The sequence below is a fragment of the Scylla paramamosain genome, chromosome 41, assembly GCF_035594125.1.
Source record: "Scylla paramamosain isolate STU-SP2022 chromosome 41, ASM3559412v1, whole genome shotgun sequence".
In the NCBI taxonomy this organism is placed as follows: domain Eukaryota; kingdom Metazoa; phylum Arthropoda; class Malacostraca; order Decapoda; family Portunidae; genus Scylla; species Scylla paramamosain.
In genome coordinates this window covers 2,084,401-2,156,489 of record NC_087191.1, presented here as the reverse complement: position 1 = coordinate 2,156,489, position 72,089 = coordinate 2,084,401, and positions in this window count along the sequence as shown.

The following is a 72,089-nucleotide window of genomic DNA, read 5'->3' as shown; positions in this document are numbered from 1 at the left end:
ACAACGTTTTGTATGCGTTTCCCGCGTTTTGGTACTAAGAAGCTGAAAAACGTTCAAAAGACACGTTTTTGTTATTGTTATTTGTTTTTGCCTTATTGGGAGTTTGCATGCACTTTAGCGTTTTGGTAGAAACACTTATAATACAGGTTTTTGGAATATCATTCTGTTTCTTCTTATAGGGTGCTTTATATGCATTTTAGCATTTTGGTACCTAACATTGAGAAAAGCACTCATAATACAAGTTTTTGATGATGCTGTTCTGTTTTTCAATATAGTGATATTCACATGTTTTTAGCGTTTTGGTACAGAAGAAGTTAAAAAACAATTATAACACACGTTTCTGTTAATATCGTTTCGTTTCCCCATATCGGGTGATTATCATGGACTTTGGTGTTTTGTTACCTTACAAGCTCAAAAACAATGAAGAAACACATTTTTTGGTAATGTTGTTCTGTTTCTCTATAAACAGTGTTACACTGTTTTAGACTTTTGGTACGGAAGAAGCTCAAAAACACTCAAAAGACGTGTTTTTGATAATGTTTTATTTTCCCATATAGAGTGTTTTCAATGTTTTTATAGTTTTTTTTGTGGCTAATATGCTAAAAAAAAAAACACAGAAATAACACATCTCTGGGAATGCCGTTTCGTTAACTCAAATAGGATGCTTTGCATGTGTTTTGTTATTTTGGTACCCAGCATGCTGGAAAAAAAAAAAAAAACCCAAAACACGTTTTTGGCAACATTGCTTTGTTTCTCCATAAAGAGCGTTTTGCATGTTTGAACTTTTTGGTATGTTACGAGCCTAAGAAAAGAAAAAAAACATAACGCACGTTTAGTATCAAAATGCATATAAAGCAATCTGTATGAGTGCTTTGTATGCATTTTGGAGTTTTGGTACCTAAACACAAAGAAAAACACTCACAGTAGGTTTTTGGTAATGTTATTTTCTTTCTCCATATATACAAATATTCGCGCGTTTTAGCGTTTTGGTACATAAGAAAATAAACCCTCAAAATACACACGATGATAATGTTACTTTGTCTTCCCATGTAAAGTATTTTTCATGTGTTTTAGAGTTTTGGTGCTTAATATGCTCAAAAACATCCAAATGGCACGTTTTCTGTTAATGTCGTTCTAGTATCTAACCAGCTGGAAAATATTAAACACAGACGTTTTCAGTAATGTTGTTAGGTTTCTCAATAAGAGGTGTTTTGCACGCGTTGTTAAAAGACAAGTTTTTTTTTTGCAATGTTGTTTGCTTTTCTCAAATAGAGTGCTTTGCATGCACATTATCGTTTAGGTAAATAACAAGCTCAAAAAAACACTCTTAATATACTTTTTTGTTAATATCGTTTTATTTCAAAATATCGGGTAATTTGCATGCATTTTGGCGTTTTGGTACCTTTCAAGCTTAAAAACACTCAAAACACCCGTGTTTGGTAATGTTCTGTTCCTCCATAAAGATTGTTTTGGAGCGTTTTAGCGATTTGGTACGTAATAAGCTCAAAAACACGCAAAAGATACGTTTTTGATAATGTTTTATTTTCCCATGTATAGTGTTTTCCATTCTTATCAGCGTTTTGATGTAAAAAAAAAACACCCAAATGACACGTTTCTGGTAAAATCGTTTTATTACCCTAAATAGGATATTTTGCATGCATTTTGTCGTCTTTGTACCTAACAAGATGGAAAACGCTTAAAACACACAAGTTCGTAATGTTGTTCTACTTTCCCATGAATGGCGTTTTGCATGCATTTTAACGTTTTAGTACGTAAGCAGAAAAAAAAAAACAATCAAAAGAATGTTCTTTATTTTTCCCATACAGCGTGCTTTGCATGCACTTAAGCGTTTTGGTACCTAACAAGCACAAAAACACTCATTATATTTTTTTTCTAATAAATTTGTTCTGTTTCTTCATATTGGCTACTTTGTATGCATTTTGGCGTTTTAGTACCTAACACAGGGAAAAACACTCATAATACACGTGTTTGGTAATGTTCTGTTTCTTCGATAGGGTGATTTGTATGCATTTTGGAGTTTTATTATCTAACATTGCGAAAAAAAAACTTGTAATACACGTTTTTCGTAACATTGTTCTGTTTCTTTATATAGAGTGTTATTCATATATTTTTGAGTTTTGGACAAAATCTCATAATGCACTTCTCTGTTAATATCGTTTCGTTTCCTAATATCGGGTAATATGCATGCATTTTGGTGTTTTGCGATCTAAAAAAGCTGAAAAACATTCAATACAAATGTTGTTTCTCCATAAAAAGTTATTTTCCACGCGTTTGAGTGTTTTGGTACGCAAGAAACTAAAAAAAAAAAAATGTTTTTTTTTCAGCGATATGGTGCTTAATATACCCCAAAAACAACCCATATGACAATTTTCTGGTAATATCGTTCCGTTACTGCAACGAGGGTTCTTTGCATGTATTTTGGCATTTTGGTACTTATGAAGCTCAAAAACACTCAAAATACACGTTTTTGGCAATGTTGTCCTGTTTCTCCATTACACGTTATTTTGTATGTGTTTTAACGTGTTTGTACATAAGAAATAGAAAAAAAAAATTTAATTTTTTTTTTCCCCATATAGAGTGCTTTCCTTGCACTTTCTCGTTTTAGTACCTAACAAACTCCAAAATTTTCATAACACAAGATATTGGTAGTGTTGTTCTGTTTCTTCATTTAGGGTTCTTTGTATGCATTTTCTCGTTTTGGTACCTGACATGGGGAATATTGTTAATATCGTTTCGTTTCCCTATATAAGGTATTTTGCATGAATTTTGGCGTTTTATTACCTAATAAGCTCAAGAAAAAAATCAAAACACACCTTTTTTGCTAACGTTCTTCTGTTTCTTTAATAATGGGTGGTTTCGACGCATTTTAGAGTTTCGGTACGTAATAAGCTCAAAACACACAAAATTTTTTTTTCATGAAGTTGTTTTATTTTCCTATATAGAGTATTTTCCATATATTTTTTTTCTAGCGTTAGATATCTACTATGCTTAAAAGTAATAAAACAATATGTTTCCGGGAATGTCGTTTCGTAACCCGAAATAGGGTCCTTTACATATATTTTGAAAATTTTAAATATAACAAGCTGGAAAACACTCAAAGCACACGTTTTTGGTAATGTTTTTCTGTTTCTCAATAAAGGGCGTTTTGTATGCGTTTTAGCGTTTTGGTGTGTGAGGAGCTTTAAAACACTTAAAGGCAAGTTCTCGGTAAAAGTTGATTTTATTCCCATGTAATGTGATTGCCCAGCTTTTTAGTGCTTTATTACCTATCACGATCAAAAACACTCAAAAGACACTTTTCTGGTAATGTCATTTTTTTCCCACATAGAGCTAGTTTCGCATGCAATTTGGGGTTTTGGTAACTAAGAATATGAAAAGCACTCAAAATACACGCATTTGGTAAGGTTGTTCTGTTTCTCAATCAAGAGTGTTATTCATGAGTTTCAGCATTTTGGTATCTAACAAACTTCTCCATACACACGAGTTTTTGCGTGTTTTGCCTTGTGGTTCTTGTGAAACTATAAAACACTCATTATACACGTTGCTCGTAATGTCCTTTTGTTTCCCAATATAGAGTGCTTTCCATCCATTTTCGCGTTATTTTTTGTAGGTAACAAGCTCAAAAAATTAATAAAAAAAAATCCTATTTTTTATTTATTTATATTTTCTCTATAAAGAGTGTTATTTTTGGGTTTTAACTTTTTGGTACTTAAGGAACTTAAAAACACTCATAATACACGTTTCTCGTAATGTCCTTTCCTTTCCTAAACATAGGGTTTTTTGCATGTATTTAAGCGTTTTTATAACATGATCAAAAAAACTCAAAATACATATTTTTGGTAATGTTATTCTATTTCTTCATATTGGTTGGTTTGCATCCGTTTTAGCGTTTTTCTACGGAAAACACTGAAAAGACACGTTTTCAGTAATTTTGTTTTGTATTCCCATATTGATTGATTTCCATATTATTTATCGTTTTGTTGCTTAACATGCTGAAAAACACTCAAAAGACAGGTTTCTAATAAAGTCGTTTAATTTTCCCATGTAGGTGGCTTTGGATGCACTTTAGGGTTTGGTACATAACAGTCCGAAAAAAAAAGCTACAATTAACTTTTTGGATAATTATCTTTTATCACATAATTGCCCTGAATTTTGCCAGAATTTTGGCATCTCAGTACCTATGAAGATGAATAACAAAAAAAAAAAAATCTATATTTTTTAGTTATTAATTTTTTTTTTCTAAATAAAGAGTGTTATTTGTGTGTTTTAGCTTTTTGGTACTTAAGGAACTTAAAAACACTTATAATAAACGTTTCTCGTAATGTCCTTTCCTTTCCCAAACATAAGGTTCTTTGCAGGTATTTAAGCGTTTTTATAGATAACAAGATCAAAAACACTCAAAATATATGTTTTTGTAATGTTATTCTGTTTCTCCATAAAGGGTGTTTTGCATGCGTTTTAGTGTTTTGGTATGTAAGGAGATCAAAAACACTGAAGTCAAGTTCTTGGTAAAAGTTGGTTTTATTCACATGTAATGTGATTGCCCTGCTTTTTAGTGCTTTAATGCCTAACACGCTCAAAAACACTCAAAAGACACTTTTCTGGTAATGTCATTTTTTTCCCAAATAAAGTTAGTTTCGCATGCAATTTTGGGTTTTGGTAACTAAGGATGTGAAAAAAAAACTCAAAATACACGCATATAGTAAGGTTGTTCTGTTTCTGAATTAGGAGTGGTATTCATGAGTTTCAGCACTTTAGTATCTAAGAAACTTCTCCATACACACGAGTTTTTTGCGTTTTTTGCTTTATGGTTTTTTGTGAAACTATAAAACACTCATTATACACGTTTCTCGTAATATTCTTTTGTTGACCAATATAGAGTGCTTAGCATCCATTTTCGTGTTTTTTGCAGGTAACAAGCTCAAAAACACTCAAAATATACCTTTTTGGTAATGTTTTTCTATTTCTTGATATTGTTTGGTTTGCATCCGTTTTAGCGTTTTTCTACGTAAAACACTGAAAAGACACGTTTTCAGTAATTTTCTTTTACATTCCCATATAGAGAGACTTCCATATTATTTATCGTTTTGGTGCCTAACATGCTGAAAAACACTCAAAAGACAGTTTTCTTGGAAAGTTGTTTAATTTCCTCATATAGATGGCTTTGCATGCACTTTAGGGTTTGGTATATAACAGTCCGAAAAAAAAGCTAAAATTAACTTTTTTCGATAATGTTCTTTTTTCAACATAATTTCACTGAATTTTAACAGAATTTTGGCATCCCGGTACCTATGAAGATAAAAAAAAAATAGTATTTTTTACATTTTTTTTTTTTTTTTGCTTTCTTTATAAAGAGTGTTATTTGTGGGTTTTAGCTTTTTGGCACTTAAGGAACTTAAAAACACTCATAATACGCGTTTCTCGTAATGTCGTTTCGTTTCCCAAACATAGGGTTCTTTGCATGTATTTAAGCGTTTTTATAGGTAACATGATAAAAAAACACTCAAAATACATGTTTTTGGTAATGTTTTTTCTGTTTCTCCATAAAGGATGTTTTACATACGTTTTAGCGTTTTGGTATGTAAGGAGCTCAAAAACAATTAAAGGCAAGTTCTTGGTAAAAGTTGGTTTTATTTACATATAATGTGATTGCCCTTCTTTTTAGTGCTTTATTGCCTAACACGCTCAAAAACACTCAAAAGACACTTTTATGGTAATGTCATTTTTTTTTCCCATATAAAGCTATTTTCGCATGAAATTTGGGGTTTTGGTAACCAAGAATGTGAAAAACACTCAAAATATACGCATTTGGTAAGGTTGTTCTGTTTCTCCATTAAGAGTGTTATTCATGAGTTTTAGCGTTTTGGTACCCAAGAATCTCAAAAACTCTCATAATGCACGTTTCTCGTAATGTCACTTTTTTTCCTCATATAGGGGTGCTTTGTATGCATTTTGGCATTTTTTTTCACGTAATAGCTGAAAAAACACTGAAAATACACGCTTTTGGTAATAAGAACATAAAAAATAAGTAAATCTACAAGAAGGCATCAGGCCTACACGTGGCAGTACTTGTATGAAATATGCCTACCTATTTCCACCTATCATCCCCATCCATAAATGTGTAATTTTTTCTTACAGTTTCCAAATGCCTCAGCACTAACAACTTGATTAATACGTCCGTTCCAATCATGTACTACTCTATTTGAGAACCAATTCCTTCCTGTCTCCTTTTTGAATATCATGTTTTCAGGCTTGAACCCGTTTTTCTTGTTCTATCATGGTTACATATTCTAAGAATTTTCTTTATGTTCCCCTTGTTATAACCCATGTACTACTTAAAGACTTCTATCAGCTCCAACTCTTAACCTATGTCTCTCTAAATAATGTAAATTTAACAGCTTGAATCTCGCTTCGTAAGGAATACTCCTCATCCCCTGTATCCTTTTAGTCATTCTCCTTTGTACTGATTCTAATAGACCTTTATCCTTCCTGTGATGTGGTGACCAGAATTGGGCAGCGTAGTCTAGATGATGTCTGACTAGCGCCAAATGTAACTTTAATATTACTTCGGGTGTTCTACTTTTAGCATTCCTGAAAATGAATCATAATACACTATTTCCTTTGTTTCTGGCCTCTTTGCATTGCTTTCTTAGACGGAGTTCAGAGCTAACTTTAAATCTCAAATCTTTTTCTTACCCTGAACCTACCAGAAATTGGTTGTTCATTGTGTAACTACTGTGTGGGTTTCTTCTACTTACGCTAAGTGCTTTGCATTTGTTGATATTAAAATGCATTTGCCATCTGTCTGTCCATTCGTTCATCCTATCCAAATCTGCCTGCAAGGCGATGGTATGCGATTCTGACCTAATTAATCTACATATTCTCGTGTCATACGCAAATTTACTAACAACACTACTAATTCCACTATCCAAGTCATTGACATAAAATACAAACAACATCAGCCCTAATACTAATAATCCCTTTGTCACCCTAATAATTACTTGACCCCACTCGGATTTAGAGCCGTTTATTACAACACTCTGTCGCCTGCCGCTTAGCCATGACCTTATCCAATCTAAACACCTCATCTCGTGCGCCCTAACATTTCTCAGTAGCCTCTGATGAGGTATCTTGTCAAACGCTTTACTAAAGTCCTGATAGAGGATGCCATAACTATCACCATTATCTTCCGCCTGGTAAACCTTACTGTATAAACTTACCAAGTTTGTCAGGTAAGACTCCCCCTTCGTGAAGCCATGCTGTAACTGATTTATCAAGTTATGTTTGTCTAAATGCTCTTAAATGTTCTTCGCTATTATTGACTCCATTATTTTACATTCAACAGAAGTTAAGCTGACAGGTCTATAATTAGACGTTATTTTTTTTTCTCCTTTCTTAAAGGTAGGTACTATATTTGCCTGCCTCCACATTACCGATAACTCACATGACTAAAGTGATTTCCTAAGGACAGAAACTAACAATTTACTTATAACCTTTTTCCATTCCTTAAATACTCTGGAATATATTTCATCTGGTCCTGGTGACTTGAACTTTTCAGCTTATCTATCTCCTGTTCCACTATCTCCTTAGTTATGGTGATATCTGTCAGCTTCTCATTTTCTTCTACTCTAGATATCTTGTCACTATTCGGCAAATCCTGCATGTTTTCCTGGGCAGAGACAGTTAAAAAATACTCGCTCACAATTTTACTAATCTCCTCTCAACAACTAAGCAGGTCCCATTCTGCTGTCTTTAAGGAACTATTGTTTCTCTGTTCTTCGTCTTATATGCCTGACAAAATCCCTTGGGGTCCATCTTCGCTTGGCTGGCTACCTTTAATTCATAACTATTTTTAGCTTTCCTTGTTAAACTCCTGACTTTTCTAATTCATTATATTATGGCCATAAAACCACTTCCCCTGTCTTTAATCTCATATATACTTTTCTTTCGCCCTATGTAATGTTTTAACCTCAGTCATCCATTTAGGATCATTCTTCTGCGATCTTATTCTTCTCTAAGGGATATTCCCTAACTGTCCTAAATGTAATTTATCAACGAAATATTTATTTTGCTCCTCTATAAAGGGTGTTTTCCTTGAGTTTTAGCGTTTCTGTACATAAGAACCTTTAAAACACGTTTTTAGTAATGTTATTTTGTATTCCTTTATGGAGCGCTTTCCATGCTTTTCAGCGTTTTGGTGTCTAACACGTTGAAAAACACTCAAAAGACACGTTGATGATAATGTCGTTTCGTTTCCCGATAAAAGGGGCTTCCAATGCATTTTGTCTTTTGGTACTTAACAATATGAAAAAAAAGTTTAAGTAAAAGTTTTCGGTAGAGTTATTTTTCCATATAAAGTTCTAATCATGTGTTTTTGAGTCTGGGTACCTAAAAACCTCAAAATCTCTCATAATACACTTTTCTCGTAATGTCCTTTCTTTTCTCCATGTAGGATGCTTTGCGTGTAATTTGACACTTTTATACTTAACAAGCATAAAAACAATCAAAATACAAGTTTTTGGTAATGTTAATTTGTTTCTCCGTAAAGGTTGTTTTGTATGCTTTTCAGCGATTTCGGATGTAAGAAGGTGAAAAACATTCTAAAGATACTTTCTTGGTAATGTTATTTTTATATTGCCAAATAGGGTGCTCTTAATGCTTTTTAGCATTTTGATTCCTAACACTCAAGTAAACACTCAAAAGACACGTTTCCTGTAATATTGTTCTGCTTCTTCATATAGGGATCTGCATGCATTATGATGTTTTGCTACATAATGTTAAAAACGCAAAAAAAAAGATTTTAGGTAATGTTGTTCTTTTTCTCTATATAGGGTGCTATTCATCCTTTTTAGCGTTTTGATACTTAAGAAGTTTACTTAGGAAGCTCAAAAACACAAATAAAACTTGTTTCTCCAAATGTCTTTCCATTTCCCATATAGGAGGCTTCGTATGTATTTTGACGTTTTGGTACATAAAAAGGAAAAAAAAAAACACTCAAAACCACGTTTTTGGTGATGTTCTGTTTCTCTATTAAGAGATATAGAATATATTTAATTTTCATTCAGGCGGTTTAGTGTTTGGTACCTAAGAGACTCAAAACTCTGATAATGCACGTTTCTGGTAATGTCCTATCGTTTTCTCATACAGGGTGCTTTACATGCATTTTTAAGATGATGTACATAACAGACTCAAAAAGACTCAAAATACACGTTTTTGGTAAGGTTTTTTTCTATTTGGTAAGATTATTCGTGTTTGTTGCACGTGTTTTAGCGTTTTGGAACGTAAAAAGTTTAAAACACTTAAAAGACATGCTTATTATTTTGCATTTCTATATAAGGTGCTTTCCATGCTATTTAGCGTTTTCGTGCCTAACACGCTGAAAAACACATAAAAACACATTTCTTACATTGTTGGTTAATTTTCTCGCATAGCGAGCAAGCATTTTGGTGTTTTGCTACCTGACAATGTGAAAAAAAAAAATTCAAATTACACGATTTTGGTACTGTTTTTTCTTTCTCCATTTTTGTGTTTTGGTACCTGAGAAGCTAAAAAAAAAAAAAACTCATAATACACGTTTTTTGTCATGTCCTTTCGTTTCCTCATATAGGCTGTTTTTGGTACTTTGGTACCTAACAGGGTGTTTGCATGCATTTTGACATTTTAGTTCGTAAGAACCTAAAAAAAACACTCTAAAGACACGTTTTAGTAAAGTTGTTTTGTATTCCCCTATGTGGTGATTTCGTTGCTTCTTACTGATTTTGTACCTAACACGCTCAAAAAATAACAAAAGACAAGTTTCTAGTGATTTCGTTTCGTTTCTTCATATTGGTTGCTTTACATGCATGTTGGCGTTTTGGTAATTATCAATGTAAAAAAATACCCGTTTTTGGTAAGTTTGTTCTTTTTCTTCAGAGCACTATTAAAGTACTGATTTGGTACTTAAGAAAGTAATAAAAAAAACACATAACAAACGTTTCTCGTAATGTAATTTTTATTTCCATATGCAGGGTGATTTGTTTGAGGACAGGCAATTTTGTACATAATAAGCTAAAAAAAAAAACACACAAAATACACGTTTTTGGTTAATGTATTCTGTTTCTCTATATATGGTATTTTCATACGTTTTTAAAGTCGTTTCATATATCTATATATGGGTCTTTGCATGAATTTTGGCTTTTTGGTAACTAACAATGTCATAACACTCAAAATGCACGTTTTTTTTTCTTGGCAGTATTGTTCTGTTTCTCCATATAGAGTGTTTTTCATGCGTTTTACCCTTTTGATACTAAGAAAATCAAAAACACTCATAATACACGTTTCTTGTAATGTCTTTTAATTTTTACCATATAGGGTATTTCCGATTCATTAAGGCGTTTTTTACGTAACAATCTTACAAAATACTCAAAATACTTGTTTTCTATGCGTTTTAGCATTTTCGTATGTAAGGAGCTTAAAAACACTTAAAGGCAAGTTATTGGTAAAAGTTGGTTTTATTCCCATGTAATGTGATTGCCCTGCTTTTTAGTGCTTTACTGCCTAACACGCTCAAAAAAACTCAAAAGACACTTTTCTGGTAATTTTTTTTTTCACACATAAAGCTAGTTTCGCATGCAATTTGGGGTTTTGGTAAGTAAGAATGTTAAAAAGATTCAAAATACACCCATTTGGTAAGGTTGTTCTGTTTCTCAATTAAGAGTGTTATTAATGAATTTCAGCATTTTGGTATCTAAGAAACATCTCCATATACACGAGTTTTTGCGTGTTTTGCCTTGTGGTTCTTGTGAAACTATAAAACACTCATTATACACGTTTCTCGTAATGTCCTTTTCTTTCCCAATATAGAGTGCTTTGCAACTATTTTTGCGTTTTCTGTAGGTAACAAGCTCAAAAATACTCAAAATATAACTTTTTAGTAATATTATTTTATTTCTTCATATTGGTTGGTTTGCATCCGTTTTAATGTTTTTCTAAGTAAAACACTAAAAAGACACGTTTTCAGTAATTTTGTTTTGGATTCCCATATAGAGTGACTTCCATATTATTTATCGTTTTGGTGCCTAACTTGGTAAAAAACACTCAAAAGACAGATATCTGGTAAAGTCGTTTAATTTCCTCATGTAGGTGGCTTTGCATACACTTTTGGGTTTGGTACATAACAGTCCGAAAAAAAAGCTAAAATTAACTTTTTCATAATATTATTTTTTCACATAATTTCCCTGAATTTTGCCAGAATTTTGGCATCTCGATACCTATGAAGATAAATAACAAAAAAGAAAAAAATCCTATTTTATTTGTTTATTTATTTTCTCTATAAAGAGTGTTATTTGTGGGTTTTAACTCTTTTCGTACTTAAGGAACTTAAAAACACTCATAATACACGTTTCTCGTAATGTTCTTTCGTTTCCCAAACATGGGGTTCTTTGCATGTATTTAAGCGTTTTTATACGTAACAGATCAAAAACACTGAAAATTCATGTTTTTCGTAATGTTATTTTGTTTCCCCATAAAGGGTGTTTTGCATGCATTTTAGCGTTTTGGTATGTAAGGAGCTGAGAAACACTTCAAGACAAGTTCTTGGTAAATGTTGGTTTTATTCCCATGTAATGTCATTGCCCTGCTTTTTTGTGCTTTATTGTCTAACACGCTCAAAAACACTCAAAAGACACTTTATTTCTGGTAATGTCATTTATTTCCCACATAAAGCTAGTTTCGCATGTAATTTCGGGTTTTGGTAACTAAGAATGTGAAAAACAATCAAAATACACGCATTTGGTAAGGTTTCTCAATTAAGAGTGTTATTCATGAATTTCAGCATTTTGGTATCTAAGAAACATCTCCATATACACGAGTTTTTGCTTGTTTTGCCTTGTGGTTCTTGTGAAACTATAAAACACTCATTATAAACGTTTCTCGTAATGTCCTTTTGTTTCTCAATATAGAGAGATTTGCATCCATTTTCGCTCAAAAACACAAAAAATACCTTTTTGGTAATATTATTCTATTTTATGATAATGGTTGATTTGCATTCGTTTTAGCGTTTTTCTTCGTAAAACACTGAAAAGACACGTTTTCAGTAATTTTGTTTTGGATTCCCATACAGAGTGTCTTCCATATTATTTATTGTTTTGGTGCCTAACATACTGAAAAAGAGGCAAAAGACAGGTTTCAGGTAAAGTCGTTTAATTTCCCCATATATGTGGCTCTATATGCACTTTAGGGTTTGGTACATAACAGTCTGAAAAAAAAGCTAAAATTAACTTTTTCGATATTCTTTTTTCACATAATTTCCCTGAATTTTGCCAGAATTTTGGCATCTCGGTACCTAAGAAGATCAACACCAAAAAAAAAAAATGCTCTTTTTTCATTTATTTATTTATTTTTTCTCTATAGAGAGTGTTATTTGTGGGTTTAAGCTTTTTGGTACTTAAGGAACGTAAAAACACTAATAATACTCGTTTCTCGTAATGTCCTTTTGTTTCCTAAAGATAAGGTTCTTTGCATGTATTTAAGCGTTTTTATATGTAACATGATCAAAAAAACTCAAAAACTTTTTGGTAATGTTATTCTATTTCTTCATATTGGTTGGTTTCCATCCGTTTTAGCGTTTTTCTACGTAAAGACACGTTTTCAGTAATTTTGTTTTGGATTCCCATATAGAGTGACTTCCATCTTATTTATCGTTTTGGTGCCTAACATGCTGAAAAACACTCAAAAGACAGGTTTCTTGTAAAGTCGTTTAATTTCCCCATATAGGTGGCTTTGCATACACTTTAGGGTTTGGTACATAACAGTCCGAAAAAAAGATAACCTTAAATTTTTCATAATATTCTTTTTTCACGTAATTTTCCTGAATTTTGCCAGAATTTTGACATCTCGGTACCTATGAAGAACAATAAAAAAAAATGCTATTATTTTATTTATTTATTTATTTTTTTCTCTATAAAGGATGTTATTTTTGGGTTTTAGCTTTTTGGTACTTAAGGAACTTGTAAACACTCATAATACACATTCCTCGTAATGTCCTTTCATTCCCAAACATAGGGTTCTTTGCATGTATTTAAGCGTTTTTATTGGTAACAAGCTCAAAAACACTCAAAATACATGTTTTTGATAATGTTATTCTGTTTTTCCATAAAGGGTGTTTTGCATTGGTTTTAGCGTTTTGGTATGTAAGGAGCTCAAAAAAACTTAAAGGCAAGTTCTTGGTAAAAGTTGGTTATAATCCCATGTAATGTGATTGTCCTGCTTTTTAGTGCTTTATTGCCTAACACGCTGAAAAACACTAAAAAGACACTTTTCTAGTAATTTCATTTTTTTTTTCCACATTCTCGCATCTAATTTGGGGTTGGACCACTAAGAATGTGAAAAAACACTCAAAATACACTCATTTTCTAAGATTGCTCTGTTTCTCAATTAAGAGTGTTATTCATGAGTGTCAGCATTTTTGGTATCTAAAAAACTTCTCCATATATACGAGTTTTTGTGTTTTTTGCCTTATGGTTCTTGAAAAGTATTAAAACATTCATTATAAAATTTTCTTGTAATATCCTTTTATTTCTCAATATAGACTGCTTTGCATTCATTTTTGCGTTTTTTGTAGGTAACAAGCTCAAAAACACTCATCTTTTTGGTAATGTTCTTCTATTTCTTCATATTGGTTGGTTTGCATCCGTTTTAGTGTTCTACGCTAAAACTGAAAAGAAAAGTTTTCAGTAATATTGTTGAAATTGCTGAAAACACCCAAAGACACGTTTCTTGTAAAGTCGTGTAATTTCCCCATATAGGTTGCTTTTCCATCCACTTCCAGGTTTCGTACATAACTCCGGAAAAAACTAAAATTATTTTATTATGTTTTTTTTCACATAATTTCCCTGAATTTTCTCAGAATTTTGGCATCTCGGTACCTATGAAGATGAATAACAAAAAAAAATCTTTTTTTTTATTATTTTTTTCTCTATAAAGAGTGTTATTTGTTGGTTTTAGATTTTTGGTACTTAAGGAACTTAAAAATACTCATAATAAACGATTTCCGTAATGTCTTTTCGTTTCACAAACATAGTGTTCTTTGCATGTATTTAAGCGATTTTATAGGTAACATGATCAAAAACACTTAGAATTCATGTTTTTGGTAATATTATTCTGTTTCTCCATAAAGGTTGTTTTGCATGCGTTTAGCGTTTTGGTATGTAAGGAGTTAAAAACACTTAAAGGCAAGTTCTTCGTAAAATTTGGTTTTATTCCAATGTAAGGTGATTGTTCTGCTTTTTAGTGTTTTGTTGCATGTAACGCTCAAAAACACTCAAAAGATACTTTTCTCGTAATGTCGTTTTTTTCCCACATAAAGCTAGTTTCGCATGTAATTTGGGATTTTCGTAACTAAGAATGTGAAAAACACTCAAAATACACACATTTGGTAAGGTAGTTTTCTTTTTCAATTAAAAGTGTTATTCATGAGTTTTAGCGTTTTGGTATGTAAGAAACTTCTCTATATACACGAGTTTTTGCGTTTTTTGCCTTGTGGTTCTTGTGAAACTATAAAACACTCATTATACACGTTTCTCGTAATGTCCTTTTGCTTCCCAATATAGAGTGCTTTCCATCCATTTGCGCGTTTTTTGTAGGTAAAAAGCTCTAAAACACATTTTGGTAATGTTACTCTATTTCTTCATATTTGTTGGTTTGCATCCGTTTTAGCGTTTTTCTACGTAAAACACTGAAAGGACAAATTTTCAGTAATTTTGTTTTGGATTCACTTATTGACTGACTTCCATATTATTTATCGTTTTGGTGCCTAACATGCTGAAAAACACTGAAAAGACAGTTTTCTGGCAAAGATGTTTAATTTTCCCATATAGGTGGCTTTGCATGCACTTTAGGGTTTGGTACATAACAGTACGAAAAAAAAAGCTAAAATTAACTTTTTTGATAATTGACTCATAATTTCCTGAATTTTGCCCAAATTTTGGCATCTCGGTACCTGTGAAGATGAAAAAGAAAGAAAAAAAATATCGTCTTTTTTATTTATTTATTTATTTTTTCTCAATAAAGAGTGTTATTTGTGGCTTTTAGCTTTTTCGTAAATGATGATCTTAAAAACACTCATAATACACGTTTCTCGTAATGTCCTTTCGTTTCCCAAAAATAGGGTTCTTTGCATGTATTTAAGCATGTATTTAAAACATGATCAAAAACACTCAAAATATATGTTTTTAGTAATGTTATTCTCTCTCTCCATAAAGTGTATTTTGCATGCGTTTTAGTGTTTTGGTATATAGGAAGCTCAAAACACTTAAAGGCAAGTTCTTGGTAAAAATTCATTTTATTGCTATATAAAGTGATTCCCCTGCTTTTTAGTCCTTTATTGCCTATCACGCTCAAAAACACTCAAAAGACACTTTTCTGGTAATGTCATTTTTTTCCCACATAAAGCTGGTTTCGCATGCAATTTGGGATTTTGGTAACTAAGAATGTGAAAAGCACTCAAAATACACGCATTTAGTAAAGTTGTTCTGTTTCTCAATTAAGAGTGTTCTTCATGAGATTCAACATTTTGGTATCTAGGAGACTTCTCCATATACACGACTTTTTGCGTTTTTTGCCTTGTGGTTCTTTTGAACTATAAAACATTCATTATACACTTTTCTCGCAATGACCCTTTCTTTCCCAATTTGTATCAATTTTCGCGTTTTTTTGTAGGTAACAAACTCAAAACAATCAAAATATACGTTTTTGGTAATGTTTTTCTACTTCTTGATATTGGTTGGTTTGCATCCGTTTTAGCGTTTTTCTACGTAAAACACTGAGAAGACACGTATTCAGTAATTTTGTTTTGGTTTGCCATATAGAGTGAGTTCCTTATTAGTTATCATTTTGGTGCCTAACATGGTGAAAAACACTCAAAAGACAGATTTCTGGTAAGGTCGTTTAATTTCTTTATATGGGAGGCCTTGCAAGCACTTTAGTGTTTGGTACATACCAGCCCGAAAAAAAGCTAATATCAACTTTTTTGATAATATTCTCTTCTCATATAATTGCCCTAATTTTTCCCAGAATTTTTGCATCTCGGTACCTATGAAGGTGAATAACAAAAAAAAAAAAAAAAGAAAAATCGTTTTATTTATTTATTTTTTATTTTTTTTATATTTTTTTCTAAATAAGGAGTGTTATTTGTGGGTTTTAGCTTTTTGGTAGTTAAGGAACTTAAAAACACCCATAATACACGTTTCTCTTAATGTCCTTACGTTTCTCAAACATAAGGTTCTTTGCATGTATTTAAGCGTTTTTATAGATAACATTATCAAAAATAATCAAAATACATGTTTTTGGTAATGTTATTGTGTTTCTCCATAAAGTTTGTTTTCCATGCGTTTTAGCGGTTTGGTATGTAAGGATCTCAAAAACACATATTGGCAAGTTCTTGGTAAAAGTTGCTTTTATTCCCATGTAATGTGATTGCCCTGCTTTTTAGTACTTCATTGCCTAACTCGCTCAAAAACAATTAAAAGACACTTCTGGTAATGTCATTTTTTTCCCTCATAAAGCTACTTTCGCATGCTATTTTGGGTATTGCTAACTAGGAATATGAAAAACACTCAAAATACACGCATTTGCTGAAGTTGTTCTGTTTCTCAATAAAGATTGTTATTCATGAGTTTCAGCATTTTGGTATCTAAGAAACTTCTTTATATACACGAGTTTTTGCGTTTTTCTACGTAAAACACTGAGAAGATACATTTTCAGTAATTTTGTTTTAGGATTCCCATATAGAGTGAGTTCCTTATTATTTATCGTTTTGGTGTCTAACATGCTGAAAAACACTCAAAAGACAGATTTCTGGTAAGGTCGTTTAATTTCCTCATATAGGAGGCTTTGCATGCACTTTAGGGTTTGGTACATAAAAGTCCGAAAAAAATAAGCTAAAATTAACTTTATTGATAATATTCTTTTGTTCATATAATTTTTTTTCTAAATAAAGAGTGTTATTTGTGGGTTTTAGCTTTTTGGTACTTAAGGAACTTAAAAACACTCATAATACACGATTTTCGTAATGTCCTTTTGTTATACAAACGTAGGGTTCTTTACATGTATATATATGTATTGTATATATGTATTGTATATATATGTTTTTGAGCGTGATATGCAACAAAGCACTAAAAAGCAGAACAATCACATTACTTGGGAATAAAACCAACTTTTACAAAGAACTTGCATTTAAGTGTTTTTTAACTGTGTAATATACGTTTCTCGCAATTTCCTTTTGTTTCCCAAACATAATGTTCTTTGCGTGTATTTAAGCGTTTTTATAGATAATATGATAAAAAAAAACCCAAACTACATGTTTTTGGTAATGTTATTCTGTTTCTCCATAAAGTTTGTTTTGCATGCGTTTTAGCGGTTTGGTATATAAGGAGCTCAAAAACATTTAAAGGCAAGTTCTTGGTAAAAATTGGTTTTATTCCAATGAAAAGTGATTGCCCTGCTTTTTCGTGCTTTATTGCCTATCACGCTCAAAAACACTCAAAAGACATTTTTCTGGAAATGTCATGTTTTCCCACATAAATCTGGTTTCGCATGAAATTTGGGTTTTTGGTAACTAAGAATATGAAAAACACTCAAAATACACGAATTTGGTAAGGTTGTTCTGTTTCTCAATTAAGAGTGTTATACATGAGTTTCAGCATTTTGGTATGTAGGAAACATCTCCATATACACGAGTTTTTGCGTTTTTTGCATTGTTGTTCTTTTGAACTATAATACACTCATTATACACTTTTCTCGCAATGTCCCTTTGTTTCCCAATATAGAGTGCTTTGTATCAATTTTAGCGGTTTTTTGTAGGTACCAAGCTCGAAAATACTCAAAATATACCTTTTTGGTAATGTTTTTTATATTTCTTGATATTGGTTGGTTTGCATCCATTTTAGCGTTTTTCTACGTAAAACACTGGGAAGACACGTTTTCAGTAATTTTGTTTTGGATTCCCATATAAAGTGAGTTTCTTATTAATTATCATTTTGGTGCCTAACATGCTGAAAAACACTCAAAAGACAGATTTCTGGTAAGGTCGTTTAATTTCCTTATTAGGAAGCTTTGCATGCAGTTTAGGGTTTGGTACATAACAGTCCGAAAAAAAAGCTAAAATCAACTTTTTTAATAATATTCTCTTATCATATAATTGCCTTGAATTTTCCGAGAATTTTGGCATCTCGGTATCTATGAAGATGAATAACAAAAAAAAAAAAGCTGGTTTTGCATGCAATTTGAGGTTTTGGTAACTAAGAATGTGAAAAGCTCTCAAAATACACGCATTTAGTAAGGTTGTTCTGTTTCTCAATTAGGAATGTTATTCACGAGTTTCAGCATTTTGGTATCTAGGAAACTTCTCCATATCCACAAGTTTTTGCGTTTTTTGCCTTTTGGTTCTTTTGAACTATAAAACACTCATTATACACCCTTCTTGCAATGTCCTTTCATTTCCTAATATAGAGTGCTTTGCATCAATTTTCGCGTTTTTTGTAGGTAACAATCTCAAAAAACACTCAAAATATAACTGTTTGGTAATGTTTTTCTATTTTTTTTATATTGGTTGGTTTGCATCCGTTTTAGCGTTTTTCTACGTATAACACTGAGAAGCACGTTTTCAGTAATTTAGTTTTGGATTCCCATATAGAGTGAGTTCCTTATTTATTTATCGTTTTGGTGCCTAACTTTCTGAAAAACACTCAAAAGGTCGTTTAATTTCCTCATATAGGAGGCTTTGCATGCACTTTAGGGTTTGGTATATAACAGTCCGAAAAAAAAGCTAAAATTAACTTTTTTGATAATTTCCTTTAATCATATAGTAGCCCGGAATTTTCCCAGAATTTTGGCATCTCGATAAATAAATAAATTATAATAAATAAATAATTTTTTTATTTATTTATTTTTCTACATAAAGAGTGTTATTTGTGGGTTTTAGCTTTTTGGTACTTAAGGAACTAAAAAACACTCATAATACATATTTCTCGTAATGTCCTTTCGTTTCCCAAACATAAGGTTCTTTGCATGTATTTAAGCGTTTTTATAGATAACATGATCAAAAACACTCAAAATACATGTTTTTTGTAATGTTATTCTGTTTGTCCATAAAAGGTGTTTTCCATGCGTTTTAGCCTTTTGGTATGTAATGAGCTCAAAAACACCTAAAGGCAAGTTCTTGGTAAAAGCTGGTTTTATTCCCATGTAATGTGATTGCCCTGCTTTTTAGTGGTTTATTTCCTAACACGCTCAAAAACACTCGAAAGACATTTTCTGGTAATATTATTTTTTTCCCACATAAAGCTAGTTTCGCATGGAATTTGGGGTTTTGGTAACTAATAATGTGAAAAACACTCAAAATACAGGCATCTAGTAAGGTTTTTCTGTTTCTTAATTAAAAGTGTTATTCATGAGTTTCAGCATTTTGGTATGTAAGAAACTTCTTTATGTACATGAGATTTTGAGTTTTTTGCCTTGTTGTTCTTGTGAAACTATAAAACACTCATTATACAAGTTTTTCGTAATGTCCATTTCTTTCCTAATATAGAGTGTGTTTCATCCATTTTCGCATTTTTTTGTAGGTAAGAAGCTCAAAAACACATCAAAATATATCTTTTTGGTAATATTATTCTATTTCTTCATATTGTTTGGTTTGCATCCGTTTTAGCGTTTTTCTACGTAAATCACTGAAAAGACACGTTTTCAGTAATATTGTTGAAATTGCTGAAAAAAACACTCAAAAGAAAGGTTTCTGGTAAAGTCGAGTAATTTCTCCATATAGGTGGCTTTGCATGCACTTCAGGGTTTGGTACATAACTCCGGAAAAAAGCTAAAATTATTTTTTTATAATGATTTTTTTTTACAAAATTTCCCTGAATTTTTCCAGAATTTTGGTATCTCGGTACCTATGAAGATGAATAACAAAATTTTTTTTTCTCTATAAAGTGTTATTTGTGAGTTTTAGGTTTTTGGTACTTAAGGAACTTAAAAACACTCATAATACACGATTTTCGTAATGTCCTTTTCTTATACAAACATAGGGATCTTTACATGTATTTAAGCGTTTTTATTGGTAATATGATCAAAAACACTCAAAATACATATTTTTGGTAATGTTATTCTGTTTCTCCATAAAGAGTGTTTTACATGCGTTTTAGTGTTTTAGTATGTAAGGAGTTAAAAAACACTTAAATGCAAGTTCTTTGTAAAAGTTGGTTTTATTCCCAAGTAATGTGATTGTTCTGCTTTTTAGTGCTTTCTGGCATATCACGCTCAAAAACACTCAAAAGACATTTTTCTGGTAATGTCAATTTTTTCCCACATAAAGCTAGTTTCGCATGTAATTTGGCAATTTCGTAACTAAGAATGTGAAAAACACTCAAAATACACAATTTGGTAGGGTAGTTCTGTTTCTCAATTAAAAGTGTTATTCATGCATTTCATCATTTTGGTATGTAAGAAACTTCTCTATATACACGAGTTTTTGCGTTTATTGCCTTTTGGTTCTTGTGAAACTATAAAACACTCATTATTTCTCATTTCTCGTAATGTTCTTTTGTTTCCTAATATAGAGTGCTTTCCATTCATTTTTGCATTTTTTGTAGGTAACACTCAAAATATATCTTTTTGGTAATATTATTCTATTTCTTCATATTGGTTGGTTTGCATCCGTTTTAGCGTTTTTCTTCGTAAATCTCTGAAAAGACTCGTTTTCAGTAATATTGTTGAAATTGTTTCTGGTACAGGTTTCTGGTAAGGTCGTATAATTTTCCCATATAGGTGGCTTTGCATGCACTTCAGGGTTTGGTACATAACTCCGGAAAAAGCTAAATTTTTTTTTTTTGTTTATTTTTTTCTTTACCTAATTTCCCTGAATTTTGCCAGAATTTTAGCATCTCGGTACCTATAAAGATGAATAACAAAAAAAAAAACTTTTATTCATTTTTTATATTTTTTTCTTCTCTATAAAGAGTGTTATTTGTGTGTTTTAGCTTTCTGGTACTTAAGGAACCTAAAAACTCTCATAATACATTATTTTCGTAATATCCTTTCGTTTCACAAACATAGGGTTCTTTGCATGTATTTAAGCGTTTTTATAGGTAACATCATCAAAAACACTTAAAATTCATGTTTTTAGTAATGTTATTTTTTTTTTCTCCATAAAGGGTGTTTTCCATGCGTTTTAGCGTTTTATTATGTAAGGAGTTAAAAACACTTAAAGGCATGTTTTTGGTAAAAGTTGGTTTTATTCCCATGTAATGTGATTGTTCCTCTTTTTAGTGCTTTGTTGAATATCACGCTCTAAAACACTCAAAAGACACTTTTCTGGTAATGTCATTTTTTCCCTCATAAAACTAGTTTCGATTGTAATTTCGGATTTTCGTTACTAAGAATATGAAAAACTTTCAAAATACTCATATTTGGTAAGATAGTTCTGTTTCTGAATTAAATGTCTTATTCATGAGTTTCAGGATTTTGGAATGTAAGAAACTTCTTTATATACACGAGTTTTTGCGTTTCTTGCCTTGTGGTTCTTGTAAAACTATAAAACACTCATTATACTCGTTTCTCGTAATGTCCATTTGCTTCCCAATATAGAGTGCTTTCCATCCATTTTCGCTTTTTTTGTAGGTAACAATTTCAAAAACACTCAAAATATACCTTTTTGGTGATGTAATTCTATTTCTTCATTTTGGTTGGTTTGCATCCGTTTTAGCGTTTTCTACGTAAAACACCAAAAAGACACGTTTTCAGTAATTTTGTTTTGGATTCCCATATAGATTGACTTCCTTGGGTTTTATCGTGTTGGTTCCTAACATGCTGAAAAACACTCACAAGACAGTTTTCTGGCAAAGACATTTAATTTCTCCATATAGGTGGTTTTGCATGCCCTTTAGGGGATTTGGTAAATAACAGCCCAAAAAAAAAGCTAAATTTAACTTTTTTGATAATGTTCTTATTTCATATAATTTCCTGGACTTTGCCCAAATTTTGGCACCTCGTTACCTGTGAAGATGAATAAGAATGAAAAAAAAATATCGTATTTTTTATTTAATTATTTATATTTTTCTCAATAAAGAGTGTACTTTGTGGCTTTTAGCTTTTTTGTACTTAATGAACTTAAAAACACTCATAATACACGTTTCTCCTAATGTCCTTTCGTTTCCCAAAAATAGGGTTCTTTGCATGTATTTAAACGTTTTTAATGGTAACATGATCAAAAACACTCAAAATAAATGTTTTTGGTAATGTTATTCTGTTTCACCATAAAGTTTATTTTCCATGCATTTTAGTGTTTTGGTAAATAAGGAGCTGAAATACACTTAAAGGCAAGTTCTTGTTAAAAATTGGTTTTATTCCAGTGTAATGTGATTGCTCTGCTTTTTAGTGCTTTATTGCCTAACAAGCTCAAAAACACTCAAAAGATATTTTTCTGGTAATGTAATTTTTTTTCCCACATAAAGCTGGTTTCGCATGCAATTTGGAGTTTTGGTAACTAAGGATGTGAAAAGCACTCAAAAAACACGCATTTAGTAAGATTGTTCTGTTTCTCAATTAAGAGTGTTGTTCCAGAGTTTCACCATTTTGGAATGTAAGAAACTTCTCTATATACACGAGTTTTTGCGTTTTTTGCCTTGTAGTTCTTGTGAAACTATAAAACACTCATTACACACGTTTCTCGTAATGTCCTTTTGCTTCCCAATATAGAGTGCCTTTCATCCATTTTCGCGTTTTTTGTAGGTAACAATTTCAAAAACACTCAAAATATACCTTTTTGGTAATGTTATTTTATTTCTTCATATTGGTTGGTTTGCATCCGTTTTAGCGTTTTTCTACGTAAAACACCGAAAAGACACGTTTTTAGTAATTTTGTTTTGGATTCCCATATAAATTTACTTCCATGTTATTTATCGTGTTGGTTCCTAAAATGCTGAAAAACACTCATAAGACCTTTTTCTAGCACAGACGTTTAATTTCCCCATATAGGTGGCTTTGCATGCACTTTAGGGGTTTGGTACATAACAGTCCGAAAAAAAAGCTAAATTTAACTTTTTTGATAATGTTCTTATTTCACATAATTTCCTGAATTTTGCCCAAATTTTGGCATCTCGGTACCTGTGAAGATGAATAAGAAAGAAAAAAATATTGTATTTTTTTTTATTTATTTATTGTTTCTCAATAAAGAGTGTTATTTGTGGCTTTTAGCTTTTTGGTAATTAATGAACTTAAAAACACTCATAATACACGTTTCTTGTAATCTCCTTTCGTTTCCTGAAAATAGTGTTCTTTGCATGTATTTAAGGGTTTTTATTGGTAACATGATCAAAAACACTCAAAATATATGTTTTTGGTAATGTTATTCTGTTTCACCATAAAGAGTGTTTTGCATGCGTTTTAGTGTTTTGGTATATAAGGAGCTCAAAACACTTAAAGGCAAGTTCTTAGTAAAAATATGTTTTCCTCCAATATAATGTGATTGCCCTCCTTTTTAGTGCTTTATTGCCTATCACGCTCAAAAACTCTCAAAAGACACTTTTCTGGTAATATCTTTTTTTTTTCCCACATAAAGCTAGTTTCGCATGTAACTTGGGATTTCCGTAACTAAGAATGTGAAAAACACTCAAAATACACACATTTGGTAAGGTAGTTCTGTTTCTCAATTAAAAGTGTTATTCATCCATTTCAGCAATTTGGTATGTATGAAACTTCTCTATATACACGAGCTTTTGCGTTTTTTGCCTTGTGGTTCGTATGAAACTATAAAACACTCATTATACACGTTTCTCGTAATGTCCTTTTGTTTCCCAATATAGAGTGCTTTCCATCCATTTTCGCATTTTTTGTAGGTAACAAGCTGAAAAACACTCAAAATATATCTTTTTGGTAATGTTATTCTATTTCTTAATATTGGTTGGTTTGCATCCGTTTTAGCGTTTTTCTTCGTAAATCACTGAAAAGACACGTTTTCAGTAATATTGTTGAAATTGCTGAAAAACACTCAAAAGACAGATTTCTGGTAAAGTGCAATTAAGTCATATAGGTGGCTTTGCATGCACTTCTGGGTTTGGTACATAATTCCGGAAAAAAGGTAAAAAAAATTTTTTTGTAACGTTTTTTTTACATAATTTCCCTGAATTTTGCCTGAATTTTGGCATCTTCATACCTATGTAGATGAATAATAAAAAAAAAATTCTATTTTTTTTATTTAATTTTTCTCTATTTGTTGGTTTTAGTTTTTTGGTATTTAAGGAACTTAAAAACAATCATAATACAAGATTTTCGTAATGTCCTTTCGTTTCACAGACATAGGGTTCTTTGCATGTATTTAAGCGTTTTTATAGGTAACATGATCAAAAACACTCAAAATACATGATTTTTGGTAATGTTATTCTGTTTCTCCATAAAGGGTGTTTTGCATGCGTTTTAGGGTTTTGGTATGTAAGGAGTTAAAAACACTTAAAGGCAAGTTCTTCGTAAAAGTTTGTTTTATTCCTATATAATGTGATTATTCTGCTTTTTAGTGCTTTGTTGCATATCACTCTAAAAAAAAAACACTGAAAAGACACTTTTCTGATAATGTCATTTTTTTTCCCACATAAAGCAAGTTTCGCATGTAATTTGGGATTTTCGTAAGTAAGAATTTGAAAAACACTCAAAATACACACATTTGGCAAGGTAGTTCTGTTTCTCAATTAAAAGTGTTATTCATGAGTTTTAGCATTTTGGTATGTAAGAAACTTCTCTATATACACGAGTTTTTGCGTTTTTTGTCTTGTGGTTCTTGTGAAACTATAAAACAATCATTATACACGTTTCTCTAAATGTCCTTTTGCTTCCCAATATAGAGTGCTTTTACATCTATTTTCGCGTTTTTTGTAGGTAAAAACTGAAAAAAAAACTTTTTGGTAATTCTATTTCTTCATTTTCGTTGCTTTGCATCTGTTTTAGCGTTTTTTCTACGTAAAACACTGAAAAGACACGTTTTCAGTAATTTTGTTTTGGATTCACATATTGACTGACTTCCATATTATTGATCGGTTTGGTGCCTAGCATGCTGAAAAACACTGAAAAGACAGGTTTCTGGTAAAGTCGTTTAATTTCCTCATATAGGTGCCTTTGCATGCATTTTAGGGTTTGGTAAATAACAATCCGAAAAAAAGCTATAATTAACTTTTTTGATAGTTCTTTTTTTCATATAAATTCCTTGAATTTTGGCAGAATTTTGGCATCTCGGTACTTATGAAAAGTAATAAAAAATGTTTTTTTTTCTCTCTTTAAAGAGTGTTATTTGTGGGTTTTTAACGTTTTGGTACTTAAAAAAACTTAAAAACAGTCATAATACACGTTTTTCGTAATGTCCTTTCGTTTCCCAAAGATAGGGTTCTTTGCATGTATTTAAGCGTTTTTATAGGTAACATGATCAAAAATACTTAAAACACATGTTTTTTGTAATGTTTTTCTGCTTCTCCATAAAGGAGTGTTTTGCATGCGTTTTAGCGTTTTGGTATGTAAGGAGCTGAAAAACACATAATGGCAAGTTCTTGGTCAAAGTATTTTTTCTTCCCATGTAATGTGATTGCCCTCCTTTTTAGTGCTTTATTGCGTAACACGCTCAAAAACACTCAAAAGACACTTCTGGTAATGTCATTTTTTTCCCACATAACGCTAGTTTCGTATGCTCTTTGGGATTTTGCTAAGAATGTGAAAAACACTGAAAATACACGGTTTTGGTAAGGTTGTTCTGTTTTTCAATTAAGATTGTTATTCATGAGTTTCAGCATTTTGGTATCTAAGAAACTTCTTTATATACACGAGTTTTTGCGTTCTTTGTCTTGTGGTTCTTGTGAACCACAAGTTCTTTTGCTCGAAAATAATAAGACACTCATTATACACGGTTCTCGTAATGTCCCTTTGTTTCCCAATAGGGAGTGCTTTGCATCCATTTTGACCTTTTTTGTAGGTAACAAGCTCAAAAACACTCAAAATATACCTTTTTTGGTAATGTTATTCTATTTTTTTTTCATATTGGTTGGTTTGCATCCGTTTTAGCGTTTTTCTACGTAAAACACCGAAAAGACACGTTTTCAGTAATTTTGTTTTGGATTCCCATATAGAGTGATTTCCATGTTATTTATCGTTTTGGTGCCTAACATGCTGAAAACACTCATAAGACAGTTTTCTGGCAAAGTCGTTTGATTTCCCCATATAGGTGGTTTTGTATGCACTTTAGGGTTTTTTTTTTTTCCATGCTTTTTGACGTTTCGGTGCCTAGCAAGCTCAAAAACACTCGAAAGACACGTTTCTGGAAATTTCATTAACTCTCTCCATTTAGGATGCTTTCTATGGATATTGGCGTTTTGGTAACTAAGAATGTGAAATACATTTCAAATATGTCTTTTTTTGTGTTTTTGTTTCTGCATCAAGAGTGCTACTCGTGCGTTTTAGCGTTTTGGTAAATGAGAAGCTCAAAAACTTATCTAACACAAGTTCCTCGAAATGGCTTCTCTTTTCCCCATATACAGTACTTTTCACGTATTTTTTCTACTTAACAAACTGAAAAACACCCCAAATACACGTTTTTAATAGAAATATACTTTTTCCATGAAGGGCGTTTTCCATACGTTTTAGTGTTTTGATAAATAGGTGAAAACACTAAAACGAGACTTTTTTTTGTTTAACTTGTTTTTGCTATACTTATAAGGTGTTTTTTTTTTCATGCTTTTTAGTATTTCTGGTTCCTAGCGCGGTCATAAACACTCAAAAGTAATGTTTCTGGAAATCTCGTTTTTTTTTTTTCCAATATAAGATGTTTTGTATACTTTTTTTGTCTTCTTGGTACCTAACAAAGTGAAAAAGACTCAAAATACTTGTTTTGAGTTATGGTATTATGTTTCTCTATAAAAGGTGTTTCGCATGCGTTTCAGCGTTTTGATATATAAGTGGTTCAAAAACAGTGAAAAGACACATTTTTGCTGATGTTTTATTTTTCCAAACGAGGTGACATCTATGCTTTTTAACATTTATTGTGCCTAACACGTTGAAAAACTCTCAAAAGATACGTTTCTGTTAATATCGTTTCCTTTCCCCACATAGGAGGCTTTGCATACATTTTGGCATTTGGTGCCTAACAATGGAAAAAAAAAAAAAATACGTCTTTGGTAATAAAGACTTGTTTCGCCATACAGAGGATACATTCATGGATTTTAACGTATTGGTTCCTAAGAAAATAACTCTCATAATCCACGTTTCTCTTCATATCATTTTCTTTCCCCATATATAGTACTTTCCGTGCATTTTAGAATTTTTGTACGTAACAAGCTGAAAAACTCTGAAAATACACGTTTTTTGGTAAAGTTATGCTTTTTCTCCATGAAAGGTGTTTTGCCTGCGTTTTAGCGTTTTGGTACATAAGTAGCTTAAAAACACTGAGAGATAAGTGTTTGGTAATAATGTATTGTTTTTCCACATATGGTACTTTCAATGCTTTTTAGCGATTTGGTGCCTAACATGTCCATAATTACTCATCAATCACGTTACTTAAAATGTTTCCTTTCTCCATATAAGGTGATTTACATGCATTTTGGCTTCTTGGTACCTAACAGTGTGAAATACACTTTAAATACATTTTTTTTTGTACTGTTATTTTTTATTTTTTTTTTCCAAATAGAGAATTATTCATGCGTTTTAGCTTTTCAGTACTTGAGAAGCTCAAAAATATTTTTAATACACGCTTCACGTAATGTTTTTTGTTTTTTTTCTCTCTCTCTCTCTCTTCCTATATTGGTTTCTTTACATGCATTTTTTTGTGTTTATGTAACTTGCTCAAAGATAATGAAAAAAAAAAACTTGTTTTTGGTAATGTTACTCTGTCTCCATAAGGGGTGTTATGCGTGCGTTTTTGCATTTTGGCATGTATATAGCTCAAAATATTTCTAAAGACTTGTTTTGTTTTCCAGTATAGAGTGCTTTCCAAGCTTTGTTGTCTAACATGCACAAAATACTCAAAAGATATGTTTCTCTAAATGGTGTTTCCCCCCCCCCATTTAGAGCACAATGCATGCATTTTGGCGTTTTCATACTTAACTGTATAAAAAACTCTCAAAATACACATTCTTGGTAATATTGTTGTTTCTTCATATGGAGTGCAATTCAAAGCTTTTTTGCTTTTTTTGTATCTAAGAAACTAAAAAAATACTCCTAAAACATGATCGTAATGTCTTTTCATTTTCCAAATTTCCCCCCGTTTCATTTATTGTATTGCTATTCTTTTTCTCCATATAGAGTGTTATTCATGCGTTTTAGCTTTTTGGTACCTATGAAGCTTCAAAAACACTAAAAATATACGCCTCTCGTAATGTTCTTTCGTTTTCCGGTGAAATGTACTTTCAATACATATTTGCAGTTTTGTAACAAGATGAAAAACACAGAAAATGCACGTTTTTTTTTAATATTGTTATAGTTTCTCTATAAAAAGTTGTTTTGCAAGTGTTTTATTGTTTCGATACGTAAGTAGTTAAAAAACACTCAAAACACACATTTTCATATTTTTTTTCCCATACTAAGTTTTTTTTACATTCCTTTTAGTGTTCTTGTGCTTTTAAAGGACACGCAAAAGACATGTTTATGTTAATGAAATTTGAATTCATAATTGAGGGTGCTTTGCATGCATCTTGGCGTTTTGATATTTAAGAATGTAAAAAACAGCTGATAATGTTGTTGTCTTTCTGAGATAGAGTATTATTCATGAGTTTTATCGTTTTAGTAACGAAGACGATCCAAAGCACTCATAATACTTATCCTAGTAATGTTCTTTCATTACCTCAAATAGGGTTTTTCCATGCATTTTGTCGTTATTATATGAAATGTTCTGTTTTTCCATATGTAGTGCTATTCACTCGTTTTAGAGTTTTGGTACATAAAGAATCTCAAAAACACGTTTATCGTAATGTTCTTTCCTTTTCTTATATAGAGTGCTTTGCAAGCATTTAGCTTTTTTTGGTACTTAACAATGCAAAAGTCACTGAAAACAGAGTTCTTAGAAAAAAAAAAAGCTATTCTTTTTCTCCTTAATGCGATTCGGCGTTTTGCTACTTACGAAGGTCGTGAACATATAAAACACGTTTTTTTTTAATATCTTTTTTTTTTTTCTGAAATACACTACTTTCCATGGATTTTGGTATTTTGTACGTAATTAGCTCAAAAAATTGAAAATAAACGTTTTCTGGTAATATTATCTCGTTTCTCCATAAACTTTGTTTTGCAGTTATTTTTAGCGTTTTGGTACGTTAGCTCAAAAATACAAATCACTCAAAAGGAACATTTTTCGTAATATTATTTTGTATCCAATATAGGGGTGCCTTCTATTTATCTTAGCGTTTTGGGGGTCAAAACAACTTTTTGTTAATGTAGTTTCATTTCTCCATATTAAGTGCTTTGTACGCATTTTGGTGTTTTGGTATCGAACATTGTGAAAAATACTCAAAATAAACTTTTTGGTAATGTTTTTTTTTTTCTACATATATAGTTTTATTTATGCCTTTTAGCGTCTTGGTATCTAAGAAGCTCAAAACACATACAAAAAGAACACACACACAAAAAAAAGAAGCTCAAAATGCACAATTCTCGTAATGTCTTCTTCCTCATACAAAGGAACTTTCTATGTATTTTTTTTTCCGCTTTTGAACAAAAGAAGCTGAAAAAAACATACTACTTATTTTTGTTAATGGTATTATCTCTCTCCATTAAGTGCTTTGTTTCTCCATGTAGGGTACTTTTGGTGCGTTTTGTGCCTAACACGTTTATAAACACTAAAAAGACATGTTTCTGGAAATGTCGTTTCTTTTCGACATATATGGTGCTTTGCAAGCATATTGGTGTTTTGATATCTAACCGTGTGAAATATACTGAAAATAAACGTTTTTAGTAATATTAATTTGTTTCTTCACACAGAGTGCTATTCATGCGTTTTAGCTTTTTGGCACCTAAGAAACTAAAAAAAAAAAAAAACGGTCTTAATACACTTCTCTTGTAATGTTATTTCATTTTCCCATATAGGATAGATTTCCTGAATTTTGTATTTTTCTTCGTAAGAAGCTTAGCAAAAACATTAAAAACACTTTTTTTCGTGAGGTTATTCTCCTTCTTTATAAAAGGCATGCATTTTAGCGTTTTGGTACATTATAAGTTCAAAAACACTGAAAAGACACTGTTTTTGGAAGCTTTTTTTTTTTTTGTTCCCAAATAGAATGATTTTTATGATTTTTATCGTTTTGGTGCCTCATACGCTAAAACACACACACACACACACACACACACACACACACACACACACACACACATGGGTTTTCTATGGGTTTTAGCGATTTAGTACGTAAGTAGCTCAAAATCACTGAAAACGCATGTTTTTGGTAATATTTTCTTTCTAATATATGATTCTTTTCATGCTTTTTGCCTATCACGCTCATAAAAAAATGTAAAGACTAGTTTCTGGATATGTTTTTTTTATCATTATATAGGTTGTTTTGCATGTATTTTGGGATTTTGGTACTTAATAATGAGAAGTGCACTCAAAATATACTTTTATTTTTTGTAATGTTCTGTTTTTCTGTATAGAGTGCTGTTCATGCGCTTTACTGTTTAGGTACATAAAAAAAAAAGAAAACACTTAATACAAGTCACTCATAGTGACCTTTCCTCTCTTCATGCTTGCATGCATTTTTGATGCTTTCCTACGTAACATGGTGGAAAAAAAACACTGAAAATACTTATTTTTGGTAATGTTATTCTTTTTATCCATAAGGAGCGTTTTGCAGTCGTTTTAGCGTTTTTGTACATATGCAGCTGAAAATAATCATGACATATTTGGTAATGCTTTTTTGTATTCCCAGATAAGATATTTTAAATGCTTTTTTTTTTTTTTTTTTTTGCATTTTGGTGCCGAGCACGTTCACAAATACTCAAGAGACACGATTCTCGAAATTTCGTTTCCTTTTCCCATATAGGGTGCATAGCATACATTTCGGCGTTTTGGTACCTTACTGTGAAATACTCTTAAAATATATGTTTTTGGTAATGTTATTTTGTTTCTCCATATATTCATGTGTTTTAACGTTTTGGAAAATAAAAAGCTCAAAAGCCCTCATAATACACGATTCTCGTAATGTGTGTTCTTTTCCGCATTAAGGGTACTTTGCATGCATTGTTGCATTTTCTACGTAACAAGCTGAAAAACTATAAATTCTTATTTTTGATAATATTATTCTGTTTCTACATAGCGTATTTTTTGCATGCATTTTAACATTTTGGTACATAAGAAGTTCAAAAACATTCAATGCACGCGTTTTTGCTGTTTTGTATTCCCATAGAGGATGATTTCCATGCTTCTTAATGCTTAATGCGTTCTAATACATTTAAAAAACATGTCTCTTGTAAGGCCGTTTCGTTTCCTTGTATGAAAGGCTTTGCCGGCATTTTAGCGTTTTAGGTAAGAACACTCAAAATGCACATTTTTGTTAATGTTGTTCTGTTTCCCCACATGCAGTGATATTAACACTTATTATGTTGTTTTTGGTACCTAAGAACGTAAAACAAAAAATAAAAAATAAAAAATAATATAAGTTTCTCGTAATGTCTTTCCGTTTTCCCTCATAGAGTACGTTTTAGCGCTTTGCTATGTAAAAAGTTTAAAACACTCAGATGATTTTTTGTATTATTATTTTTTTTCCCATAAAGATTGATTTCCAGGCTATTTAGTGTTTTAGTGCCTAAGAGGCAAAGAATTAAAAAAAATAAATAAAAGACACGTTTCTGGTAATTTCGTTTCGTTTCCCCTTTTAGAGGCTTTTCAGGCATTTTCAAGTTATAGTACCTATGTAATAGACATTAAAAATACACCTTTTTTTGTTAATGTTGTTCTGTTTCTCCGTATAGAATGCTATTCATAAGTTTTAGCGTATTTGTACCTAAGAAGCTCAAAAAACACTCCTATTACATGTTTCTCGTAAAGTCATTTTGTTTAGAAATATACTCTCAATGCATTTTGGTGTTTTTGGACACTCAAATACACGTTAAATACTTGATTTTGATAATGTTATTGTGTTTCTCCTGGAAGAGGATTTTTATTTATTTATTTTTTTTATTTTTCTGTTTGGAGTTATTTTCAAGTTTAAGTACTACCAAAGTAAAACACACTCAAATTACACGTTTTATGTAATGTTTTCTTATATATAGAATTCTTTTTCATGCATTTTAGTGATATGATACCCAAAAAGCTCAAGAACACTCATAATATACGCTTTCGAAATGTCTTTTTGTGTCCTCATATAGGGGACTGCATACATTATGACGTAATTATGGTGTAATTTTTTATGTATTTTGGAGTTTTCTAAAACAATCTCAGAATCACTCGAAAATATTTCTTTTTACTAATGCTATTATGTTTTTATATAAAGTGTGTTTTACATGCGTTTTAGCGTTTTTGTTATGTATGAAGTTCAAAACACTTAAAAGTTAATCCTTTAAACTTGTTTTCTATTACCATATAGGGTGAACTTAATGTTTTATAGCTTTTAGATGCCTAACACGCTCATAAACAATCAAAAGACACATCTGGTAATGTCGTTTTGTTTCCTCATATAGTAGACGTTGCATGCATTTTGGCATTTTGGTATCTAATAATGTGAAAAACACTCAAAGTACACGTTTTTGTTCATGTTCTGTTTCTTCTTATAGAGTGTTATTCATGCGTTTTAGCATTTTTGATACCTAAGAAGCTCTAAAACACTCTTAATACACGTTTCTTATATGTGTTCGTTGCCCCATCTAGTGTATTTTCTATGCAGTAATAATATTCAGCATTTTGGTATGTAATGCGATAAAAAAAAAAACAATTAAAAGACATTTTTTTTACATTTATTGAGTGTTTTCTATGTTTTTCAGCATTTTGGTGCCCAACACGCTCATTAACACTCAAAAGATACATTTTTTTTTTATATCTCGTTTTCTGACCCAATATAGGATGCTTTGCATGCATTTTGGCATTTTGTTATCTCACATAGTGAAATACTCTTAAAATACACGGTTCTTGTGATGTTCTGTTTTCCTTCATTTTTTATTTTTCTTATATATAAACTGCTTCTCATGCGTTTTCGTGTTTTAGTACCTAGGAAGATCAGAAACACTCATAATGCACGTTTTTATGATGTCTTTTTGTACATAACAAGCTGAAAAACACAAAATACCTGTTTATTGTCTTACTCCATATAGGGTATTTTGCATGCGCTTTACCGGTTTGGTACGTGAGTAGTTCAAAACACTGAAAAATCACAATTTTTTTTTTCTTTTCCAAATAGGGTGCTTTAGATGCTATTTAGCGTTTTGGTGCCTTACACGCTCATAAACACTCAAAAGACTAGTTTCTTGAAATCTAGTTTCCTTTCCACATAGAGGGTGCTTTGCATATATTTATTTTGCATTTTTATACCTAACAACGTTAAATATACTGAAAATACACGTTTTGTGTTATGTGGTTCTGTTTCCCAGTATAGCATACTATTCATGTCTTTTAGCGTTTTGTTACCAAAGAAGCTCAAAAACTCTCATACGAGTAATCCTTGTTTCTCGTAATGTCTTTTTTGTTTCCCCATATAGGGTACTTCGCATGCATTTTAGCGATTTTGTACGTAATAAGTTAAAACTCTAAAAATAATTGTTTTTGATAATGTTATTGTATTTTTCCATTAAGTGTGTTTTGTATGCCATTTAGCGTTTTGTTACATAAGAATTTAAAAAACAGTGAAAAAAAAGACAATTTTTTTCGTAATATTGTTTTGGGTAAATTATAGGGTAAATTCCATGCTTTTTAGCTTTTTGTGCTTAAGATTCTCAAAAACACTCAAAAGACAAATTTCTTACAATGTCTCTTCGTTTTCCCATAAAGTAGGATTTGCATGCATTTTGGCCTTTTTGCACCTAATAACGTGGAAACACAAATTTTTTTTTTTTTTTTTTTTGGTAATATTCTGTTTCTCCATATAGAGAGCTATTCATACGTTTTAGCGTTTTGATTCCTAAGAAGTTCAAAAATACTCATAATACATGTTTTTCGTAGTGTATTTTCGTTTCTCCATACATTCTGGCGTTTTCTTAAGCCAAAATGTATGGAAAGTACCTAAGAAGATCCGAAACACTCAAAATATTTCTTTTGCGTAATGTCTTTCTGTTTCTTCATAAAAGGTGTTTTGCATTAGTTTTAGAGTTTTGGTACGTAAACAGTTCAAAAACTCTGAAAAGAGACGTTTTTGGTAATGTTTTGTTTTCTCACATAAGGTGTTTTTCATACTTTTCATTGTTTTGGTGCTTAGTACGCTCATAAACACAAAAAAGACGCGTTCCTGGAAATCTCGTTTCCCTTCAACATGTAGGATTTGCTATCTATCATTGAGGAATTTACACAAAATACAAGTTTTTGGTAATGTTGATCTGTTTCTCCATATAGAGTTATGGGTTTTAGAATTTTGGTAATAAAGAAGCTCAAAAACAGTAATAATATACGTTTCTTGTTAAGTGTTTTCGTTTACTTTCCAAGCATTGCTGCGTTTTCTACGCAACAAGCTCAAAACAATATTTTTTTGGGGAGGGGTAATATCATCATGTTTCTGCATAAAGTGTACTTTCCAGGCGTTTTAGCGTTTCGTACGTACTTAGCTCAAAAAGCTAAAAAGAAACCTTTTTGGTAATGTTGTTTTTGCTCTCTCATATAGGGTGCTTTTTCATGCTTTTTTAACGTTTTTGTGTCTAGCATACTGATAAACATTCAAAAGACACATTTTTTAAAATCTTATTTTTTCTTTCCCAATATAGGAAGCTTTACGTACATTTTGACATTTTGGAACTTGACAATGTTAAATACACTCCAAATACATGTTTCTGGTAATGTTGTTCTATTTCTTCATATAGAGTTCCTTCATATAGATACTTTCTATGCTTTTTGACGTTTTTGTACATAACATGTCAAAAACATTTAAAATATTTGTTTTTGGTAATGTTAATGTTGTTTTTTTACAGAAACAGTGTTTTTCATGCGTTTTACTGTTTTGTTACATAAGTAGATCACACTCAAGACACATTTCTGGTCTTTTTTTTTCTTTTCGTATATAAGGTGTTTTATGTTTTTATTTATTTTTTTTTATTTTTTTTTTTACTTTTTCTGCATAATACGTTTATCAAGACTCAAAATAGATGTTTGTGGATGTCTTTTTTTTTTTTTCCATATAGTGTGCTCTCATACATTTTGGCGTTATGGCACCCAACAATGTGAAATACACTCAAAATACTCGTTTTTGGTAATATTGTTCTGTTTCTCCATATAGAGTGCTATTCAAGTGCTTTCAAGTTTTTGTACTTGATGTTTAAAAACACTCATAATACACATTTCTCGGATTTTTTTTTATTTACTTATATAAGGTATTTTCCATGCTTTTTGACGTTTTTGTAAGTAAGAAGCTCAAAAAACACTCAAATTGCTTCTTTTTTTATAATTTTTCAGTGTGCTTTGCATGCATTTTAGCGTTTTGGCACGTAAGAAGATCAAAGACGCTCAACAGACACGTTTTTCGTAATATTGCTTTGTATTACCAAACAGGGTGAATTCCATGCTTTTTGGTGCGTTTTTTGTGCCGAACGTGCTCCAAAACACTCAAAAGACACTTTTCTGGTAATGTATTTCACATTGTAAGGTACCAAAACGCCAAAAATGGATGCAATAAACCCAACATTAGGAAAGGGAACAAATTTTCCAGAAACGTGTCATTTGAGTGTTTTAGAGCGTGTTACGCACTATTAAGCTAAAATGCATGGAAATTATGGGGATGGGGAAAACCTTTCCCCTTATAGGAGGCTTCGAATGAATTTTTGCGTTTTGGTTGCTAACGATGTGAAAAACACTCAAGATACACATTTTCGGTAATGTTCTGGTTTTCCATATAGATAAAATGCATATTCATGTATTTTACAGTTTTGGCACCCAAGATGCTTAATAACATTCATAATACGCGTCTCTGGTAATTCTCTTTCGTTTCCCCATATAGGGTATTTTGCATGCATTTTTGGCGTTATTTTTTTTTTAATAATAATCTCAAAAACACTCAAAATACTCTTTTTTTTTTTTTGCAATATTCTAATCCTCTATAAAGGTTATTTTGTATGCGTTTTAGCGATTTAGTACGTATGAAGCTCAAAAACACTCGAGACTCTTTTTTCCATGTTTTTTTTTCTTTCCATGCGTTTTTTTTATGCGTTATGCACAACACGCTAAAAAAAAAAAAAACTAAGAAAAAGCAAGTTTCTGGAAAATTTGTTGCCTTTCCTCATGTAGGGTTTATTGCATGCATTTTGGCGCTTTGGTACCTAACCATATGAAATAACTCAAAATAGACGTTTATCGCAAGGTTGCTCTGTTCCTCCATATAAAGTGCTATTCATGTGTTTTAACGTTTTGGTGACTAAGAAACTCAAAATACTTGTAATGCACGTCTCTGGTAATTTCATTTTGGATCTTTATGTAGAGTATTTTTCATCCTTTTTTTTCGTGTTTTTGTACGTAACATGTTCAAAAACACTTTAAATACATGTTTATTTTTAATAACTTGTATTTTCTTTCTTAACAAAGGGTGTTTTGTATTCGTCTTAACGTTTTGGTACGAAAGAAGTTCAAAACACTCAAAAGACTTGTTTTTTTTGTAATAATGTTTTGTATTCCCTTATAGGGTGATTTTAGTGCATTTTAACTTTTTTGCTGTCTATAACGCTCATAAAAACTCAAAAGACAAGTTTCTGGAAATTTCGTTTTTTTTTTCCTTTCTTCATAAAAGGTGCTTTATATGTAATGTGACGTTATGATACATTACAATGGAAAAAAAAAACACTCCAAATACACGTTTTTTAAATGTTTTATTTATCGATATAGAGTGCTTTTCATGTGTTTTTGCACTTTGATATTTAAAAAGTACAAAAACTCTCACAACAAACTTTTCTCATAATGTCTTTTCGTTTCATCATGTAGAGTAATTTGGATGCATTTTGTCATTTTCTACGTAACACTAAAAAACAATCAAAATACACGTTTTTCATTAAGTTATACTCTTTGTTCATTAGAAGTTTTTTGGATACATTTCAGCGTTTTGATACATAAATGACACAAAAACACTGAAAAGAGACGTTTTTGGTAATATTGTTCTCTTTTCCCATATGGGGTGCTTAATTTGCTTTTAATTGTTTTGACCCTCGAACGATCATAAAACACTCAGACAGTTTTATAGAAATCTCTTTTTCTTTCCCCATATAGGGTGGTTTGCATGCATTATGGCGTTTTGGTGAAATGTGAAATGTGAAATTTGAAATCTGAAATACACAAAAAATACACGTTTTTGGTAATGTTCTTCGGTTTCTCCATAAAGAGTACTATTCATTACTTTTAGCATTTTGGTACCTAAGACGCTCAAAAACTCATAATGCACGTTTTTCGTAATGTTCTTTCGTTTCCCATATAGGATAATTTCCATGTATTTTGATGTTCGTTTATGTAAGAAGTTCAAAGCACCCAATATGCTTGTTTTTAGTTATGTTATTCTTTTCTCCATAAACGGTGTTTTACTTGTGTTTTATCGTTTTGGTACGTAAATACCAAACACTTTAAGAGCACGTTTTTTGTAAACTTGATTTGTTTCCATATATAGGATACTTTTTCTTCTTCTTAGCATTTTCGTTCCTAACACTCTCATAAACACTCAAAAGACACATTTCTAGTAATGTCCATTCTTTTACCCATATAAGGTGCTTTACCTGCATCTTGGCGTTTTCGTATCTAACAATGTGAAATACACTGAAAATCGTCGTTTTTTATATTGTTATTCTGATTCTGCATATTGAATGCTCTTCAAGAGTTTTAGCGTTTTGGTACCGAAGAATCTTAAAAACACATAGTACACGTTTCTCGTAATGCATTTTCATTTCCCGTTTTGGTGTCTATCAAGCAAAAAAATACTCATATTGGTAATGTTTTTTGAAATATAGTTTCATTTTTTTTTTTCAATATAAATGGCTTTTTCCTATGCATTTTGTCGTTTGGTATCTATCAATGTGTAAAACACTCAATTTCCATGATTATTGGCAATGTTGTTCTGTTTCTAAATATAGAGTGGTAACAACGCGTTTTCGCGGTATATTATCTAATATGCTGAAGAACACTCATAATACGTTAATCTTAATGGCTTTTTTTCTCCATATTGAGTATTTTGTATTTGCGGCAATTTTCTATGTAAAAAGCTGAAAAAAAAACATTCTAAATACTTGTTTTTGGTAATGGTATTATATTTTTTTTATAAAGTGTGTTTTTCATAACATAAACTTTTTCGTTTTGCTACGTAAGAAGTACCAAAACTCTCAAAAAAAAAACGTTTTTCGTATTTTTTTATATTTTTTTTATTCGCATACAGAATGACTTCCATACTTTTTTAGCGTTTTGGTGCCCAACACGCTTAAAAACACTCGAATCACACGTATCTGGTAATGTCATTTCCTTTCCCTATATAGAGTGCTATGAATGCGTTTTGGAGTTTTGGTACCTAACAATGTAAAAAAATTGCTCAAGACAAACGTTTTTGGTAATATGCTTTTTCTCCATACAGAGTGCGATTCACGCGTTTTAGAGTTTTGGTACCTATTAAGCTCGAAAACACTTATGACACAATTCTTGTAACATCCTTTGTTTCCCATATAAGGTGCTTTACATTCATTTTGGCGGTTTGTTAACGTTATTTTGTTTCCCTAAAATAGAGTCCTTTAATTCCATTTTGATATTTTGGTACATAAAAATGTAAAAAAAAATAAAATAAATAAATAAATAAATAAATAAAAATAAAACAGACGTTTTTGGTAATGTTTTTCTGTTTTTCCACATAAGTTGCTATTCACGCTTTATAGCGTTTTGGTACATAAGAACCTCAGAAACACATATAATACACGCTTCTTGTAATATCGTTTCGTTTCCCATTTAGCGGGCTTTGCATGCATTTTAGTGTTTTCGTACGGTACAATTTCTCAAACAATGAAAATATACGTTTTTTTAATTTTTTTATTATTGTTTCTCCATAAAGAGTGTTTTGATATGTAAGAAAATAAAAAAACAATAAAAAAAAAAACACGTTTTTAATAATGCTGCTATGTTTTCCATTATAGGATCTTCTCCATGCATTTTAACGTTTTCGTGAATAAAACGCTGAGAAAACTGAAAAGACACATGTCTGGTGATATCCTTTTGTTTCCTCATATAAACTGTTGCATGTATTTTTCGCGTTTTCGCACCTAAAAAAAGTAAAAAAAAAGAAAAACTCAAAACACGTTTTTAGTAATGTTCTTCTGTTTGTACATATATAGTGATATTTATGCGTCTTAGCATTTTGTTACCTAAAGAGGTCAGTAACATTTATAATACACGTTTTTGGTAATATGTTTTTGTATCACAATTCTTTGCATGGATTTTCGCCTTTTTGTGTTTGTAGCTGAAAAACACTAAATCCACGGTTTTGATAATGTTATTCTGTTTCTTCTTATAGGGTGTTTGCTAGCGTTTTTGGCGTGTTCATATAAACAATATATAAACAATGAAAAGACACGTTTTTGGTTATGTATTCCCATATAAAGTGATTTCCATATTTTTTTTTGCGTTTTGGTGCCTAACACGCTCAAAAACATTCAAAAGACACGCTTCTCGTAATGTCATTTAGTTTACCCATATAGAGTGTTTTGCATGTTTTCTAGTCTTTTAGTACCTAATAACGTGAAAAGCACTAAAAATAAACCTTTTTGTGTTTTTTTTCACGCTTAGAGTGCTATTTACGCTCTGTAGAGTTTTGGTACCTAAGAAGATCAAAAACACAATTCACGTTTATCGTAATGCCATTTTATTATCCCATAAAGGTACTTTGCATGCATTCTGGCGTTTTAGTACCTAATAATAATAAAAAAAAATAAATAATCAGACGTTATTCGCAAAGATGTTCTGTTACTCTATATTAAGAGGCATATACGCGTTTTAGCATTTTAGTACCTAAGATATTCAGAAACACTTATGACACAATTCTTGTAATATCGTTTCGTTTCCCATATCTTTCTTTGTTTTCATCTTGGTGTTTTTGTAAAAAGCTCAAAAACACACGTTTATGGTAATGTTATTCTTTTTTTTTTATAAAAGGTGTTTTGCATGCATTTTAGCGTTTTGATACGTAAAAAGATAAAAAAAAAACACTCAAAAGATACGTTTTTGGTTAAGTTTTGTATTCCACTATATAGTTCTTTCCGTACAGTTTATCGTTTTGGTCCCTAAAACGCTGAAAAAAAAAAAAAATGAAATGGCACGTTTCTCTTAATGTAATTTTGTTTCAAGATATATCGTGCTTTGCATGGATTTTGGCTTTTTCGTGTGTAACAAGCTTAAAAACACTCAAAATAATTGTTTTTGTTAATGTTATTCTGTTTCTCCATACAGGGTGTTCTGCATGCGTATTAGAGTTTTGGTAAATAAGAAGTTCAATAAACATTTAAATGACATGTTTTTCTCATTGTCTTTTTCTATTACCATATAGAACGATTTCCATCCTTTTTAGCGATTTTGGAGACTACCACGCTCAAAAACAAAACAAAAAACGCGTTTTTGGGAATTCAATTTTGTTTCCCCATATAGGGGATTTCCATGGATTTTGGTGTTTTAGTACTTAATAATGTGAAAAGCAGTCTCATAAACACTTAAAAGACACGTTTCTGGGTATATCATTTACCTTCCTTATGTGCATTTTGGTGTTTTGGTGATTATCAAATAAACTGAAAATTACGTTCCTTATAATATTGTTCTGTTTCTGCGTATTGAGTGCTTTTCATGTGTTTTAATGGTTTGTCGCCTGAGAAGCTGAAAAAACATTCGTAAAGTGTCTTTGTCGTATTGTCTTTTCGTTTCACAATATAGGGTTCTTTGCATTCATTTTGGCGTTTTTCTAGGTAACAAGCTGAAGAACACTCAAAACACTTGTTTTTGGTAATGTTATTCTTTTCCTCCATATTGTTTTGCATGCGTTTTTAGCGTTTTGGTGCACACAAAGGAAACGTTTTTTGTAATTTCGTTTTTCTTGTTTCTATACAATGAGACTTCCATACTTTTTAGCGTTTTAGTGTTTAACTCGCTCATAAATAATACACAGACTGGAAATTTCGTTTTCTTTCCTCATAAAGGGTGCTTTTCATGCTTTTTTTTTTTGGTATTTTTCTAAGTAACAAGATAAAAAACACTAATTAAAAACATCTTTTTAATCTTGTTACACTAAGTAACAAAATAAAAAAAAAACATAACTAATTATGTTAAACATAATATTTTTTTATGTGGTCATTGTTTTTCACGAGTTTTATCGTTTTGGTGCGTCAGTAGCTGAAATACACTGAAAAGAGACTTTTTTTTTGGAAATATTTACCATATTTCCATGCTTTTTAACGTTTTGGTGCCAAACATGCCCATAAACATTTAAAAGACACGTTTTTGGAAATCTTGTATCCTTTCCCCGTATAGTGTGCTTTTCAGGCATTTTGGCATTTTAGTACCTAACAATGTGAAACACACTTAAAAAAAACACGTTATAGAGTGCTATTCAAGCGTTTTAGTGTTTTGGCACCTAAGAATATAAAAACACTCATAATACATGTTTCTCGCAAAGTATATGTTACTTTTTATGGATATTTGCGTTCTTGTACGTTATAATCTAAAAAAAAAAAAAAACACTCAAAACACTTGTTTTTGGTAGTCATTCTTTTTTTTTTCTACGTAAATAGCTCAAAACTCCCAAAAGACACATTTTTGGTAAAGATGTTTTCTTTCCTCGTACATGATTTCTAGCGTTTTCGTACCTAACTCGCTCATAAACACTAAAGAGTCACGTTTTTTCGAAATAACGTTTCTTTTCCCCATACAGGATGATTTGCACGGATTTTGGCGTTTTAGTACCTAAGAATGTGAAATGCACTCATAATACACGTTTTTGGTAAAGTTTGAATAGCACTCCATTTGGAGTACTATTCAAACGTATTAACTTTTTTTGGTACCTAAGAAACTCAAAAGCACTCTTAATACGTTTCTCGTTATGTGCTTTCGTTTCCCTATATAGGTTACTTTCCATTCATTTTGACGTTTTTTTTATGTAACAAAGGTGTTTTTAATAAGTTTGAGCATTTGGTACGTAAAGACCTGAAAAAGACTGAGAGGAAACCTTCTTGGGGATGTTTCCCATTCACATATAGGGTGCTTTCCATGCCTTTTACCTTTTTGGTACCTAATTTGCGTAAAAAAAACACTCAAAAGATACGTTTCTAGGAATGTCGTTTCGTTTAGCAATATTTTTCATGCATTTTGGGAATTTGGTGCCTAACAATTTGAAAAAAAACAAATTATACGTTTTTGGTAATGATGAATTATATTAATACGTTTACTTATTTGGTACCAAAAAAAGCTCAAAAGCATTAAAAATACAAGGTTTTCGTAATGCCTTTTCTTCCCCCATATAAGGTATTAAAAAAAAAAAAACACTCGAAATCGATGTGTTTTATGAGGTTGTTTTGTTTCCCTAATATAGGTTGCTTCCCATGCTTTTTATCATTTTGGTGCCTAACTCGATCATAAACTCTTAAAAGACAAGTTTCTGGAGATGTCATTTCTTTTTCCCATATAGTGTGCTTTGCATGCATTTTGGCATTTCTGTGCCTAACATTGTGAAATACACTGAAAATAAACGTTTTTGGTAATATTCTGTAATAAGGCTGTTCATGCATTTCAGCCCTTTGGTACTAAAGAATCTCAGAAACACTCACAATACCAAAATAGGGTAATTTGTATGCTTTTTTTTTTTGGCATTATTTGTACATAACAAGCTCGAAAAAAATCTTATTGTTAATGTTAATCTGTTTCTCTAAAAAGCTTCTTTTTTTTTTTGCATGCGTTTTAGGGTTTTCATACGTAAAACGCTGAAAACACTCAAAATACACGTTTTTGTTAAAGTTATCTGTTCCCATATAGGCTGCTTTCCATGATTTTTAGCATTTTGGTGGTTAATATGCACAAAAATACACAAAACATAGGTTTCTTAGAATGTCTTTGTTTCCCTATATAAGGGGCATTCTATGGATTTTGTGAAAACACGTAAAATACATGTTTTTTTTTAGATATGTTGATTTGTTTTTCAATATTGAGTGGTATTAACGCATTTTCACGAATAATACCAACAACGCAAAAAAAAAAAAAAAAACACTATAATACACTTTCTTCGTAATGTCATTTTTTTTCTACGTAACAAGCTCAAAAACACTCAAAAATAATTGTTTTGGTAATGTTATACTGTTCCTCCATAAAGTGTGTTTCCCCTGCATATTAGGTACGTCAGAAGTTCAAAAACACTCAAAAGACTCGTTTTACATAATGGTGTTTTTGCATTCCCATATTGGGATAATTCAATTCTTTTTAGCATTTTAGTGCATTACACACTGAAAAAGCACTGAAAAGACACATTTCTGGTAATGTTTTGTTTCCCCATATAGGAGACATTCATTTTGACGTTTTGGTACCTAACACTGTGAAAAACACTCAAAACATATGCTTTTCGTTACATAGTTTTCTTTCTCCATATAGAGTGCTAGTCATGCATTTTAGAGCTTTGATACCTAAGAAGCCAAAAAAAAAAAAAAACTCATAATGCACATTTCCTGTAATGTGTTTTCGTTTCCATATATATACTTTCCATATATATACTTTCCAAGCATTTTTTTTTTTTTGCGTTTTTCTACGCAATAATATGAAATCAGTTATAAGACTTGTTTTTTTTAATGTTATTCTGTTTCATCATAAAAAGTGGTTTGCATACGTTTTTGCGTTTTGTTGCATAAGAAACTGGAAATAATAAAGAGTGACGTTTTAGGGAATATTTTGTTTTCCCATATAGGGTGTTTTCAATACTTTTTAGCGTTTTCGTGCCTAGCACGCTCATAAACACTCAAAAGACACGTTTCTGGAAATCTCGTTTCATTTCGCCCATATGGGATGCTCTAAATATTCAACAAACATGTTTCTAGAAATCTTGTTTCTTTTCTTCATATAGTGAATGTAAAATATATTCAAAATACACGTTTACGGTATTGTTCTGTTTCTCCATTTTCTCCGTTTTTTTTTTTTCTCCATATAGAGTGCTATTCATCCGTTTTTTGAGTTTATACATATTAAAGGAAAAAAAAATGATAATACTCGATAATACACATTCATATAGTGAATGTGAAATGCGTTTTTCTACGTAAAAATCTAAAAAAAAAAATCAAAATGCAAGTTTATTTGTAAAAAGTTCTGTTTCTTCATGAAGGTTGTCTTGGATACGTTTTAGCGTTTTCCTACGTAAATAACTGAAAAAGAAAAAAAATTCAAAATGCATAAAATTGTTAATGTTGATTTGTTTTGCCAGAGCATTATATGGAAATAAAAAAAAACATAAACTCAAAAAACATTTTCTTTCATAATATAGGGTGCTTTACATATATTTTGATATTTAAGAACCTGACAATGTGAAATACACTCGAAATATATGTTTTTTTGTAATGTTGTTCTGTTTCTTCATATGGAGTTTCTTCATATAGATACTTTCTATGCTTTTTGATGTTTTTGTACGTAACAAGATCAAAAACACTTCAAATACTTGTTTTTTTTAGCATTTTTTTTTCCAGAAACGGTGTTTTCATGCCTTTTACCGTTTTGTTATATAATTAGATGAAAAACACTCAAAAGACTCGTTTTTTTTTTCTTATATAGGGTGCTTTATATGCTTTTTGCTTTTTTTTCTGCTTAATACGCTCATAAAGATTCAAAATATATGTATATGAATGTTTTATTTTTTTTCCCATATGGTGTGCTCTTATGTGTGTTGGCGTTATGGCACCCAACAATGTAAAATACACTCAAAATACACGTTTATGGTAATATTGTAGTTTTTTTTCCGTATAGAGTGCTATTCAGGCGCTTTGGAGATTTTGTATCTAAGATTCTCAAAAACACTCATAATTCATGTTTCCCGTATTTTTTTTTTTTTCTCGTTTACTTATATAAGGTACTTTCCACACTCGAGACAAGTTTATAAAAATTTCCTTTTTCTTTCTCTATATAAGATGCTTTGTATGCATTTTGGCATAAATGTAAAAAATCACTCCAAATACACGTTGTTCTATTGCTCGATATCGAGTGTTCTTTATGCCTAAAAAGTACAAAAACTCTCACAATAAACTTTTCTCATAATCTCTTTTCGTTTCATCATGTAGAATAATTTTGATGCATTTTGGCCTTTTCTACGTAACAAACTTAAAAAAAAACAATCAAAATGCACGTTTTTCATTAAGTTAAACTCTTTCTTCATTAGAGGATTTTTGGATGCATTTCATCGTTTTGAAACGTAAATAACTCAAAAACACTGAAAAGAGACACTTTTGTTAATATTGTCTTCTTTTCCAATATAGGGTGATTTACTTGCTTTTCATTGTTCTTTACCCTCGCACGATCATAAACAGTCAGACGCTTTTTTTGTAAATGTCTTTTCCTTTCCCCATATATGGGGGTTTGCATGTAATTTGGCGTTTTCGTACCTAACAATGTGAAATACACTCAAAATACACGTTTTTCGTAATGTTCTTCTGTTTTTCCATTTAGAGAGCTATTTATTACTTTTAGCATCTTGGTACCTAAGACGCTCAAAAAACACTCAGAGCACGTTTCTTGTTATGCTCTTTCGTTTCCCATATAGGGTAATTTCCATGTATTTTAGCGTTCCTTTACAAAACGAAGTAAAAAAAAAAACACTTGTTTTTTAGTTATATTATTCTCTTTCTCCTTAAACGGTGTTTTGCATGTGTTTAAACATTTTGGTACATAAGTACTAAACACTTTAAGGGCACGTTTTTTGGTAAACTTGTTTTTTTTTTTTTTTACTATGTAGGATTATTTCCTTTCTTTTCAGTATTTTAGTTCCTAACAACAGTACCTCTGTACTGATAGAATCAGTACAGAGGTGTTTTGCATGCTTTTTAACGTTTTGTTACGTAAGTAGTTTAAATCACTCAAAAGACACGTTTTTCATAATGTTTTATCTTCGTATATAGAATGTTTTATGTTTTCTAGCGTTTTTCTGGATAATACCCTCATAAAAACTCAAAAGTCACGTTTGTGGAAACGCCATTTTCTTTCCACATATAGTGTGCTTTTCATGCATTTTGTGTCCATGCATATGCATACATATAGAGTGCTGTTCAGTCTATTTCAAGGTTTTGTTCCTAAGATGCAGAAAAAAATCATAAATACACGTTTCTCGTATTGTCTTTTCGTTTCCTCATATAAGATAATTTCTATGCTTTTGATGTTTTTGTACGTAACAAGCAGAAAAAAAAAACACTCAAAATACTTGTTTTTGGGAATGTTATTATCTTTCTCCATAAAGTGTGTTTTCCATGCGTTTTATTGTTTTTGGTACGTAAGAAGATCGAAAACACCCAAAGGACACGTTTTTCGTAATTTTTTAATATATTGGCATAAAAGGTGAATTCCATGCTTTTTAGCGTTTTGGTCTCATACATGCTCAAAACCACTGAAAGGCACGTCTCTGATAATGTCGTTTCGCTTCCTCATATTGGGGGCTTTGCATGTATTTTACATGGTAATTAACAAAGTAAAAACAATCAAAATACACATTTTCATTAATGTTCTGGTTTTCCATATAAAATATGTTTTAGAATTTTAGTAACGCTTATAATACACGTCTCTGATAATATTCTCTCGTTTCCCTATATAGGTTATTTTGCATGCATTTAAATGCTATAAATACTTATGTTTTGTAATATTATTCTGTTTCTACAAGAAGGTTGTTTTCCATGCGTTGAAATGATTTAGTATGTAAAAAGCTCAAAAACGTTTAAAAGACATCTTTTTCGTAAAGTTGTTTTGTTTTTCCTTATAGGTTGATTTTCATGTTTTTTTTTTTTTTGAACGTTATGTTGTTTAACACGTTCAAAACATTCAAAAGACATGTTTCTGGAAATCTTGATTCCTCTCCTCATGTAGGCTTTATTGCATGCTTTTTGCCGTTCTGGTACCTAACAATGTGAAATACACTCAATATACACGTTTTTGGTAATGTTGCTCTGTTCATTCATATAAAGTGTTATTTATCCGTTTTATGGTTTTGGTACCTAAGAAGCTCAAAACACGTCTCTGGCAATGTTCTTTGCTCTTTATATAGGTTATTTTGCATGCATTTTCGTTGTTATTATTATACATAACATGCTCAACAACACTCAAAATACTTGTTTTTGGTAATAACATTCTGTTTCTTCGTAAAGGAAGTTTTGCATGCGTTTTAGCGTAAAAAAAAAAAAAAAAAAACAGAAAAACTAAAAAAAAAGAAAAAAAAACGTTTTTTCGTAATGTTGTTTTCTGGTATATGTCATGTTTTCCAACATAAATCTGGTTTTGCATGAAATTTGGGTTTTTGGTAACTAAGAATATGAAAAAACTCAAAATACACGAATTTGGTAAGGTTGTTCTGTTTCTCAATTAAGAGTGTTATTCATGAGTTTCAGCATTTTCTTATCTAGGAAACTTCTCCATATAAACGAGTTTATGCGTTTTTTGCCTTCTTGTTCTTTTGAACTATAATACACTCATTATACTCTTTTCTAGCAATGTCCCTTTGTTTCCCAATATAGAGTGCTTTGTATCAATTTTAGCGTTTTTTGTAGGTAACAAGCTCAAAAACACTCAAAATATACCTTTTTAGTAATGTTTTTTTTTCTATTTCTTGATATTGGTTGGTTTGCATACATTTTAGCGTTTTTCTACGTAAAACACTGGGAAGGCACGTTTTCGTAATTTTGTTTTGGATTCCCATATAAAGTGAGTTCCTTATTATTTATCATTTTGGTGCTTAACATACTGAAAAACATTCAAAAGACTGATTTCTGGTAAGGTCGTTTAATTTCCTTATATAGGAGGCTTTGCATGCAGTTTAGGGTTTGGTACATAACAATCCGAAAAAAAAAGCTAAAATCAACTTTTTTGATAATATTCTCTTATCATATAATTGCCTTGAATTTTCCCAGAATTTTGGCATTTCGGTACCTATGAAGATGAATAACAAAAAAAAAAAATCCGTTTTATTTTTTATTTTTTTCTAAATAAAGAGTGGGTTTTAGGTTTTTGGTACTTAAACTTAAAAATACTCATAATATATGTTTCTCGTAATGTCCTTTTGTTTCCCAAACATAAGGTTCTTTGCATGTATTTAAGCGTTTTTATAGATAACATGATCAAAAATACTCAAAATACATGTTTTTGGTAATTTGATTCTGTTTTTCCATAAAGTTTGTTTTGCATGCGTTTTAGCGGCTTAGTATATAAGGAGCTCAAAAACACTTAAAAGCAAGTTCTTCATAAAAATTGGTTTTATTCAAATGTAATGTGATTGCCCTGCTTTTTAGTGCTTTATTGCCTATCACGCTCAAAAACACCCAAAAGACTTTTTTCTGGTAATGTCATTTTTTTCTCACATAAAGCTGGTTTCGCATGCAATTTGGGGTTTTGGTAACTAAGAATGTGAAAAGCTCTCAAAATACACGCATTTAGTAAGGTTGTTCTGTTTCTCAATTAGGAATGTTATTCATGAGTTTCAGCATTTTGGTATCTAGGAAACTTCTCCATATCCACAAGTTTTTGCGTTTTTTGCTTTTTCATTCTTTTGAACTATAAAACACTCATTATACACTTTTCTTGCAATGTCCTTTTATTTCCTAATATAGAGTGCTTTGCATCAACTTTTGCGTTTTTTGTAGGTAACAAGCTCAAAAACACTCAAAATATACCTTTTTGGTACTATTTTTCTATTTTCTTTATATTGGTTGGTTTGCATCCGTTTTAGAGTTTTTCTACGTAAAACATTGAGAAAACACGTTTTCAGTAGTTTTGTTTGGATTCCCGTATAGAGTGAGTTCCTTATTTATTTATCGTTTTGGTGCCTAACATTCTGAAAAACACTCAAAAGACAGATTTCTTTAAAGGTCGTTTAATTTCCTCATATAGCAGGAGGCTTTGCATGCACTTTAGTGTTTGGTATATAACAGTCCGAAAAAAAAGCTAAAATTAACTTTTTTGATAATTTTCTTTTATCATATAATAGCCCGGAATTTTCCCACAATTCTGGCATCTCGGTACCTATGAAGATAAATAACAAAAAAAAAAATCCTATTTTTTAATTTTTTTATTTATTTATTTTTCTTAATAATGAGTGTTATTTGTGGGTTTTAGCTTTTTGGTACTTAAGGAACTAAAAAAACAATCATAATACGTATTTCTCGGAATGTCCTTTCGTTTTCAAACATAAGGTTCTTTGCATGTATTTAAGCGTTTTTATAGATAACATGATCAAAAACACTCAAAATACATATTTTTGGTAATGTTATTCTGTTTTTCCATAAAAGGTGTTTTGCATGCGTTTTAGCGTTTTGGTGTGTAATGAGCTCAAAAACACCTAAAAACAAGTTCTTGATAAAAGTTGGTTTTATTCCCATGTAATGTGATTGCCCTGCTTTCTAGTGGTTTATTGCCTAACACGCTCAAAAACACTCGTAAGACATTTTCTGGTATTATTATTTTTTTCCCACATAAAGCTAGTTTCGCATGGAATTTGGGATTTTGGTAACTAAGAATGTGAACACTCAAAATACAGGCATTTAGTAAGGTTGTTCTGTTTCTCAATTAAAAGTGTTATTCATGAGATTCAGGATTTTGGTATGTAAGAAACTTCTTTATGTACACGAGTTTTTGAGTTTTTTGCCTTGTGGTTCTTTTAAAAACTATAAAACACTCATTATACACGTTTCTCGTAATATCCTTTTCTTTCCTAATATAGAGTACGTTTCATTCATTTTCGCATTTTTTTGTAGGTGACAAGCTCAAAAACACATCAAAATATATCTTTTTGTTAATGTTATTCTATTTCTTCATATTGGTTGGTTTGCATCCGTTTTAGCGTTTTTCTACGTAAATCACTGAAAAGACACGTTTTCAGTAATATTGTTGAAATTGCTGAAAAAAACACTCAAAAGACAGGTTTCTGGTAAAGTCGAGTAATTTCTCAATATAGGTGGCTATGCATGCAATTCAGGGTTTGGTACATAACGCCAGAAAAAAGCTAAAATTATTTTTTTAATATATTTTTTTACAAAATTTCCCTGAATTTTACCAGAATTTTGGTATCTAGGTAACTTTTTTTTTCTCTCTCTATAAAGTGTTATTTGTGTTTTTTTTTAGCTTTTTGGTACTTAAGGAACTTAAAAACACTGATAATACACGATTTTCTTAATGTCCTTTTCTTATACAAACATAGGGTTCTTTACATGTATTTAAGCGTTTTTATAAGTAACATGATCAAAAACACTCAAAATACATATTTTTGGTAATGTTATTCTGTTTCTCCATAAAGGGTGTTTTACATGCGTTTTAGCGTTTTGGTATGTAAGGAGTTAAAAACACTCAAAGGCAAGTTCTTCGTAAAAGTTGGTTTTATTCCCAAGTTACGTGATTTTTTTCTGCTTTTTAGTGCTTTCTTGCATATCACGCTCAAAAACACTTAAAAGACATTTTTCTGGTAATGTCATTTAAGCGTTTTTATTGGTAACATGAGGCAAGTTCTTATTAAAATTTGGTTTAATTCCAATGTAATGTGATTGCCCTGCTTTTTAGTGCTTTATTGCCTAACACGCTCAAAAACACTCAAAAGACATTTTTCTGGTAATGTCATTTTTTTCCACACGTAAAGCAGGTTTCGCATACAATTTAATAAGATTCTTCTGTTTCTCAATTAATTCAAGAAATTCAGCATTTTGGTATCTACGAAACTTCTTCATATACACTAGATTTTGCATTTTTTGCCCTGTGGTTCTTTTCAACAATAAAACACTCATGATACACTTTTCATGCAATGTCCTTTTCTTTCCCATTATAGAGTGCTTTGCATCAATTTTCGTGTTTCTTATAGGTAACAAGCTCAAAAACACTCAAAATATACCTTTTTGGTAATGTTTTTCTATTTCTTTATATTGGTTTGTTTGCTTCCGTGTTACCGTTTTTCTACGTAAAACACTGAGAAGACACGTTTTCAGTAATTTTGTTTTGAATTACCATATAGAGTGAGTTCCTTATTATTTATTGTTTTGGTGCCTAACATGCTGAACTACACCTAAAAGAGAGATTTCTGATAAGGTCGTTTAATTTCCTCATATAGGAGGCTTTGCATGCACTTTAGGGTTTGGTACATGAGTCCGAAAAAAAAAAGCTAAAATTAACTTTTTTGATAATATTCTTTTATCATATAATTGCCCTGAATTTTTACAGAATTTTGGCATCTCGGTACCTATGAAGATAAATAAAAAAAATAAAATAAATCCTATTTCTTTTTTATTTATTTATTTATTTTTTCTCAATAAAGATAATTAATTGTGGGATTTACCTTTTTGGTACTTAAGGAACTTAAAAACACTCATAATACACGTTTCTCGTAATGTCCTTTCGTTTCCCAAACATAAGGTTCTTTGCATGTATTTAAGCGTTTTTATAGATAACATGATCAAAAACACTCAAAATACAAGGTTTTGGTAATGTTATTCTGTTTCTCCATAAAGTGTGTTTTGCATGCGTTTTAGCAGTTTTGTATATAAGGAGCTCAAAAACACTTAAAGGCAAGTTCTTGGTAAAAAATGGTTTTATTCCAATGTAATGTGATTGTCCTGCTTTTGAGTGCTTTATTATCTATCACGTTGAAAAACATTCAAAAGATACTTTTCTGGTAAAGTCATTTTTTTTCCCCACAAAGCTATTTTTGCATATAATTTAGGGTTTTTGGTAACTAAGAATGTGAAAAGCACTCAAAATACACGCATTTAGTAAGGTTGTTCTGTTTCTCAATTAAGATTGTTATTCATGAGTTTCAGCATTTTGGTATCTAAGAAATCTCTCCATATACACGAACCTTGTTTGCTTCGTGGTTCTTTTGAACTATAAACCACTCATTATACACTTTTCCTGCAATGTCCTTTTCTTTCCCAATATAGAGTGCTTTGCATCAATTTTCGCGTTTTTGTAGGTAAAAAGCTCAAAAACACTCAAAATAAACCTTTTTGGTAACGTTTTTCTATTTCTTGATATTGGTTGGTTTGCATCCGTTTTAACGTTTTTCTACGTAAAAGACTGAGAAGACACGTTTTCAGTAACTTTGTTTTGGATTCCCATATAGAGTGAGTTCCTTATTATTTATCGTTTTGGTGCCTAACATGCTAAAAAAAACACACAAAACACAGATTTCTGGTAAGGTCGTTTAATTTCCTCATATTGGAGGCTTTGCATGCACTTTAGTGTTTGGTACATAACAGTCCGAAAAAAAAAGCTGAAATTAACTTTTTTCATAATATTCTTTCATCATATAATTGCCCTGAATTTTCCCAGAATTTTGGTATCTCGGTACCTATGAAGATGAATAAAAAAAAAATCCTAATTATTTAATTTTTTAATTTTTTTTGATTTTTTCTAAATAAAGAGTGTTATTTGTGAGGTTTAGCTTTTTGGTACTTAAGGAACTTATAAAAACACTCATAATACACGTTTCTCGTAATGTCCTTTTGTTTCCCAAAAATAATGTTCTTTGCATGTACTTAAGCGTTTTTATAGATAACATGATCAAAAACACTCAAAATACATGTTTTTGGTAATGTTATTCTGTTTCTCCATAAAGTTTGTTTTGCATGCGTTTTAGCGGTTTGGTATATAAGGGGTTAAAAAATACTTAAAGGCAAATTCTTCGTAAAAGTTGGTTTTATTCTCATGTAATGTGATTATTCTGCTTTTTATTGCTTTGTTGCATATCACGCTCAAAAACACTCAAAAGACACTTTTCTGGTAATGTCATTTTTTTTCCCAAATGAAGCTAGTTTCGCATGTAATTTGGCATTTTTGTAACTAAGAATGTGAAAAACACTTAAAATACACAATTTAGTAAGGTAGTTATGTTTATCAATTAAAAGTGTTATTCATGCATTTCATCATTTTGGTATGTAAAAATTTCTCTATATACAGGAGTTTTTGCGTTGATTGCCTTGTGGTTCTTTTAAAACTATAAAACACTCATTATACACGTTTCTCGTAATATCCTTTTGTTTCCTAATATAGAGTGCTTTACATCCATTTTTGCATTTTTTGTAGGTAACAAGCTCAAAAACACTCAAAATATATCTTTTTGGTAATGTTATTCTATTTCTTCATATAGGATGGTTTGCATCCGCTTTAGCGTTTTTTCTACGTAAAACACTGAAAAGACACGTTTTCAGTAATTTTGTTTTGGATTCACATATTGACTGATTTTCATATTATTTATCGTATTGGTGCCTAACATGCTGAAAAACACTGAAAAGACAGGTTTCTGGTAAAGTCGTTTAACTTCCCTATATAGGTGGCTTTGCATGCACTTTAGGTTTTGGTACATGACAATCAGAAGAAAAAGCTATAATTAACTTTCATGATAATGATTTTTTTTTCACATAAATTTCCTGAATTTTGAAAGAATTTTGGCAATTCAGTACCTATGAAGATGAAAAAAAAATCCCATTTTTTTATTTTTGTATTTATTTATTTTATTTTTTTTCTAAAATGTGTTATTTGTGGGTTTTAGCTTTTCGTACTGAAGGAACTTAAAAAGCACTCATAATACACGTTTCTCGTAATGTCCTTTCGTGTATTTAGCATGCGTTTTAGTGTTTTGGTATATAAGGAGCTCAAAAACACTTAAAGGCAAGTTCTTGTTAAAAATTGGTTTTATTCCGATGTAATGTGTTTGCCCTGCTTTTTAGTGCTTTATTGCCTAACACGCTCAAAAACACTCAAAAGACATTTTTTATAGTAATGTCATTTTTTACCCACATAAAGCTGGTTTCGCATGCAATTTGAGGTTTTGGTAACTAAGAATGTGATAAACACTCAAAATACACGCATTTCGTAAAATTGTTCTGTTTATCAATAAAGAGTGTTGTTACAGAGTTTCAGGATTTTAGAATGTAAGAAACTTCTCTATATACACGAGTTTTTACGTTTTTTGCCTTTCAGTTCTTCTGAAACTATAAAACACTCATTATACACGTTTCTCGAAATGTCCTTTTGCTTCCGAATATAGAGTGCTTTCCATTCATTTTCGTGTTTTTTGTAGGTAACAAATTTAAAAACAATAAAAATATACCTTTTTGGTAATGTTATTTTAATTCTTCATATTGGTTGGTTTGCATCCGTTTTAGCGTTTTTTCTACGTAAAACACAGAAAAGACACGTTTTTAGTAATTTTGTTTTGGATACCCATATAGATTGACTTGCATGTTATTTATCGTGTTGGTTACTAAGATGCTGAAAAACACTCATAAGACCGTTTTCTGGCAAAGAACTTTAATTATTTTCCGTTATAGGTGGCTTTGCATGCATATTACGGGTTTGGTACATAACAGTCCGAAAAAAAGCTAAGTTTAACTTTTTTGATAATTTCACATTGAAATTTCACATAATTTCCTGAATTTTGCCTGAATTTTGGCATATCGGTACCTGTGAAGATGAATAAGAAAGAATAAAAATATCGTATTTTTTTTATTTATTTACTGTTTTCTCAATAAAGAGTTTTATTTGTAGCTTTTAGCTTTTTGGTAATTAATGAACTTAAAAACACTCATAATACACGCTTCTCGTAATCTCCTTTCGTTTCCCAAAAATAGTGTTCTTTGCATGTATTTAAGCGTTTTTATTGGTAACGTGATCAAAAATACTCAAAATACATGTTTTTGGTAGTGTTATTCTGTTTCACCATAAAGTGTGTTTTGCATGCGTTTTAGAGTTTTGGTATAAAAGTAGCTCAAAAACACTTAAAGGCAAGTTCTTGGTAAAAATTCGTTTTACTCCAATGTAATGTGATTGCCCTCCTTTTTAGTACTTTATTGCCTATCACGCTCAAAAACACTCAAAAGACACTTTTCTGGTAAATCATTTTTTTTCCCACAAATCTATTTTCGCATGCAATTTGGGATTTTGGTAACTAAGAATGTTAAAAGCACTCAAAATACACGCATTTAGTAAGGTTGTTCTGTTTCTCAATTAGGAGTGTTATACATGTGTTTTAGCATTTTGGTATCTAGGAAACCTCTCCATATACACGAGATTTTGCGTTTTTTGCCTTGTGGTTTTTTTGAACTATAAAACACTCATTATACACTTTTCTTGCAAAGTCCTTTTGTTTCCCAATACAGAGTGCTTTCCATCAATTTTGGCGTTTTTTTTTTTGTAGATAACAAGCTCAAAAACACTCCAAATATACCTTTTAGTAACGTTTTTCTATTTCTTGAAATTGGTTGCTTTGCATCCGTTTTAGCGTTTTTCTATGTAAAACACTGAGAAGACATGTTTTCAGTAACTTTGTTTTGGATTCCCATATAGAGTGATTTCCTTATTATTAATCGTTTTGGTGCCTAACATGCTAAAAAAAAAACACTCAAAACACAGATTTCTGGTAAGGTCGTTTAATTTCCTCATATTGGAGGCTTTCCATGCACTTTAGGGTTTGGTACATAACAGTCGAAAAAAAAAAAGAGCTGAAATTAACTTTTTTGATAATAATCTTTTATCACATAATTGCCCTGAATTTCCCTAAGAATTTTGGCATCTCGGTACCTATGAAGATGAATAAGAAAAAAAAATATATACGAGTATATTTTTAATTTTTTTAATTTTTTTATTTTCTAAATAAAGAGTGTTATTTGTGGGTTTTAGCTTTTTGGTACTTAAGGAACTTAAAAAAAAACACTCATAATACACGTCTCGCGTAATGTCCTTTTGTTTCCTAAATAAAATGTTCTTTGCATTTACTTAAGCATTTTTATACATAACATGATCAAAAACTCTCAAAATACTTGTTTTTGGTAATGTTATTCTGTTTTTCCATAAAGTTTGTTTTGCATGCGTTTTAGCGGTTTCGTATATAAGGGGCTAAAAAACACTTAAAGGCAAATTCTTCGTAAAAGTTGGTTTTATACCCATGTAATGTGATCGTTCTGCTTTTTAGTGCTTTGTTGCATATCACGCTGAAAAACACTCAAAAGACACTTTACTAATGTCATTTTTTTTTCCCCCACATGAAGCTAGTTTCGCATGTAATTTGGCATTTTCGTAACTAAAAATGTGAAAAAAACTCAAAAAACACAATTTGGTAAGGTAGTTCTGTTTATCGATTAAAAGTGCTATTCATGCATTTATTCATTTTGATATGTAAGAATACGAGTTTTTGCGTTTATTGCCTTGTGGTTCTTTTAAAACTATAAAACACTCATTATACACGTTTCTCGTAATGTCCTTTTGTTTCCTAATATAGAGATCTGTACATCCATTTTTGCATTTTTAGTAGGTAACAAGCTCAAAAACACTCAAAATATATCTTTTTGGTAATGTTATTCTATTTCTTCATATAGGATGGTTTGTATCCGTTTTAGCGTTTTTCTACGTAAAACACTGAAAAGACACGTTTTCAGTAATTTTCTTTTGGACTCACATATTGACTGATTTACATATTATTTATCGTTTTGGTGCCTAACATGCTGAAAAACATTGAAAAGACAGGTTTCTGGTAAAGTCGTTTAACATTCTTATATAGGTGGCTTTACATGCACTTTAGGGTTTGGTACATAACAATCCGAAAAAAAAGCTATAATTAACTTTCATGATAAATTTCTTTTTTCCACATAAATTCCCTGAATTTTGGCATAATTTTGGCATCTCGGTACCTATGAAGATGAATAACATAAAAAAAAATCCCATTTTTTTTGTTTATTTATTTATTTTTTTTCTAAAGAGTGTTATTTTTGGGTTTTAGCTTTTTTGGTACTGAAGGAACTTAAAAATCGCTCATAATACACGTTTCTCTTAATGTTTTTTCGTTTCCTAAACACAAGGTTCTTTGCATGTATTTAAGCGTTTTTTTTTAGATAACATGATCAAAAACACTCAAAATACATGTATTTTGTAATGTTCTTTTATTTCTCCATAAAATGTATTTTGCATGTGTTTTAGCGTTTTGGTATGTAAGTAGCTCAAAAGCACTTAAAGGCCAGTTCTTGGCAAAATTTGGTTTTATTCCCATGTAATGTCCCATGTAAAAGCCCTGGCTTTTTGTGCTTTATTGCGTAACACGCTCAAAAACACTGAAAAGACATGCAAAACCTCCCATATGAGGAAATTAAAGACCTTACCAGAAATCTGTCTTTTGAGTCTTTTTCAGCATGTTAGGCACCAAAACGATAAATAATAAGGAACTCACTGTATGTGAGAATCCAAAAGAAAATTACTGAAAACGTGTCTTCTCAGTGTTTTACGTACAAAAACGCTAAAACTGATACAAACCAACCTATATCAAGAAGCAGAAAAACATTACCAAAAATGTATATTTTGAGTGTTTTTGAGCTTGTTACCTACAAAAAAACGCGAAAATGGATACAAAGCTCTCTATATTGGGAAACAAAGGGACATTGCGAGAAAAATGTATAATGAATCTTTTATAGTTCAAAAAAAAAAAACACAAGGCAAAAAACGCAAAAACTCGTGTATATGCTGAAACTCATAAATAACACTCTTAATTCAGAAACAGAGCAAACTTACTAAATGTGTGTCAAAAACACTAAAAGGCAAGTTCTTCGTAAAAGTTGGTTTTATTCCCATGTAATGTGATTGCCCTGCTTTTTAATGCTTTATTGCCTAACACGCTCAAAAACACTCAAAGACACTTTTCTGGTAATGTCATTTTTTTCCCACATAAAGCTAGTTTCGCATGGAATTTGGGGTTTTGATAACTAAGAATGTAAAAAAACACTCAAAATACACACATTTAGTAAGGTTGTTCTGTTTCTTGATTATGAGTGTTATTCATGAGTTTCAGAATTTTGGTATCTTAGAAACTTCTCCATACAGTCGAGTTTTTGCGTTTTTTGCTTTTTGATTCTGGTGAAACTATAAGACACTCATTATACACGTTTCTCGTTATGTCCTTTTTTTTTCTTATATACAGTGCTTTGCATCCATTTTCGTGTTTTTTTTTTTTTTTATGTAACAAGCTCAAAAACACACAAAATATACTTTTTTGGTAATGTTATTCTATTTCTTCATATTGGTTGGTTTGCATCCGTTTTAGCGTTTTTCTACGTAAGTCTTTTAAAAGACACGTTTTCAGTTATTTTGTTTTGGATTTCCATATAGAGTGACTTTCATATTATTTATCGTTTTGGTGCCTAACATGCAGGAAAACACTCAAAAGACAGATTTCTTTTAAAGTCGTTAAATTTCATCAGATAGGAGGCTTTGCATACACTTTATGGTTTGGAACATAATTCCGAAAAAAAAAAGGTAAAACTAACTTTTTCGATAATGTTTTTTCCACATAATTTCCCTGAATTTTGGCAGAATTTTGGCATCTTGGTACCTATGAACATCAATAACACAAAAATAAAAATGCTATTTTTTTATTTATTTAACTTTTTTTTCTTTATAAAGAGTGTTATTTGTAGGTTTTAACGTTTTGGCACTTAAGTAACATAAAAACATTCATAATACACATTTCTCGTAATGTCCTTTCGTTTCCAAAATATGGGGATCTTTGCATGTATTTAAGCGTTTTTATAGGTAACATGATAAAAAAAAACACTCAAAACACTTTTTTTTTGGTAATGTTTTTCTGCTTCTCCATAAAGGAGTGTTTTGCATGCGTTTTAGCGATTTGGTATGTAAGGAGCTGAAAAAAAATTCAAGACAAGTTCTTGGTAAAAGTTGGTTTTCTTCCAATGTAATAAGATTGCCCTGCTTTTTAGTGCTTTATTACCTAACACGCTCAAAAACACTGAAAAGATACTTCTGGTAATGTCATTTTTTTCCCACATAAAGCTAGTTTCGCATGCTATTTAGGGTTTTGGAAAAGAATATGAAAAAAACACTCATAATACACGCATTTGCTAATGTTGTTCTGTTTCTCAATTAAGATTTTTATTCATGAGTTTCAGCATTTTGGTATCTAAGAAACTTCTTTATATACACGAGTTTTTGCGTTTTTTGCCTTCTGGTTCTTGTGAACCACAAGTTCTTTTGCCCGAAAATAATAAGACACTCATTATACATGTTTCTTGTAATGTCCTTTTCTTTCCCAATAGGGAGTGCTTTGCATCCATTTTCGCGTTTTTTGTAGGTAACAAGGTCAAAAACACTAAAAATATACCTCTTTGGTAATGTTATTCTATTTCTTCATGTTGGTTTTAATCTGTTTTAGCGTTTTTCTACGTAAAACACCGAAAAGACACGTTTTCAATAATTTTGTTTTCCATTCCCAAAGAATATTGCCAGAATTTTGGCATCATAGTACTTATGAAGATGAATAACAAAAAAAAAAAAATCATTTTTTTTTTTTTTTTTTCTTTATAAAGAGTGTTATTTGTGGGTTTTAGCTTTTTTTGTACTTAAGGAACTTAAAAACACTTATAATACACGTTTCTCGTAATGTCCTCTTGTTTCCCAAAAATAGGGTTCTTTATATGTATTTAAGCGTTTTTATTGGTAACATGATCAAAAACCCTCAAAATACATGTTTTTGGTAATGTTGTTCTGTTTGACCATAAAGTGTATTTTCCATGCGTTTTAGTGTTTTGGTATATAAGGAGCTCAAAAACACTTAAAGGCAAGTTCTTGTTAAAAATTGGTTTTATTCCAATGTAATGTGTTTGCCCTGCTTTTTAGTGCTTTATTGTCTAACACGCTCAAAAACACTCAAAAGACATTTTCTATAGTAATGTCATTTTTTACCCACATAAAGCTGGTTTCGCATGCAATTTGGGGTTTTGGTAACTAAGAATGTGAAAAACACTCAAAATACACGCATTTAGTAAGATTGTTCTGTTTCTCAATTAAGAGTGTTGTTCCAAAGTTTCACCATTTTAGAATGTAAGAAACTTCTATATATACACGAGTTTTTACGTTTTTTGCCTTGTAGTTCTTGTGAAACTATAAAAAATTCATTATACACGTTTCTCGTAATGTCCTTTTGCTTCCGAATATAGAGTCCTTTCCATTAATTTTCGCGTTTGTTGTAGGTAACAAAGTTAAAAACACTAAAAATATACCTTTTTGGTAATGTTATTTTATTTCTTCATATTGGTTGGTTTGCATCCGTTTTAGCGTTTTTCTACGTAAAACACGGAAAAGACACTTTTTTAGTAATTTTTGTTTTGGATTCCCATATAGATTGACTTGCATGTTATTTATCGTGTTGGTTTCTAAGATGCTGAAAAACACTCATAAGACCGTTTTCTGGCAAAGACGTTTAATTTACCGTTATAGGTGGCTTTGTATGCATTTTACGGGTTTGGTACATAACAGTCCGAAAAAAAAGCTATGTTTAACTTTTTTGATAATGTTCTGATTTCACATAATTTCCTGAATTTTCCCTGAATTTTGGCATATCGGTACCTGTGAAGATGAATAAGAAAGAAAAAAAATATCGTATTTTTTTTATTTATTTATTGTTTTCTCAATAAAGAGTTTTATTTGTGGCTTTTAGATTTTTGGTAATTAATGAACTTAAAATCACTCATAATACACGTTTCTCGTAATCTTCTTTCGTTTCCCAAAAATAGTGTTCTTTGCATGTATTTAAGCGTTTTTATTGCTAACGTGATCAGAAACACTCAAAATACATGTTTTTGGTAATGTTATTCTGTTTCACCATAAAGTGTGTTATGCATGCGTTTTAGTGTTTTGGTATATAAGTAGCTCAAAAACACTTAAAGGCAAGTTCTTGGTAAAAATTCGTTTTACTCCAATGTAATGTGATTGCCCTCCTTTTTAGTACTCTATTGGCTAACACGCTCAAAAACACTCAAAAGACATTTTTCTGGTAAATCTTTTTTTTTCCCACAAATCCATTTTCGCATGCAATTTGGGGTTTTGGTAACTAAGAATGTTAAAAGCACTCAAAATACACGCATTTAGTAAGGTTGTTCTGTTTCTCAATTAGGAGTGTTATACATGAGTTTTAGCATTTTGGTATCTAGGAAACGTCTCCATATACACGAGATTTTGCGTTTTTTGACTTGTGGTTCTTTTGAACTATGAAACACTCATTATACACTTTTCTTGCAATGTCCTTTTGTTTCCCAATAGAGAGTGCTTTGCATCAATTTTTGCGTTTTTTGTAGGTAACAAGCTGAAAAACACTCAAAATATACCTTTTTAGTAACGTTTTTTTATTTCTTGATATTGGTTGCTTTTTATCCGTTTTAGCGTTTTTCTATGTAAAACACTTAGAAGACATGTTTTCAGTAACTTTGTTTTGGATTCCCATATAGAGTGAGTTCCTTATTATTTATCGTTTTGGTGCCTAACATGCTAAAAAACACTCAAAACAGATTTCTGGTAAGGTCGTTTAATTTCCTCATATTGGAGGCTTTCCGTGCTCTTTAAGGTTTGGTACATAACAGTCGGAAAAAAAAAGAGCTGAAATTAACTTTTTTGATAATATTCTTTTATCTCATGATTGCCCTGAATTTTCCCAGAATTTTGGCATCTCGGTACCTATGAAGATGAAAAACAAAAAACAAAAAAATCATATTTTTTATTTTTTTATTTATTTTTTTTATTTTCTAAATAAATAGTGTTATTTGTGGGTTTTAGCTTTTTGGTACTTAAGAAACTTAAAAAAAAAAACACTCATAATACACGACTCTCGTAATGTCCTTTTGTTTTTATAGATAACATGATCAAAAACACTCAAAATACTTGTTTTTGGTAATGTTATTCTGTTTTTCCATAAAGTTTGTTTTGCATGCGTTTTAGCGGTCTGGTATATAAGGGGTTAAAAAACACTTAAAGGCAAATTGTTCGTAAAAGTTGGTTTTATTCCCATGTAATTAGATTGTTCTGCTTTTTAGTGCTTTGTTGCATATCACGCAGAAAAACACACAAAAGACACTTTTCTAATGTCATTTTTTTTCCCCACATGAAGCTACTTTCGCATGTAATTTGGCATTTTCGTAACTAAGAATGTGAAAAACACTCAAAATACACAATTTGGTAAGGTAATTCTGTTTATCAATTAAAAGTGTTATTCATGCATTTATTCATTTTGATATGTAAGAAATTTCTCTATATACACGAGTTTTTGCGTTAATTGCCTTGTGCTTCTTTTAAAACTATAAAACACTCATTATACACGTTTCTCGTAATGTCCTTTTGTTTCCTAATATAGAGTGCTTTAAATCCATTTTTGCATTTTTTGTAGGTAACAAGCTCAAAAACACTCAAAATATTTTTTTTTTGTAAAGTTATTCTATTTCTTCATATAGGATGGTTTGTATCTGCTTTAGCGTTTTTCTACGTAAAACACTGAAAAGACACGTTTTCAGTAATTTTCTTTTATATTCACATATTGACTGACTTCCATATTATTTATCGTTTTGGTGCCTAACATGCTGAAAAACATTGAAAAGACAGGTTTCTGGTAAAGTCGTTTAACTTCCTTATATAGGTGGCTTTGCATGCACTTTAGGGTTTGGTACATAACAATCCGAAAAAAAAAGCTATAATTAACTTTTATGATAATTTTCTTTTTTGCACATAAATTCCCTAAACTTTGGCATAATTTTGGCATCTCGGTACCTATGAAGATGAATAACAAAAAAAAATCCCATTTTTTGTTTATTTATTTATTTATTTTTTCTAAAGAGTGTTATTTTTGGGTTTTAGCTTTTTTAGTTCTGAAGGAACTTAAAAATCACTCATAATACACGTTTCTCGTAATGTTCTTTCGTTTCCCAAACACAAGGTTCTTTGCAAGTATTTAAGCGTTTTTTTTTAGATAACATGATCAGAAACACTCAAAATACATGTATTTGGTAATGTTCTTCTGTTTCTCCATAAAATGTATTTTGCATGTGTTTTAGCGTTTTGGTATGTAAGTAGCTCAAAAACACTTAAAGGCCAGTTCTTGGTAAAATTTGGTTTTATTCCCATGTAATGTAATTGCCCTGGCTTTTAGTGCTTTATTGCGTAACACGCTTAAAAACACTGAAAAGACATGTAAAGCCTCCCATATGAGAAATTTAAAGACCTTACCAGAAATCTGTCTTTTGAGTGTTTTTCAGCATGTTAGGCACCAAAAGGATAAATAATAAGGAAATCACTCTATGTGGGAATCCAAAAAAAAAAATTACTGAAAACGTGTCTTCTCAGTGTTTTACGTACAAAAACGCTAAAACTGATACAAACCAACCAATATCAAGAAGCAGAAAAACATTACCAAAAATGTATATTTTGAGTGTTTTTGAGCTTGTTACCTACAAAGAACGCAAAAATGGATACAAAGCTCTCTATATTGGGAAACAAAGGGACATTACGAGAAAAAAGTATAATCAATGTTTTATAGTTAAAAAAAAAAAAAAAAAAAAGGCAAAAAACGAAAAAACTCGTGTAAATGCTGAAACTCATAAATAACACTCTTAATTGAGAAACAGAGCAACCTTACTAAATGCGTGTCAAAAACACTAGAAGGCAAGTTCTTTTTATAACTTGGTTTTATTGCCATGTAATGTGATTGTTCTGCTTTTTAGTGCTTTATTGCCTAACACGATCAAAAACACTCAAACACACTTTTCTGGTAATGTCATTTTTTCCCACATAAAGTTAGTTTCGCATGGAATTTGGGGTTTTGTTAACTAAAAATGTAAAAAAACAAAAAAAAAAAAAAAAAAAATAAAATAAACTCATTTTGTAAGATTGTTCTGTTTCTTGATTATGAGTGTTATTCATGAGTTTCAGTATTTTGGTATCTTAGAAACTTCTCCATACAGTCGAGGTTTTGCGTTTTTTGCCTTGTGATTCTGGTGAAACTATAAAACACTCATTATACACGTTTCTCGTTATGTCCTTTTTTTTCCTTATATAGAGTGCTTTGCATCCATTTTCGCGTTTCTTTTTATGTAACAAGCTCAAAAACACACAAAATATACTTTTTTGGTAATGTTATTCTATTTCTTCATATTGGTTGGTTTGCATCCGTTTTAGCGTTTTTCTACTTAAATCTTTTAGTAATCTTTTACTAATCTTTTAGTAATCTTTTAGTAATCTTTTAGTAATCTTTTAGTAATCTGTCAGTAATTTTTTTTTGGATTTCTAAAATAGAGTGACTTTCATATTATTTATCGTTTTGGTGCGTACCATGCTTTTTGGTGCTTTTTGCTTCCCAATATAGAGTGCTTTCCATTCATTTTCGCGTTTTTTGTAGGTAACAATTTCAAAAACACTAAAAATATACCTTTTTGGTAATGTTTCTTCATTTTGGTTAGTTTGCATCCATTTTAGCGTTTTCTACGTAAAACACCAAAAAGACACGTTTTCAGTAATTTTGTTTTGGATTCCCATATAGATTGACTTCTTTGGGTTTTATCGTGTTGGTTCCTAAAATGCTGAAAAACACTCATAAGACAGTTTTCGGGCAAAGACGTTAAATTTGCATGCACTTTAGGGGTTTGGTACATAACAGTCCGAAAAAAAAGCTAAATTTAACTTTTTTGATAATGTTCTTATTTCATATAAATTCCTGAACTTTGCCCGAATTTTGGCACCTCGTTACCTGTGAAGATGGATAAGAATGAAAAAAAAATCGTATTTTTTCATTTATTTATTTATTTTTCTCAATTTAGAGTGTAATTTCTGGCTTTTAGCTTTTTCGTACTTAATGAACTTAAAAACACTCATAATACACGTTTCTCGTAATGTTCTTTCATTTCCCCAAAATACGGTTCTTTGCATGTAGTGAAGCGTTTTTATTGGTAACATGATCAAAAACACTCAAAATACATGTTTTTGGTAATGTTATTCTGTTTCACTCTAAAGTGTATTTTGCATGCATTTTAGTGTTTTGGTATATAAGGAGCTCAAATACACTTAAAGGAGAGTTCTTGTTAAAAATTGGTTTATGTAATGTGATTGTCCTACTTTTTAGTGCTTTATTGCCTAACACGCTAAAAAAAAAAAACTCAAAAGACATTTTTCTGGTAACGTCATTTTTCTCCCTCAAAAAAAATTGTTTCGCATGCAATTTGGGGTTTTGGTAACTAAGGATCTGAAAAGCACTCAAAATACACGCATTTAGTAAGATTGTTCTGTTTCTCAATTAAGAGTGTTGTTCCAGAGTTTCAGCATTTTGGAATGTAAGAAACTTCTCTATATAAACTAATTTTTGCGTTTTTTGCCTTGTAGTTCTTGTGAAACTATAAAACACTCATTATACACCTTTCTCGTAATCTCCTTTTGCTTCCCAATATAGAGTGCTTTCCATCCATTTTCGCGTTTTTTGTAGGTAACAATTTCAAAAACACTTAAAATATACATTTTTGGTATTGCTATTTTATTTCTTCATATTGGTTGGTTTACATCCGTTTTAGCGTTTTTTCTACGTAAAACACCGAAAAGACACGTTATTAGTAAATTTGTTTTTCATTCCAATATAGATTGACTTCCATGTTATTTATCTTGTTGGTTCCTAACATGCTGAAACACACTCAAAAGACCGTTTTCTGGCAAACACGTTTAATTTCCCCATATAGGTGGCTTTGCATGCACTTTAGGGGTTTGGTACATAACAGTCCGAAAAAAAAGAAGCTATATTTAACTTTTTTAATAATATTCTTATTTCACATAATTTCCTGAACTTTGCCCGAATTTTGGCATTTCGTTACCTGTGAAGATGAATAAGAAAGAACAAAAACTATTGTATTTTTTTATTTATTTATTGTTTTTAAATAAAGAGTGTTATTTGTGGCTTTTAGCTTTTTGGTAATTAATAAACTTAAAAACACTCATAATACACGTTTCTCGTAATCTCCTTTCGTTTCCCAAAAATAGTGTTCTTTGCATTTATTTAAGCGTTTTTATTGGTAACATGATCCGAAACACTCAAAATACATGTTAGTGTTTCACCATAAAGAGTGTTTTGCATGCGTTTTAGTGTTTTGGTGTATAAGGAGCTCAAAATCACTTAAAGGCAAGTTCTTGGTAAAAATTCGTTTTCCTCCAATGTAATGTGATTGTCCCCCTTTTTAATGCTTTATTTTCTATCACGCTCAAAAACACTCAAAAGACACTTTTCTGGTAAAGTCTTTTTTTTCCCACAAATCTATTTTCGCAGGCAATTTGGGGTTTCGCTAAATAAGAATGTAAAAAACACTCAAAATACACGCATTTATTAAGGTTGTTCTGTTTCTGAATTAGGAGTGTTATACATGAGTTTTAGCATTTTTTGTATCTAGGAAACGTCTCCATATACACGAGATTTTGCGTTTTTTTGCCTTGTGGTTCTTTTGAACTATAAAACACTCATTATACACTTTTCTTGCAATGTCCTTTTGTTTCCCAATATAGAGTGCTTTGCATCAATTTTCGCGTTTTTTGTTGGTATCAAGCTCAAAAACACTCAAAATATAACTTTTTAGTAACGTTTTTCTATTTATTGATATTGGTTGCTTTCCATCCGTTTTAGCGTTTTTCTACGTAAAACACTGAGAAGACACGTTTTCAGAAACTTTTTTTTGGATTCCCATATAGAGTGAGTTCCTTATTATTTATCGTTTTGGTGCCTAACATGCTAAAAAACACTCAAAAGACATATTTCAGGTAAGGTCGTTTAATTTTCACATATAGGAGTCTTTGCATGCACTTTAAGGTTTGGTACATAACAGTCCGAAAAAAAACCTGAAATCAACTTTTTTGATAATATTCTTTTATCATATGATTACCCTGAATGTTCCAGGAATTTTGGCATCTCGGTAGCTATGAATATGAATAACAAAAAAGAAAAAAATCCTATTTTTTTTTTTTTTATTTATTTTTGTTTTCTAAATAAAGAGTGTTATTTGTGGGTTTTAGCTTTTTAATACTTAAGGAACTTAAAAAACACTCATAGTACACGTTTCTCGTAATGTCCTTTGTTTTCCCAAACATAATGTTCTTTGCATGTATTTAAGCGTTTTTATAGATAACATGATCAAAAACACTCAAAATACATGTTTTTGGTAATGATCTTCTGTATCTCCATAAAGTTTGTTTTGTATGCGTTTTAGCGGTTTGGTATATAAGGAGCTCAAAAACACTTAAACGCAAGTTTTTGGTATAAATTGGTGTTATTCCAATGTAATATGATTGGCCTGCTTTTTAGTGGTTTATTGCCTATCACGCTCAAAAAATATTAAAAGATACTTTTTCTGGTAATGTCATTTTTTCCTCACATAAAGGTGGTTTCGAATGGAATTTGGGGTTTTGGTGACTAAGAATGTGAAAAGCACTCAAAATACACGCATTTAGTAAGGTTGTTCTGTTTCTCATTTAAGAGTGTTATTCATGAGTTTCAGCATTTTGGTATCTAGGAACCTTCTCCATATACACGAGTTTTTGTGTTTTTTGACTTTTGGTTCTTTTGAACTATAAAAAACTCATTATACACTTTTCTTGCAAAGTCCTTTTTGTTTTCTAATATAGAGTGCTTTGCATCAATTTTCGCGTTTTTTGTACGTAACAATTTCAAAAACACTCAAAATATACCTTTTTTGGTTGTTTTTCTATTTCTTGATATTGGTAGGTTTGCATCCGTTTTAGCGTTTTTCTACGTAAAACAAAGAAAAAACACGTTTTCAGCAATTTTGTTTTGGATTCTCATATAGAGTGAGTTCCTTATTATTAATCATTTTGGTGCCTAATATGCTGAAAAACACTCAAAAAACAGATTTCTGGTAAGGTCGTTTAATTTCCTCATATAGGAGTCTTTGGATGCAGTTTAGGGTTTGGTACATAAAAGTCCGAAAATAAAGCTAAAATTTACTTTTTTGATAATTTTTGTTTTATCATATAATAGCCCTGAATTTTCCCAGAACTTTGGCATCTCGGTACCTATAAAGATTAATAACAAAAAAAAATCCTATTTCTTATTCTCTTACTTTTTTTCTAAATAAATAATTTTTTTCTTATTTGTGGGGTTTTAGTTTTTTGGTACTTAAGAAACTTAAAAACACTTATAATACACGTTTCTCGTAATGTCCTTTCGTTTCGCAAACATAAGGTTTTTTGCATGTATTTAAGCGTTTTTATTGATAACATAATCAAAAACACTTTAAATATATGTTTTTGGTAATTTTATTCTGTTTCTCCTTAAAAGGTGTTTTGCATGCGTTTTAGCGTTTTGGTATGTAATGAGTTCAAAAACACTTAAAGGCAAGTTCTTGGTAAAAGTTGTTTTTATTCCCATGTAATGTGATTCCCCTGCTTTTTTAGTGCTTTATTGCCTAACACGCTCAAAAACACTCAAAAGACACTTTTCTGGTAATATCATTTTTTTCCAACATAAAACTAGTTTTGCATGGAATTTGAAGTTTTGGTAACTAAGAATGTAAAAAAACTCAAAACACAAGCATTTAGTAAGGTTGTTCTATTTCTTCATTAAAAAGTGTTATTCATGAGTTTCAGCATTTTGGTATGTAAGAAAATTTTCTAATACACACATTTGGTAAGGTATTTCAGTTTCAAAATTAAAAGTGTTATTCATGAGTTTCAGCTTTTTGGTATGTAAGAAACTTCTTTATGTACACGAGTTTTTGAGTGTTTTACCTTGTGGTTCTTGTCAAACTGTAAAACACTTATAAACGTTTCTCGTAATATCCTCTTGTTTGCCAATATAACGTGCTTTCTATCCATTTTTGCATTTTTTGTAGGTAACAAGCTCAAATACACATCAAAATATATCTTTTTGGTAATGTTATTCTATTTCTTCATATTGGTTGGTTTGCAACCGTTTTAGCATTTTTCTACGTAAATCACTGAAAAGACACGTTTTAAGTAATATTGTTGAAATTGCTGAAAAACACTCAAAAGACAGGTTTCTGGTATAGTCGTGTAATTTCCCCATATAGGTGGATCTGCATGCACTTCAGAGTTTGTACATAACTCCAAAAAAAAGCTAAAATTATTTTTTTATAATGATTTTTTTTACAAAATTTCCAAGAATTTTGCCAGAATTTCGGCATCTCGTTACCTATGAAGATAAATAACAAAAAAAAATTATCTCTATAAAGAATTATTTGTGGGTTTTAGCTTTTTGGTACTTAAGGAACTTAAAAACACTCATAATACACGATTTTCGTAATGTCCTTTCATTTTCCAAACATAGGGTTCTTTGCATGTATTTAGGCGTTTTTATAGGTAACATGATCAAAAACATTCAAAATATATGTTTCTGGTAATCTTATTCTGTTTCTCCATAAAGGGTGTTTCGCATGCGTTTTAGCGTTTTGGTATGTAAGAAGCTCAAAAACACGTAAAGGCAGGTTCTTGGTAAAAGTTGGTTTTATTCCCATATAATGTGATTGCCCTCCTTTTTAGTGCTTTAGTGCCTATCACGTTCAAAAACACTCAAAAGACACTTTTCTGGTAATGTCATTTTTTTCCCACATAAAGCCAGTTTGCATGCAATTTTTGGTTTTGATAACTAAGAATGTGAAAAGCACTCAAAATACATGCATTTGGTATGGTTGTTCTATATTCTTAATTAAGAGTGTTATATCTGAGTTTCAGCATTTTGGTATCTAAGAAACTACTCCATATACACCGAGTTTTTGCGATTTTTGCCTTGTGGCTGTTGTGAAACTATAAAACACTCATTATACACGTTTCTCGAAATGTCCTTTTGTATCCCAATATAGAGTGCTTTCCATCCATTTTCGCGTTTTTTTAAGGTAAGCTCAAATACACTCAAAATATACCTTTTTGGTAATGTTATTCTATTTCTCCATATTCGTTGGTTTGCATTCGATTTAGCCTTTTTCTACGTAAAACACTGAAAAGACACTTTTCCAGTAATTTTGTGATGGATTCCCTCATTGAGTGACTTCCATATTATTTATCGTTTTGGTGCCTAACATGCTGAAAAAAAAGCACACAAGACAGGTTTCTGGTAAGGACGTTTAATTTCTCCATATAGGTGGCTTTGCATGCACTTTAGGGTTTGGTACATAACAGTCCGAAAAAAAAACTTAAAATTAACTTTTTTTCATAATGTTCTTTTTTTCACATAATTTCCCTGAATTTTGCCAGAATTTTTGCATCTTGATACCTGTGAAGATGAAAAACAAAAAAATAAATAAATTACAATCTTTTTATTTATTTATTTTCTATAAACAGTGTTATTTATGGGTTTTAGCTAAATGGTACTTAAAGAACTCGTAATACATGTTTCTCGAAATGTCCTTTAATTTCCCAAACATAAGGTTCTTTGCATGTATTTAAGCGTTTTTATAGGTAATATGATCAAAAACACTGAAAATACATGTTTTTGGTAATGTTATTCTGTTTCTCCATAAAGGGTGTTTTGCATTCGTTTTAGCGTTTTGGTATATAAGGAGCTCAAAAATGCTAAAAAAAAAAAACACTTAAAAGAAACTTTTCTGGTAATGTCATTTTTTTCCCACATGAAGCTACTTTCACATAAAATTTCGGGTTTTGGTAACTAAGAATGTGAAAAACACTCAAAATACACGCATTTGGTAAGGTTGTTCTGTTTCTCAATTTAGAGTGTTATTCAGGAGTTTCTGCATTTTGGTATCTAAGAAACTTCTCCATATATATGAGTTTTTGCGTTTTTTGCCTCGTGATTCTTGAGAATCTATAAGACACTCATTATACACGTTTCTCGTAATGTCCTTTTGTTAACGAGTACAGAGAACTTTTCATCCATTTTCGCGTTTTTTGTAAGTAAAAAGCTAAAAAAAAAACACTCAAATTATACCTTTTTCGTAATCTTATTCTATTTCTTCATATTGGTTAGTTTGCATCCGTTTTAGCGTTTTTCTACGTAAAACACGGAAAAGACACGTTTTTAGTAATTTTGTTCTGGATTCCCATATAGATTGACTTGCATGTTATTTATAGTGATGGTTCCTAAGATGTTGAAAAACACTCTTAAGACCATTTTCTGGCAAAGACGTTTAATTTACCGTTATAGGTGGCTTTGCATGCACTTTACGGGTTTAGTACATTACAGTCCGAAAAAAAAAGCTAAGTTTAACTTTTTTGATAATGTTCTTCTTTCACATAATTTCCTGAATTTTGCCCGAATTTTGGCATATCGGTACCTGTGAAGATGAATAAGAAAGAAAAAAAAAATCGTATTTTTTATATTTATTTATTGTTTTCTCAATAAAGAGTGTTATTTGTGGTTTTTAGCTTTTTGGTAATTAATGAACTTAAAATCACTCATAATACAAGTTTCTGGTAATCTCCTTTCGTTTCCCAAAAATAGTGTTCTTTGCATGTATTTAAGCGTTTTTATTGGTAACGTGATCAAAAACACTCAAAATATATGTTTTTGGTAATGTTATTCTGTTTCACCATAAAGTGTGTTTTGCATGCGTTTTAGTGTTTTGGTATATAAGTAGCTCAAAAACGCTTAAAGGCAAGTTCTTGGTAAAAATTCGTTTTACTCCAATGTAATGTGATTGCCCTCCTTTTTAGTACTTTATTGCCTATCACGCTCAAAAACACTCAAAAGACACTTTTCTGGTAAAGTCTTTTTTTTTCCACAAATCTATTTTCGCATGCAATTTGGGGTTTTGGTAACTAAGAATGTTAAAAGCACTCAAAATACACGCATTTAGTAAGATTGTTCTGTTTCTCAATTACAAGTGTTATACATGAGTTTCAGCATTTTGGTATCTAGGAAACCTCTCCATATACTCGAGATTTTGCGTTTTTTGCCTTGTGGTTCTTTTAAACTATAAAACACTCATTATACACTTTTCTT